General features: G+C 43.2%; 2 protein-coding genes across 9 annotated transcripts; both read left to right on the forward strand.

Moving 5' to 3' along the window:
* The first annotated feature begins 3513 nt into the window (after positions 1 to 3513).
* On the forward strand, positions 3514 to 20687 carry nek1 (NIMA-related kinase 1). Of its 8 annotated transcripts, none has more exons than XM_027028392.3 (35): positions 3514 to 3607; positions 4890 to 5035; positions 5219 to 5315; positions 6175 to 6272; positions 6685 to 6768; positions 6852 to 6919; positions 7032 to 7118; positions 7513 to 7567; positions 8193 to 8393; positions 8665 to 8737; positions 8874 to 9046; positions 9342 to 9410; positions 10532 to 10591; positions 10763 to 10813; positions 10912 to 10992; positions 11168 to 11313; positions 11501 to 11626; positions 11734 to 11836; positions 12742 to 12825; positions 12921 to 12998; positions 13161 to 13256; positions 13382 to 13570; positions 13672 to 13737; positions 13987 to 14227; positions 14396 to 14521; positions 15026 to 15199; positions 15289 to 15567; positions 15666 to 15771; positions 15915 to 15997; positions 16107 to 16312; positions 17707 to 17843; positions 18017 to 18300; positions 18648 to 18781; positions 19270 to 19402; positions 19785 to 20687. In XM_027028392.3, the coding sequence occupies exons 2-35, from the start codon at positions 4919 to 4921 to the stop codon at positions 19796 to 19798; spliced, it is 4119 nt and encodes a 1372-aa protein (XP_026884193.2). In that variant the 5' UTR covers positions 3514 to 3607; positions 4890 to 4918; the 3' UTR covers positions 19799 to 20687. The 8 variants fall into 8 exon arrangements, with proteins under 8 accessions (XP_026884193.2, XP_081551697.1, XP_081551700.1 ...); XM_081695571.1 differs by having other exon boundaries at positions 13687 to 13737; XM_081695574.1 differs by having other exon boundaries at positions 13487 to 13570.
* A 7576-nt stretch (positions 20688 to 28263) lies between these two features.
* Positions 28264 to 59982, forward strand: sh3rf1 (SH3 domain containing ring finger 1). The gene is made up of 12 exons (XM_027028386.3): positions 28264 to 28589; positions 29747 to 30319; positions 43444 to 43719; positions 44234 to 44329; positions 46596 to 46937; positions 51109 to 51219; positions 52463 to 52590; positions 53625 to 53795; positions 54324 to 54607; positions 54888 to 55225; positions 56481 to 56863; positions 57574 to 59982. Exons 2-12 carry the CDS (start codon positions 29909 to 29911, stop codon positions 57740 to 57742), a joined length of 2709 nt encoding a protein of 902 aa, XP_026884187.2. The 5' UTR covers positions 28264 to 28589; positions 29747 to 29908; the 3' UTR covers positions 57743 to 59982.
* Positions 59983 to 69062: the final 9080 nt, after the last annotated feature.

Genomic DNA, 69062 nt, shown 5'->3' on the forward strand with positions numbered 1-69062 from the left:
AAATACATAAAAACTAACTTGCTGATTGAAAAGTGATAGGCCTAACGATAACTGTAGCCTAAATTAAACATAATCACTAATTGGGTTTGGTCTGTGTCATGTTCTTAACTTTGTAATTATTTATTCCACAGTTATTCCCCAAAAAGGCTCACAACTTTTGCATATCAAAAATTATGGTGGTATAATAAATGGGCTTGATAACAAAGGAAAATGAACTTACACCTAACTGGTTCTTCTTCATGTTCAGCTGAAAGGTCACACCTTAATTCAGAGAGCAAGACTTTTAAAATGCCAAAAATTCAAGGAAAAATATCGCTGAATGATCACATAGCCTAATGTACCGTCAATTTCTTTTATAAACTTATGTTTTAAAGTTGTCACATTAATATAGACAAATGTCTATTTATTTATTTATTTTTTAATTTTTTTAGAAATAAGTGGTTGTGACACATTGGGGTTTGACACAAAGGTAAAGAAACCCTGAAGTTGTTTCTAATCCTGTAAGCCCCTGTCATATGACGCACTTGTAAGCAGCTGTCATTCAAAAGCTATTACGTCCTTTAAAAGAAACACTGGAATGTTATCGTTACATGTCAACAACACGGTGTGGCATTTTCATACTTTAGATATTATCCTAGTACTGGTTCAAAATTGATGGATAAAAGTGTAATCTTTATATCACCAGGAGTTGTGCATACCTCCCAGTGGGAGAAGAATGGGAGCACCACCGACCTGCTTTGGAACTATAGTGGATTCTGACTGAGGAGACAGTAATCTCTGCTTATGAATTAAAATAGCACATTATTTTTTTGGATCAGTATTTTTGGTTCTTAAGTTGTGTGCCAATGCAAGACTAATGTATTGGCATTAGGCTAATACAAGACCTTTTTCTGTTTCAGGACACTGATTCAACACATTTAACATAAATATACATCAAATTCCTTAGTGTGTAGAACTATGACATTTTACATTTGAAGTCAGAAAATTTGGCCTATATACTCCGCTCACTTACTGGTCACTACCCTGTGGGCCTTTTTACATTTTACAGTCAGTTGTGTACTGTAATCCAGCACTGGTGGTGCATTCAATGTTCTATGAAGTCAGCTGACTAAGTGTACCCTACATATGTTGTGTCAAACCGCTTTTCTGACTTCTCTTTTATGATTTTGCTTTCCTTAGTTTCACACACTTTTTTGTGGTGAAATATGGTAATGTTACTGCTTTATACACTTTATAATATATTAGCTTCTATATAGCCTGCATTATAAGATGAAATAACTTACAAAAGGATATACTGATCAATCTCAGTATTAGTTAAATATACATTCACCAGTCACTTGATTAGGTACAATTGTTAAACTGCTCATTAATGCAAATATCTAATCAGCCAATCAGCCAAAAACAAGTACCAGAATAGAGAAGAAAGTGATTTAAGTGACTTTTAAAATGGTATGGTGGTTGGTGCTACACCGGCTGGTCTGAGTATTTCAGAAACTGCTGATTTACTGCTGTTTTCACACACAACAAACTCTAGGGTTTACAAAGAATGGTCCAAAAAGAGTCCAAAAATATCCAGTGAGCAGCAGTTCTCTGGGTGAAAATGTTATTAATTCCAGAGGTCAGAGGAGAATGGCCAAACTGGTCTGAGCTGATAGAAAGTCAACAGTAACCATAATAACCACCCAGTGCAACCAATGTATGTAGAAGAGCATCTCTGAATGCATAACATGTCCAACCTTGAAGCAAAGGGGCTAGAGCAGCAGAGGACCACACCAGGTGCCACTCCTGTCAGCTAACTGAACAACTCGCATGGGCTTACCAAATTGGACAATGTAAGATTGAATAAATGTTGCTTGGTCTGATAAGCCTTGATGTCTGCTGTGACATTTGGATGATGGGGTCAGAACAACATTTAAAACATGGATCTATTCTGCGTTGTACCAGTGGTTCAAGGTGGTGGTGGTGGTGTAATGATGTGGGGAATATTTTCTTGGCACACTTTGGGCTCCTTAATACAAACTGAGCATTATTTCTGACCACATCCATCCCTTTATGACCACAATGTACCCATCCTCTAATAGCTACTTCCAGCAGAATAACATGCCATGTCACAAAGATCAAATCATCTCAAACTGGTTTTTTGTATATGACTATAGCCTCAGTGTACTCAAATGGCCTCCAAAGTCACCAGATCTCATACCAACAAAGCATCTTTGGGATGTGGTGGACTGGGAGATTTGCATCATGGATGTGCAACCAACAAATCTGGACCAACTGCATGATGCTATCATGTCAATATGTTTCTGGCACCTTGTTGAATCTATGCAATGAAGAATCAAGGCAGTTCTGAAAGCAAAAGCGTGTCCAACCTGCTACTAGCAAGGTGTACCTAATAAAGTGGTTGATGAAACTATATTACATGTAGTCAAGTTAGTGTTGAGCTAAGTCATTCAAATTTACATTTACAATTACTAGGCTGGTCCTGTCTTTAGCATCTGGCTCTTTAATAATTTAGAATTTTGTAGTTCATTTTGTCTTTAAATGAACAAAAACTTAACAAGCACATTCACAGATAGACAGATAGCATAATCATAAAGCCTTTAGCAATACCTGTTCTCAATGAGTAATTGTGCCACCAACAAAATTCCATTATCATACCAATGCTGGGAAAAGATTCCAAATTCTATAATTATGGGAGGAAAAACTATAGGCCTGACTGTACGCCTAAATAATTCACCTACAGGCCTATCATTTATCAAAATATAATTTTCTATTTTATATATTTATAATAGATTTTTATATTTAAAATATAATTTAAAATTTTATCATTTATTTTTAAAATGATCAAAATACAGTAGGCTAATATGTTGACATTCGCGATTCTCTCCTTTGCCTACGTTGTTTAGACATTTAAGTGCTGTATTTCTCTAAGAGATTAATATAGTTTATCTGTAAGGCATTAAGGTCTATATAAGAATTGACGGTTGGAAATGGTGTTATGTGAATATACTCATCTATCCTCCATAACTGCATGTTTCTATAATTTATTTGTAATATAAATCCTAGCTTGTTTAGCTTTTTCTGCGTTTTCTCAATAGCACTTTACCCTATACCGTCTTCTTTTGAAATTATTTATAAAGAATACATTTAAGCAATCTTTTTGCTTGTTATCTAAATATGTTCATGTTTCAGTTCGAAAAATGTGAATGAATAACTCTATACATTTTTAAGTGTTCTGACATTTCTATTAATTGACCTCTTTTGAACAGCAACGTGGAGGCCTACATTAAATAATGAATACGAGAAAACAGTACAATATATTAGTATTGATCGGTAATTCAAAACCGTAGCATCGTATATCCTCCGTGTACCAGCCGGCGACGGTTGCTAGGAGAAATTTGAACAAACATTAACCGACGAACTTTAATTGGCTTAGAACTAAATAGGCAGGCTGGGGAACCTATCACAACACACGTTTCTAGCGCTCGACCAATTACATTCATGCATTAAACTAGCTGGTTCGGTGGAGCACTCGCCACGGAAAGGGTGTTAAAACAATTTCAGGCTTGCGAATTCATCCAGCAGAAACTTGTCCACGCCAAGGGAGGTAAGTTAAAATAATCGCCAACATTTTGCTGTATTCTTATACAACTCTTTTAGAACCGAAGCAGCGGTGTAAGTTGATAAACCTTTTGACTTGAACATACCTGGTAAAATTTGTAATAAGCAGCCATTTTAATGTTGCTAGCCAGCCAGCTAACTAGGTTAGCTGATTCCGTATCCAGATTCCACATCTTCTGTAACGCTAACCTAACTAAGTTAACCTAGTATTAACATAGCTGGGTTAGCTAACCTAGCTAATTTAGCTGGTAATTAAGGAATGTTGGGAATATTACCAGGCAATTTAATATCTTTCCAAAGCCTGCCAAAAGTGTCGAGTCGAAGCCTTATAGATACAAGCCTTATAAGCAATATTATGTTGCAGCTGTGCCATGATCGTTAGGTTATCTAACGCTAGCTAGCGTAGCATACCTAACTACTTTTGAATTAAATAAATGTCCCTCTCTCACCTTTTTCATAGCTTTATTGGTGGCGGTGCCTTTCCAACATCTGTTGAGAACATAGATGCTCTACTGTTATGCGTTCTTGTTTTCCTCGCAGAGCCGTATGTGATATGTCATCGCCAGATTTTTTTATTAAATGTAATCACGCTTCAAGACCATTTATTACATTAGAATTACTACTTTCATGGGCCTGCCCCAATGCAGCTTTGGTAATTGGGTAAGACCGCTGCCCGACCGTCTCTCTCTCTGCCCCCTCTGTGCCCACTGTGTCCTCTTTTCGAGCTTTTTACATGAGTTATAGTCCTTCCAAATACACTGCTTTTTGGTGCATTCATGTTCACGTTAGTGTCTAAAATGCCAGGCAGCTTTGGACAGCGGCCAAACCAGCTGGGAAATGTAATGAGTTAGCCCAGCATGCGTCTGCATTCTGCTGGCTGTCTATATTTAACGCCAGACCTCTGCAGGACTCTTCTCTGCAGCTCTTACTGAATAATAAATTAGAAACCTCATTGGACCAGATAAAATGAAGTTAGAATGTTAAGACACCACTAACAGAGTCAAGCATCCAACAATAACCTTCTTCAGAGAAATGGGCCCTAAGGCATTGTTAATGGGGAAAGTGTGATTTGCGATTTTTCTCCTTTTACATCTATTTTAATTAGGTTTTTTCCAGCTAATGACAACAATAGAGACGACTAAATACTCTGTGTTCTGACAAGTAAAAAATCAGACCTAGGGCCAGTATTTTCCATATGACCTTTTTAAACTGTCTGCCTGATATACTGAGTATGCTAGTGAATATTGATTTTGAGATCAATCTTTCAGCAGCCATAGCATGAGGGATCAAGTCAGACATGGATAAATATGAGAAGGTGAAGAAGATTGGGGAGGGCTCTTTTGGAAAAGCCATCTTGGTCAGGTCCAGGGAAGATGGCCACCAGTATGTCATCAAGGAGATCGGCATCTCCAGGGTAAGCTGTTGACCTTCACTGCAGTATTTTAGAGATCCTGGGATGATAATTTGAGTGAGTAATCAACTCATGCATGTATTTTGTATGCTGGGTAGTTTTGGAGTGTCTGTTCATTTATTCTGGTTTATAGCCAAGCTGCCTAAACAGTCTTACAATGTGTGATATGTCTCTCACTCTCTGCAGATGTCTAATAAAGAGAGACAGGAGTCACGCAAAGAAGTGGCAGTCTTGGCTAACATGAGCCACCCCAACATTGTGCAGTACAAGGAATCTTTTGAAGGTAGCATCCTTTACTTGCTAGTGGCACTGTTCTACACTCAGATTAGGTTGAGTCTCAGAATCAACATAAATCAATTAAACTTCCTTATAGTTCAGATTGTCAGCTATTTTATTCATAGTCTAACTTCACTCCCACTAGCAAACTTGACAGGCTTTGAATGTCGATATGCAATAGATCTGCCACTTTGAGTGATCTGTTCATATTTCCACATGCTTGTTGACAGCCAAACTGAAGTCACAGTCAGATCCTAGAATATGTGTGGGTGTTTTGACAGAACAGATTTTACTATGATTATGGCAGCATGTGTACATTTGCCTAAATGCTATGTGATTGGATCACACATCTACATAAAGAATCCTGAATGCTGAAAGGCTAAGGAGGAGGAGCTCAGTTCCTGATTACACACAAGCAAAAGATAATTTTAAGAACTGTTCAAATATGGTCATCTGTAATATCATAAGCATTCGTAATATCATTTCTTGTGTCATTATATGAAAAATGGAGAAACAAGAAATAAAAAAATCTTGTCTGATGTTCACTGTGTCTGGATAGCACTCTGTGCTTGACAGCCAGACAAGACCTGACTGATGGAGGAAGCTACAAGCCTTGGAATTAAATTATAGGGGTGGATCTGCAAGCACTAATGCCTTCCTGGTCTTCATCAAACTCTGCAGCAGTTCTAGGGAAGGGCGAGTGAGTGAGCATGGAGGGCAGAGAGCACTGCTCTTACTTGTACTCATGAGGCGGTGCATAAATGTAATCTTCAAATGTCAAGGAGGTACTTAAGCTGTGCAGTGACACGATTGTTAATTTTTCATCTGTCACATTTGCCCCACCCTTGTCTTTTGTCTCTCTGTAGAGAATGGTTGTTTGTATATAATAATGGATTATTGTGAGGGAGGTGACCTGTTTAAGAAGATCAACAATCAGAAAGGGATTCTGTTCTCTGAGGAGCAGGTGAGTAGAGTACTCAAAAGTGCTCAGTTCTGCTGTGTCTGTCTGCAGTTACGCTTCACCTTAGAGTACCAGGCATGCAGGAAAGTAAATTCAATCAAATCTGCCAAGAGTGGTTGGGCATTATTAGACTACACCATTCAGCTGGGTTCCTTTAATAGCCCATAAGGTTTTAAAAGAATTTTTAATTTTGTTTTTAATAATGAGTGTTTGTTCTTCTCTGTACACATTTGACACATTTTATTTTATTTTATTTTATTTCAGAAGCATTAAATACATACTTTTGAAACACTATGAAAACTAGAACAGTTCATTGTCAGAAATTAACACCATGGATACTTGAACTTAATGCACACAATAATATTGGGCGTCTGTTTCAGATGCATTCCATTGCTTTCTTCTTGGTCTTCTACAGATACTTGACTGGTTCGTGCAGATATGCCTGGCTCTAAAACATGTACATGACCACAAGATCCTGCACAGAGATATTAAGTCACAGGTAGTAAGATGGTGGTGCTAATATATCAAGATACTTTATCCCTTGCACACAGGTTAAGCTACAATCTCTTCTTCCCATTCTAGAATATTTTCCTTTCCAAGGACGGTACAATACAGCTTGGGGACTTTGGGATCGCTCGAGTTTTAAATAGGTAAGACGTATTGTTTGTTTATGTATTCTGTGACTTTCATGAATATGCCTTCTGAAAATTATTTGTATAGATAGCACATTTTGAAGTGTTTGATTTCATCTGTTGGGAGCAGTACGGAGGAGTTGGCCAGGACCTGCATTGGAACACCCTACTATCTTTCCCCTGAGATATGTGAAAATAAACCATACAACAACAAAAGGTAATGTGCCTATAAGGTTGGGTGGGTGAGGGATGCCACTTTCTTGAATGTTTATCCGTAGATGGTGCACACTTACAGCTTGCTGAGTCATCCCATGGATGGATGAAGCATGACAGTCAAGTCCTTGCTCACTGGGCGGCTGCACGCTGCTGGCTTGGAAAATCAGTGCCGCATCAATCCCCTCTGAACTCTTTAGTCCTCAGTTCAATGTAGCCTGACATGCAAGCTTGGATTTGGTACTGCTTACTGTTGTTAATTGATGCAGAGAGGCATACACAGTTATTGTGTCTTACTGTGCTCTGTGTTGTTGTGTATATGTGTGTTAAATGTGCCCAGGATTTTACTAATGTTTCTCTGTCCGTTTCTTTTTCCCATCTCTCTTTTTGTCTGCTAGTGATATTTGGGCGTTGGGGTGTGTCCTGTATGAAATGTGCACACTTAAGCATGCCGTAAGTACAACATAGCTTGCAGTTTAGCTTTTTGTCTACATGCGTGGGTGTTTGTGTGCGCTTATGCATGTGTTAGTGTAAGGTTGTCAGTCTGCTGCCATACGCAGTAAGTTAAATCTACTTTGTGTTCTCTGTTTTGGGTCTAAACCTTTTTTCCCTTCTCTGGTTCCCTTGTATATATTCTCTTGCCACCCTGCTTGAATATAGATTGTCCACTGAGAACATCAGTCCTGTCAGTCTTTTAGTACTGTTGACTTACGTAGTGACACTGGCAGACTCGCTTCTAACCCCCTGCTTGACAGTGGGAGGACCCAGAAATCTCTCTGCTCAGGGTCCACTGATAAAGTTCGACTGTAGGGTACCCAGAAATGAAACAGCAAGAGAGATATGACTGCAGAGCTCTGGGGAAGTACATCTACCTTGATATGCCTGCTGAAACAGCAGGCATATCAAAGAAACAAAATCTGCTTTCTTTGATGCTGTGCTTCGTAAGCTTGACACCAAGCTCGCTTAATCCCTGTCTTGAATGACTACTGTTTTCCCTGTGATCACACATAGACGTGTTTCACGTCTCTTTTCTCCATGCTTTGATGCCCTTGCCTGGTGTTTACCCCTCATCTGTCAGTTCGAGGCTGGGAATATGAAGAACCTGGTGCTGAAGATCATCCGTGGCTCGTACCCACCCGTGTCTGTGCACTACTCTCAGGACCTGCGCACTCTGTTGGGCCAGCTGTTCAGGCGCAACCCTCGGGAGAGACCATCTGTCTCTGCCATACTGGACAAGCCGTTCCTCACCCGCAGAATCAACAGATTCCTCTCTCCACAGGTTAGCTATATGTGTGTGTATATACACACACACATATATACACACACAAACAGGAAAGAAATATGGATCCGCGTCCTAGACCTGAAGTTTAGTCCAAGTGCCCATAGTAATTTAGCATGCATGAAAACTCAGTAGGATTCTTTTAGGTGTGGTAGGATTCCTTTAGAAACTGATTTGTTTGGTAGTGTGTAAACTGTCCATAGAGTAACTAGCGAACCTGTGGTTCTGGTTTGATCTGCTTCAGAAATGTTGCTTGTGTGGTTTGTTTCAGCTTATTGCTCAGGAATTCAGCACATCTCTTCTGCTCAAACAGCCCAATGTGAGTGAGGACCCAGTTGTACCAGGTTGGTACACTTCCTCAATTTCTTTCAAACACACATGAATTTCACAAGTCTGAAGCACCACACTGAAGTCATGTGTGTGATTCAGCCGGTATGCTGTTGTCCTGTCCAATCGGAACCCTTCTGCCCTCTCTCCCAGCCAAACGTCCTGTACCTTGCCCTGCCCACATCAGCTCTGCCCAGAAGATCACCAAACCAGCTGCCAAATACGGAGTGCCTTTAACAGTGAAGAGACCTGCTGACATGGGCAGAAAGGCAGCTGATGTAGCCAAGAAACCAGCGGACAGAAAGCCTGGAGTCAAACTCAAGCAGGTGACGTATGCTGGAGACTGGCGACAACCTGGCTGTTGAGCACTGACCCTTGTGCACACGTTTGTTTATTATAGCTAATGGTTTTGGCATGTAAGGTTCCCATCGGCAAACACAGCCCCTCCCTTTTCATACACGTTACCTGTTGCTCATGAGTCGTTCGAGGCCCCAGAGGGCAGGGTTGCTGCTCTACCTGTGTACATGTATTCATGAAAGAGTCTGTTCACATCTCTGATAACGAAGTAGTGTTTGTGAGCGAGGGACGTCTTATCACGCCCTGGTGTCATGTGTTGTCCAGGCTCCCCCTCCAGCAGCAGTTCAGAGGAGAATGAGTCGAATGGAGGAGGAGGAGAGGAGGAAGCACGAGGTACCCCAGAGAGCGCTCCCTCCTTGCTGCCCCCTGTACTAACACACCCAGTCTCCTCTCATTTCTTCCCCTTTAACTCCTGTCCAGCCAGCCTTGTCCTGAGCTACAGCCTGTGAACTTGAGTGACTAAGCAGCTGTAAGCACTGTCGTAATGCCTCAACAGCTAGTATGGGGAATATTGTCTGAAGCACCAGGAGGTTTTTGAGCTCAAGTGAAGTTTCTCAAGTTCAAGTAAATTCATACCACCTTAATCAGGTAAAATATACCCAGAAGACTGCTGCAGCTTATGTGATGGGGGCTAGAAACACCAAGTTTACCAGAAGATACCAAGCCTACCATTACTTGTTACCATTACTAATGTACGTCAATGAACATGAAAAACGTGTGCAGCAGATTGAAAAGAACCAAAATGAAGTTCATCTTCAGGCTGCTTTTTTAGTGGGATTTAGGAATTTAAATTCAGTTTTTCCAAAACTACAGCAAGAGTATCAAAGATGAGTTTGTATGGATTTGTAATAGCCAATGCCAGTTTTCCCTTGATTACGGAAAAAAAGACACACAAGACATTACACGCTGTGATTTCCTTTACTCTTAGCATTAGCACACTGTCAGGGGCTACCAGTTCCTGTCGTCCCAGTTCTTTTAATTCCCTGTTATTGCATAATGATCTATTCAATAGGGATGCAGCATTTTCTCTTTGTTCCTGCTTTGTGGTGTCCTCCTGCTTTGCTCCATGTGCATTCTGCCCAATCAGAGGGCATTCCGAATCTCTTTGCCTTCTCCCTGTTTTTTAAAAGCCCTAGCAGAGCCTACACCTACGTGTTTAATCTGTGCTTTGAAATGTTGAAGGTTTTTGGCCTTGCATGTTTAAGTTACTAAATGGTACTTTTAAAGTTTTAAACCTATTATACAAGCCAACTTATTTTGTGTACACCTTTTACCTAAGCAATCCTGTAATCGGGCAAAAACGTTTTGTGATTTAATCCAGTTGTTGGTCTTTGCAGTAAAATTACACAAAGTAAAAAAAAAGCTTTTTGCACTGTTGTGACACGACATTGAAGTCATTCCTAACTGAGCGATAATGTGGTGATTTTTCTCTTGAATCTGTGTTGTGGTGCCAGGAGGGAGTGAGGAAGAAGCGGCTTGAAATAATGGAGAGAGAGAGGAAACAGAGAGAGCAGGTGGGCTTTCATTCTTAAGGACTCTTGAAGTTAGGCTGCCCACTAATTTTGGCTGTATTTTGGTATGACATTCTGACACCTTTCTCAATCTTATTGGGCTGCATTTCTGCCTTCATGGCATGATTCACAACTTCAATTCAAAGCACATTCTTTCTTTTTTTCTTATACTAGCAGATGTTTGTCCTGAAAGCTGCTCAGATGAAAAGATTTGAGAGGGAAAAGGTGAATTTTACATTTAGGTCTCTAACATGCTTATTACCCTACTGGGACACAGTTATGTTATCAGGCAGTAAATGTAAACTTTGACCTTTGCATCCCAGCTTAATCGGATCAATCGTGCACGGGAGCAAGGCTGGAGGCATGTTCTGAGCTCCAGTGGTGGTAGCAGCCCAGAGAGGAAGGTACAGAACTCCTCCTCTGCTTTTTTTTACCTAGAATAACTTTCCCAGTGAATGAAAGGGGCATTAGTGAAGAAGACTTAGCTTAAAGTGCCTGGAAGTTTCTATATGTCTTTCTGCCTGTCAATATTTCATCTACTTACTTCTCTATTTCTTTCATAAACGTCTGGTATGTTAGTTTTATGGGGGCGGAGGCATGGGAGCCCCTCCTCCCCCTCCACCTGCCCCTGTTCCTGCCCCTGTCCACATTCAACCTCCACTGCCAGGACCAACCCCTGCTCCTAAAGAAGTAGCCAGAGCTTCAGCGGATAACAGTCCAGCAACGTAAGATGAGTTGGAGATGAATAGTTACTGGAGGAAGATCCATTGGGCAAGAGTTTGACTTAGACCGACCATCTATACATGTGTTAGACATTGTAATGTTTTTGCCCTTTGGGTGATTCACAAACAATTTGATCACTTTTAGTATGTCTCAGTGAAGTATTCAGATCACTTTATTTTTACAATGCAGGGTGGCAGGAGACCCTAGAGTGCTGAACGGTCACGTCTGTCTGCCACATTTGGATTCTGTCAACAAGGGGACACGGAGGACCAGTCTCCAGAACGAGACTGCGTCCAAAAACGACTATGCCCACAGGTCCGGACCTGGTCCCTTCGCATCTTCGTCCACTAATCATCAGCTGGGTTGGCATGTCAGGACTGGCTTTAGGCAAGCCTTCATAAGTCTGTTAACCATGTCTGCAGGTTGCGGGCGCAGCTGGCAGCAGAGAAGGCCAAACAGGTGGAGGAGTTCCTGCAGCGGAAACGAGAAGCCATGCTCAATAAAGTTCGTGCTGAAGGCCAGCTGGTAAGAGCCCTTCCCGTGTGATGCTGATACCCTGATGTCTGTTTACTGGATTGTATGACGTCAGTAATATTGCGCTGTTAAATCGAACGGCAAACAGGGGGCCCGGCAAAACCTGGCCGCCATCTTTGTGAGTCGGACAAACTCCTCGCGATGCAGGAGACCCAGGGTCAACAAAGAGGAGGAGGTAGGAGGATGGATAAGGCCAAATGCTCCTCCTCAACCCTTTTGTTTTAAAATCCATCATCACTCTTCAATATCCATCCCCCACCCCCTTCTGTGTTGTGCTGTAACTGCTCACCAGTGCCACCTGATGGTCACTCTCCTGCCCTTGCATGAAGGTGGTCGACGCTTTATTCACACACACTAAAAAAGCAATTTTATTAACGCTCCATAGGAAGTTATTTGGTTGCCACATGTTATTTTGTTGATGCGGTACAGCGTTTCCACCCATCTGGATGGTCTTGTGCTGTTTTGGCCAGAACAGGTTCTGAGCATGACTGAGGAATCCCCTTCATTGCACTGCTATCTGAATTCCCACATAATGTTCACTTTTTCATTTGCCCCCTCCCATGTGTCATGCACAGTTTTTGTTTAACACCTCAAGTGTTGAAGCCCTTGTCTTGGTATTTTTATTTTCTACCATATTGTTGTCTATATGTACATGTTTAACGTGTAATTAAATACTGCAACTTTGGGTGCCCCACCCCCACCTTGCCAGTCTCTGTGTTTTGGATATCGTTGACATTTTCTAAATGAGAACATGTTATCTAGTCCATGCTTAATTTTAATGTTTGGCAAGAGATGCATTGTCTGTTTTATTTTTGTGTGCAGTTGTCTGGGTGTACATGTACGAGTTCTTCATAGCTGATGCGTTTGTGTTAATTTCATGCATTTGTGATTTGCAGGAGTACCTGTCCCGGCTGAGGCAGATCAGATTGCAGAACTTTAATGAGCGTCAGCAGATCAAAGCTCGCCTCAGAGGAGAAAAGGTACACACACAAATTAAACAAGTACATGCCTTGTGTTTTTAATGTGTCCAGTGTTACTTTATTGCTCTTGCTCTGTGATGATATTTGTTTCCCAGCAAGACGGTGAGTGCCCAGACAGTAAGGAATCCTTTGAGGAGCTGGAGCTCAGGAGGAAAAAGATTGAAGCTCTGAAGGTCTGAAACTTCTGTATGTTCCCCCATTTGCAATAGGCAATGAGTAATTTGTGGATATTTCAGACTTGAGAAACGAGAGCTTGTTGTCCTCAGCTTTTATGCAGGTACACCTGCCAACAGCAGTACTGGCTGTAGCCATGTCTGTATGCTCGTGTGTGGCAGGCCCAGTCCAAGGCCCGTGCAGCTGTGCTGAAAGAGCAGCTGGAGAAGAAAAGGAGGGAAGCGTATGAGCGGGAGAAGAGAGCCTGGGAAGATCATGTGCGTTGGACACCTCTCGCTCACATTGCTCAGGGCTTTGTTACTCTGATTGCTCTTTCATAGCTTTCTGCGTCTTCTCATACATTAGGGCTGAAAGGTAGGTACTGTATCTTGTGATCTTGTAGCTTGTGGCTCGAGGTGTGAAGGTTGCTATAGCTCCTGCAAGTGGAGTTGCACCTGCTGCAGCTCCTCTCCCCACCCCACCACCTCAGCCCAACCTCACCCCACAGGACGCTGTCACTAAAGCCTCGCTGTCCTGTAGACCCACCACTCCAGCCATCTCCATGACGGCAGCACTGAAAGATGTGGGCGCGGTTAGTGTGAATATCAAACAGGCTGAATTTTGGTAGTTAAACTCCAGGAACTGGAATATACCTGGAGGGTGATGGTATTGCATGAATTGACTCCCTCATAGATTGTGTCTGGACAGAATTCCCCGACAAAGGAGGCAATCCCAAATTTCGACACAGCAGCTGTTCAGGTAAGAAATGAAACCGATCTCAACCTTTGTTACACATGGTGACTAATAAGAGCTTACACAAGGAATCATTTAACACTCCCCAAGTTTTCTTATTAAAAAAGACAATTAAACAGTTTTATTCCACTTAATGTTATGCTGGCTACATCCCATTCAAATGGCTTTGACATTAAATGAAAACGATGTCAAAGAATTGCAGGCAACTGCTGGTCCTGAGAAAACCTCAGAGCTTCTTCTTGCTGATGCATTCAGAGTGAGAGGAAGGAGATTCTGCGCAGGCTGAATCAGAACCTGAAGACTCAGATTTCTGAAGCAGAGAATGTTGGAGAGGCGACGCCAACCAGTGTGCCTCAACCTGCCCCTCAGACCAGTCTGCCAGTCATGGAGGAGAGACCACCATCTGGAGCTGATAGGCGCAGGTGGGAGGCCGGAGCTCAGCCCATACTGCCTGTAACACAGCAGACTCTGGTGGACACCTGTAGCAGTACAGAAGGTATCATTTTAGAATGCATCCCAGCAGCTGACAATACAACAAATAACTAAACCAAATGCTAGAAAACAGTTTTCCTCCTTTTTCCTTATCTGTCTGTGTACCTACCCAACTGCCATTCCTGTCTCATTCCTACCACATTTTCCTTCTTTCCATGTTCCCTCCTGCCAGTGTCTCAGTCAGTGTCTCCAGAGGCGATTGCTCCCAATGGTGGTGATAGAAAGAGGTGGCAGGCAGAAGCAGCTCCTCTGTCTGTGGCTCACCAGACTCTAGACGAGACCATTCTCAGTACAGCAGGTATGGTTCTACCTGTATTCACATTACACTACTCCCTGTGCTGACTTACTCAGTTGGGTGCTGAATGTCTGACTTCAGCACTAAAAGTGATAGTTTGCCTTCCTAGATTCCTGATCGGCATCCCTGCCTTGACATGCTTGGTAAATATCAGCCCCAAATATGATCAGAACAAAGTTTCTTGTAACAATAACAGCATCTCTGCTGGAGGGGGAAGATTCAGTTAGCAGCTTTGAGTTAAAAGACTGTTAACTGGTTTAACAGTGGGGGGGGGGTTGCTACGTTGCATGACTTCAACACTGATCCCTATAGCAACCAAGCTAAAGAAGACAAATAAACCCCTGAGTCTACTGAATAGCATTCTTGATTTTATATTTTCCACATGGGTAGGACTGTCACTGTGTTTTGCATTACTATTTTCCATAGTGTAGGTAATTATGTCTGTACTCTTTGTAGTGTTCTGTAATGTTTATACAAGACACATGCTGTCACTGTGTTGTGCTGCAGAACAGACAGTAGGTGAGGTCATTCCTATGGAGCCCTGGAAGGGGGAGGGACTTATGAAAGCATGGGGCCCGCCTCCAGTTTTGGAGGTTCTGAAAGTATTAGGGGAGGAGGTGGAGCTTCAGCCAGTCACCCAGGGCCTGAGTCATGCCAGCATCTGTGACAACACACTTACCAGTAAGCTACTGATTTTATTAAGAAGTAGTTTAGGCTAGATGGACTGATTTAACATTCTAGTAATTTATCTATTGTCATTGTCTCTGCAGAAAGCCTTAAACCTACGGTTGAGCCTTCAAATGAAACTGATTCATCAATACTGGGCCCTTCCCCTCAGCCAATTCAATCTGCCATTGACCAGAACCAAGAAAGCAGAGATTTTATTGGAAAGAATGAAAGTCAGCTAACTGCCATATGCTTAGAACTTGAACAGCAATCTGAATATGAGAAGACTGTGTCAGAAGCAGAGGAGGACAGAAGTTGTGAACAAATTGCAGGCTCAACAGAGAATTTTCTAAATCCTATTCCTGGTGAAAAAGAGACTGAGGGTAATTTCCTAACATACACATGACAAAAATCATCATTCAGAAAACTTCGAAAAGTAGCACATATGTATAAATATTTTTGTCCCTGTGTATGTGTTTAGGAGCAGATGAGGTTGATTCTTTGGTCCTGGAGGAGGGCCCTCTGGTGGCCTCCAAGCCCCCAGCTAGAGTGATGCATGCATGGGAACAGGAAACTTTGCAGCCTCGGTGAGGGCTAACACATTTCCCTTTGTAGTACTGTGTGTGTGTGTGTGTGTGTGTTTTATTTTTATAAAGTCATTACATGCACACAAAGTTCAGCAATTGAAATGTCGCATGCTGTGTTCAAAATATTGCCATTACTGTTCCAGGCCAGGTGGGGGCAGTGTAATACTGGAAGCGCAACAAAAAGAAGAGGACAGGGGTAATGAAGCAAAGCAGGCTGAGCTCACAGGTACTCATCTGTTAGTTGACCTACTTTGTTTGTGTGTGTGCGTGGTGTTCTGTTGACTATTTTTTTTAAATCTCTCTCTCTCTGTCTCTCTCTCTCTCTGTGTCTGAAGAGGCAGCTTTTGTGAAGGTGAGCTGCAGTCCTGTGCACCGCCTCACAGTGGCGCTCTCTGTGCTCTCTGCCCAGTCCTCGGTAGAGGACTCCTCGTCCTCTCTGGCCTCCCGCTCCCGGTCCGTGTCACCGCTGCGCTCCCGCCGCACCAACGATGCTCTCCTCATCGGCCTCTTCAATGGCTTCTTTGACGCCAACAACCCCAAGGTGAGTGCTGCCACAGTAATCGTGGCTGATCATGTCGTGGAGATGGAGGCAGGTGTTGATGCATTCAATCTCCCATCCTGACAACAAGTGAGCATCAGCAGAGCCTTAGATCACTGGGACCCCAGAGAACACCAAAGAACCCCTTAGTAATACCATTTACTCAGCTTCTGACCCAGTGAGACTTTGCTGCCAACAGTGGATAAAGTGGGTGCAGACATATAACTGACTTGATTTGTACATTGAGTCATCACATATTGGTTAGCTATATCTAATGGACTGCCATACAATTGGCTTTAAAAATCTGTAAAATGTAAATTATAATCCACCACTATTACACTCAGTTGACATGTGTTTTAGGTATGTCAGCACCCTAAATGCTGTTGATGCAAACATTTATTAATAAAGCATAAACTGGATGCATTTGTGTATATCTAAATGTTTATACATATAAAATATTCAGACATAATCTGCCCTGTTTTCTAAGCAGGTCATTTATGAAAGTAGCCACTGGAAACATGAGAGAAGCTACCATCTCTTGCAATGAATGAGATGTTACCATCACTCAGTTATCTTGATTACTCACAACTGGTAGTGAAAGGGTAGTCCACAGGTACAGCTAGAGAGTTGGTTTGGAGGACTAAATAAATTGATCACATTATGCTATTTATATTATACTATTGGCATTGTGTTGTAAGTTCAGGTTTGTTAGACACTAGAGCAAGATCTCTGTGTGTGTGTGTGTGTGTGTGTGTGTGTGTGTGTGTGTGTGTGTGTGTGTGTGTGTGTGTGTGTGTGTGTGTGTGTGTGTGTGTGTGTGTGTGTGTGTGTGAGAGTAACAGATGTGTGCTCATGCAGGAATGTGTGTGCGTGTTTCAGGCTTGCTGGGCGAGGGCAACACAATGTGAAAAGGTGTGTGTGTGTGTGTGTGTGCGTGTGTGCTCTCACAGCATTGCAGTGTGTCATGTAGATCTGCTGTGTATGCGTGTTTCTCTCGCGCGCGCTCTCTCTCTCCTATACACACCCCATCTGATAAATGTAAAAATGCAATCTACTATTATCTTGCACACACCACACTATCAAGCAACATAGCTGGTGCTCAACAATCCTGTTCTAAGAGTCCATAGTGTCCAATTGGCTTTCCCATTCAATCACTCCACAGAGAGCACCTGCACAAACACAGATTGTCCAGTAGTACATTTTCTTACTTTAATGCTCTTAAGAAAATGTACTTATGTTTATGACTGCTGTAACCAGCTCTTGACTGTGTCAAGGTCATCACCTTGCAGTACTGCAGCAGTAGATGCTTCTTGTAATGACAGGTGTGTCACACTACATTATTACTGGTTTCATGTTTCTCCCTAATGGGGTATGTCCATCTAATGTGTGTCCATTAGATGCTGAGGACTTGCTCTCTGCCGGATCTCGGCAAACTCTTCAGTGCCTCAGAACCAGATGGTGCTTCTGCCCATGACAATAATTTGGAGATGGAGGATCTGGAGGACAAAGAGGATGAGCCGTCTGAGACTGAAGAGTAAGAAACGAACACACAGACACACACACACACACACTCATGCACTACAATTATTTCCTGCCAACGGTACTTATGTTCTACTTGGAGCTTTGGAACGATTTGCTTGAGATGGATTTTTCTTTCTTTGTCTTTGTGTTTTCCTGTCTTCTTTCCTTCCTGCTTATCTGTGTTAGTATATATGAGGATGAGGATCTGAGGGAGCTCAGGGCCTCTATGGAGAGACTGCTCCATCAGCGCCATAGCAACGATGCCTCCGACGAAGACGTCGCTGGTTCTAATGGCAGCCCCGGCGACGAAGACGAACGCAGGCTGTCCAGTGCCATCTGCATCCATGCTGAGGATGAGGTTGCCAGCGGCAATGGGAGTGAGGCGGGGCTGCTGCTCAGTAATGGCCTCACAGCTGAGGAAGAGGAGGAGCAGAGCAGCGAGAGGCAGCTGAATGAAGAATGGCATTCGGGTATCTTATTACAGTGCTACACACACCATGACCCACTGAAAATGTGCCACAAAATTAGCCCATGTTGCTGAATTAGCAGGGGAAGCTTCATTTACAGTATATGTGAATTTTTCAATGATAATAATATTGGCTACTGTCAGTTAGTGATACTTCATGGCCCTAGTATACTGTGCAAAGACTGTGTTGTAGCTATAAATCTATCTGCCTGACAATCATTCCTTTACTAATTTCAGAGTGTAAAGAGGTGCTGTTAGTACTAATGTGACAAAGGTTTATCGCACAGGGTTAATGTAAATAATCCTGTTGGGTAAATGCTTCTGTATCTCATTTCTCATGTATGTGCGTAGATGGTAGTGAGGAAGAGGAGGCAAGTGATTCAGAGCAGCAGGACAGTATCTTCAGCCGTCTGGAAGAGCTGCGTTTCCATCTGGAGCAGGCCATGGGTTTCGAGCACTTCATTGAGGCCTACAACAAGATTAAGGTTCGATTACTCAGCCAGGTTGGATGCCTGTAGCCTCCTGACCTGAGATCAGTCAACTGTACACCTGATCCTGATCTACACACTGAAAATATTACTCTCTTCTTCTTTCTAGCTTTCTCTTTCAACTTAACTATCTGGAAACCCATGTTTTAAATGATTTACATGACCACAATTTGTAATGCGTTTTGTGTAGCATTTATGGAAAGAGGTTAGTTGAGAGTATTCTACAAGTGAGTCTGGCATGGCAGACTTTCTGCTGATATGAATTGGGGGGGAAAAAAAACACCTCACTTTCCTCCTGTAGTAGACACAAATAGTACAACCTGGGCTAATTTAGCCTTTTTCAAATCCCTCTGGAGATTTTGTATGTCCCCTCTTGCTTGGCATCCTTTTCTTCTGTCTGTGTGTGTCTGTGTGTGTCTGTCTGTCTGTGGCGGGGGGGGATGTCTCTCTGTTTATGTGTATTAATTGTACATCTGGCCTGACAGGCCATCCATGAAGATGAAGATGAGAACATCGATATGGGCTCCAGCATGGTGCAAAGCATATTGGGACATGAGCACCAGCACCTGTATCCCAAGATCCTCCACTTAGTCATGGCAGATGGAGCGTACCAAGAAGGTATGTGTGTTCACGCACATTAATCACCATGCAAGAAGCAATAACTGATTAATTCAATAACTGGTTACACTGATACTAATCAATGGAAACAACATTATTTGGATCATTGAGTGTAGTTCATTATGCAATAAAGACAAAGCACAACCAGGACAGCGTGCTTTAAATCTTAATTCAAACCATCTGGTGCTGAAATCCTTGCTTTCTGTCCTCTGGAAGTCACCGTGTAAAACTCTTCCAGATCCTCCTGCTCTTTACCATCAGTGCTTCTTTCCTTCATTTCACTCTCAGTGTCTGTCTGTCTGCCCCTCTCTCTCTCTCTCTCTCTCTCTTTCTCCCTCTCTCTCTCTCCCCCTCATATTCTTCTGTCTCTGTCTCCCTGCAGATAATGATGAATGAGGCATTCCTCTGGGCTGCCTTGGACAATCTGCTTGGCAGACTGAAGTCTTCCCATAATGCTATGCATGAAGCCGAGAGTGTGCATGCAGCGAGTGGGGGTGCTGGGCTTGCGGACACGTGGCCTAGTTTGGAGCTCACAGATGACCATCTACTTCCATGGCCAGCATCTATAGCACTTCTGTGTAAATTAGATTTGTTTGAAAAATAATATAATGTTTATTTAACCAAAGCCCAAGTTGGTAACAAAAAAGGGGTAGTGGCAGAGAGAGTGAGAAAATGTGTGTTTCTGTTGACAGGTTGTGTGCGATCACGTCTCACTATACTGTATTTACAAATAACTGACGGCATGGTGATACGAAGGTTAGGGCTCCATTATTTGTCCAGTGTCAGGTGCTTACTTATAACAAGAGGCAGAGCTCAGCCAAATATCTGCCTTGTAAGAAACCAGTGTAACATTTATATTGGTCTATTCACACACAACCACACACACACCTCTCTTTCTACTTTTTACAGAAAGGAAAATCTTTTACGGAAGGCATGCCAAATCTGTGCATTAGAACTCCTTCCATGTTTCCTGTGTTCAAGAAACTCAGTTTAGTCACGCGGAAAGCCTGGGCAGATGTTGCTGTGAGCCTGTTCACATTGCTCATTAAGAGCAGCCACATAGAGTATGCATTGACTGACTGTATTTCTGAAGTTTTAGAATGTTTGAGTACCTTGTGCATGCTTTATACATGCCTTATGCTGTTGCACTTCTTTTGTGATGTAAATGGAATGATGTCATTGTAGCAGCTACTACTATGATGTACAGAATACTGTCAAAAAGAGTACAGGAAGGGGCAAATAAAAGTTGTATCTTTGTATTCATAAATAAATACTTTTTTTGTTAGTTTTGTGTGCTTGTGACTCCTCTGTCTGTCTGGGCCTTGGACGAACCAGTGTAAACCAAGCAGTCAACCATGTTTGCTCAGGACCATGATGCCTTCTACCAGTGTCTTTTTTTTTTTTTTTTTTTTTTTCTTCAGCATCCATCATGGGTGGGATTTTCTTTTCCACTTATGAAACATGGTTTGACCCATTTCCAATTTTGCTATTTATCAAAAGCAAACGTGTGCAGCAATCACACATCCCACTTGGAGCAAAATCAGGGTTTTCCCCAACCCCAGTCCAACAGTCATAAACTCACAATGATGACCTCAACACACCAGTAGATTGTGTGTGTGCATGTGTGTATTGAGTATGTATGAGAGAATGAAAGAACCTGGAGAGCTTAAGCTGCCCCATTTTTTATATTGTAACTCTACCCTTTAGCTTTTACAACCACAATTTTACTGACATGTAGAACTCACTAAATTACTGCTAAATGCTAATCTGCTGCAGTTATGGGCTTTGATTGTGGCTTGGATGGTGGGTGTGTGCATTCAAGCCTGGTGCTTTAACACTTGTGCTTCAAAAGTGTTCTAATTTTGAGAATTGTTTTTATTCTTTGAAGTTTTGTAGGGTTTTTAAGTGCTCCAAATATGCCAGTGTGGTCATGTATTGCCTTTCCCCATGTTTCTCTTACTAATTCTTGATTTATGAGCTTGGCTTTTCTTTATTGACAATACCTGCCTTTATCCACACACACACACACACACACAAACAGAGTGTCTTCATAATTTACATGCAACAACAGCCCCATTTTCATGATAAAATTGGTCTTTAATGTAATTTTTTCCTTCATTTCCTCTCGCTTGGAGGAATCTCCCTCGCTTGAAGTGTTCGAGACATTTCCACATTAGTTATGCTTCTCTGGTGCCCTGACAGTGCATTGCAAATCCCACTATCTGCTCATGGGAGAAATGATATAAAGAATAAATCACCACAGTGGAGACCATTGAAAAAGTTTCAACTCTCTCTCTCTCTCTCTCTCTCTCTCTCTCTCTCTCTCTCTCTCTCTCTCTCTCTCTCTCTCTCTCTCTCTCCCTGTCTTTTTCTGTCTCTCTCTGGTGATCTAGTTTTTTTTTTTTCTTTTTCAGTTCTGAAATGGTGATGGAAATTGTTTTCCACCACAGTCCGGTTTGCAGCAGAACCCGATCGGTGTGGAGGCCGGACCAGGCTGGGATGAGAGTCCGTGTCCATGTGTCCCTGTGATTAATGGTGCTGGTTGACTCCAGCAGGGAGGAAGCAGCAGGATGGATCACGATTGGTGGGGAAGCTGTTATCGCTTGCATGCTGCTCTCTCCTCCGGAATCACTTCACAAAATCACCCCCATTCATCAGCTCCCGGGAACAAGTAACTAATTGACATCCTGGTTTGGATCCCCTGGAGGCAGTGTGTGCGACGGCAAAGAGGAGTTTTGTCCTACACACGCGTGCCGGCACCATCTTTGCCAAGCATGTGTTTGCCCTCCCCTTTCTTATGCAGGGAGAAATTAATCATCTCTGTATCTTACTTGGCCCTTCACTAATTCGCTCACCTTTGGCTGTTCCCACTGCTTCGCCTCAGGCCCGGTTCAATTACTGGCCTTGTTCGTCTCTGAGAGCTGAGATACAGGTGTAATTTGGCTCCCTGTGGTTTAATATAGGTTACGCAGAGTTATGTAAGTGACCATGTGAGGCCTAGTTTCACATGCTCCTAAGTACTGTGGGGATTGGTGTAAACCAGGCTGGTTGGCATTGATGGTTGCTGTTGCTAGGTCCTTAAACTCTGGTAGCCCCACACAATCCATACATTAAATTGTGAGGACTGCTTACATTTGTATCTATGTATATTACTCATGACTGAGTAAGCAAATTGACATGTGAGTAAACATCTGTTAAAAGCGCATTTCAATGTTTTTATTTGTATGTTTGAAAACTGTGAATTTACATTTTAAAACATCAATTCAACACATGGTAAACATGCTAAAATAATAAATAGTGATATATCAGAGGATTAAAACAAAAAGGGACTGACCAATTCCTTTAGAATTAGAAAATAAAATGAGATTTTACAGTGAAATGCTTACCAGGTTTTAGTAAGTAATGCGTTAACACAATTTACAGAGCTGGAGACTTGTAACTAACAAAAGGCTATAAATCCCCACTGAGATTATTGAATAAATATTTTCTAACTGTCAAAATGAATTATGATTCCCATCAGAGTCCATTCATCTGAACAATGACTTGAGGTTCTTATCTCAGTAAAAGTCCATGAGTAATGTTCAGAGCAGATGTACTCCTTTAACACAAACCCTGATGGGCTGGCAGCTCCTGGTCTGGTAATTCACTGAAGTAACGTGATGTCCACTGGCTGCACGGTCATCTCAAAGATGATGATGATGATGATGACGATGATAATGATTATTCAAATCATCAAAAGCACGATGGCAACAGTGTTCTTGCTGGTGGTAACAAAAGTTGATGGCTAGTGTCCGCAATGAAGGTGACCGACGAGAAGTCCTGCTGACACCACCAGGGAAGGTGACTTTTTTCCCAAGCCTTCCTTGCCATCAAAAGCATAGCGATGATGGTACAGATAAAAGTGACCCCGACATAATGTTTACATAATCTTTAATGTTTACTTAGACAAAAATGTTATTGTTAGACTAAGAAGACGCAGGTCCTCTGACCTGGTAGAGAGACTGAGATGGGCCTCCTGTTCAATGGTGTGTCAAGGAGGTGCAGGCACTACAACAACCTGGCCTCTCATATCCTGGAACTCTGCACAAACATTTCTTTGTGATGAAAGGTATATTACAAATAAGAACAGAAGGGAACATTTGCATCCTCATTAAAAAAAACCCAGCTGTTAGAAGGCATAGCCATTCATCTTTTCTCGATGCAAAGCTCATCAGTGCTGATGCTTACTATCGTATGGATGACAAGATAGAATGCTGTTTCTCACCACTACAGCTGTTAGCCAATAAAATGTGGTTAAACAAACTATGTTCATTTGATGTCTGGGACTTTCACCTTTTATGAACATCACTGTAGCACAATTACTGTTCAAAACAATTGTACTACATGTACAGTATCAGCTGCACTTTTTCTAAGGGCTTTGTTAAAATTGGTGAAATCACATTTAAAGCAATGAACACATCCACATGAATATGAAAAATAGAGCATGAAATAACATTTGATTCAGTGTGCTTAACATTAAACATTACTTGTAGCTATGTAGCCACATAATTCAAGATGGTTCATTAATAACATGCAGGTAGAATATTTTTCATCTGTTAAGAATTATGAAGTATGCACCGGCTCTGCATGTGCTTTTCAGAAGTCCCATTTTTGATGTAGTGGTAGGATTCGGGAAGAAAACTCATGACTGTTACCTCAAATTGCATGAGGTGATTTTAATTTGCAATCTGTATTTCTTGTGGGTGAAGCCATAATTACCGCACACTGCTCTATCAGTCACAGCATTGCACAGTGCAGTATGCTGGGTAGGAAACCCTGCCTGACAAGCATCTTCCACCCACATGCCCCTATTCGCCTTTATGCACCATTCTATCTGTGAGCGTGGCTCCCCCCCCTCTCCAGAGTGCTATCTGCATTACGATGTGTCTAAATGGTGTGTTTTAGATTGGGTGTTCCTGGATTAGATGACTTGGCAGTGCACAGTGCTCAGCATAAATGCCACATATTAAAGCCAGTGTGACCGCCGCCTGCCTTCTCCAGCCACACAGTCTGAATCTGTAATTTCTTGCACATGGTTGTATCAGGTGTGATTACCACGCTGGAGGTGAAGAGGGTGAAGGTGTTCGAGCTGGAAGCCATCCCCCAAAGTCCGTCGTTCCGAATGTCAGCGAATACTCCTGTTAGGAGAACAAAGCAGTGGGTGTCATCTCTCCTCTCTCTCTCTCTCTCTCTCTCTCTCTCTCTCTCTCTCTCTCTCTCTCTCTCTCTCATGCGCACAAATGCATGTACATGAAAAATGTTTTCTCTCATAGCATTCTGACACAAAACTCATTACTGAACTTACAGTTATGTTATTGGATGTGAAGGTAAACGAGAGAAACAGAGAGAGAGATGCAAAAATGCACAGTTCATGTAAGACAAACTCTCAAGTAAACCTGCTTGGCCTGCTTGCACTCTTGTTATCTGTGTCCAGCAGTAACTGTACTAATTACCAATGAACAGCTAAATTCAAGTTGATAATGCATCATACAAATATAGCAGTATTATTTATCTTTTCTTAGGGCCCATTTACCAGGCTAAGATTAAGTCTAAACCTAGGCTAAAAAGAGTTTCCATTAGTAATTCATCATTGGTAGGGCAATTTAGTCTAAGGCTAGATTTAATCATGCCTAGGAAACCAGCCTTTAGTGTGGGTGCCACTCACTTCTAAATTGGAATGTGTCATAGGTGTCTTTGTATGTTGAGTGTATATATGTGTGTGTGTGTGTGTGTGTGTGTGTGTGTGTGTGTGTGTGTGTGTGCGTGCGTGTGTGTGTGTGTCCGTGTGTGTCCAATTATGCCCTAGTTATTGCAAATCACCTGCACTGCCATTTAGCTCTAAAAATAATAATCTCTAGTCTAGATTCAGTGATGATTGGGTTAGTCATATATCAAAGAGGTACGTCATTTGGGGGTGAGCCAGGAAGCTATAACCAGGCCTTATGGTCACTGCCCCCACCCCCAGGGGGTGTAGTAAGTGTCTCCTGGCAACAGTGAAATATGACCTGAAGGCTATTGCCAGTTCCAGTGGGACTCTGCATGACAGCTAAGGGCCAAGCCATCATAAATCTGCCTTTTATAATCCCCACCCCACCATCACCACCACCAGCACATGCATGCATCTCTCTCATCTCTTTCTCTCCCTCTCTCTCTCTCCCTCGCAAAATGCTGTGTCTTCCGACACAGCAAGATCAATGTAAATCACTACATTTTATTGTTTTCTACCCACAGCCCCACCCCTGCTAGTGTGCTGCAGTATTCTGGAATGGCCTAACACTGTGGGTGGAAGAGGCTGAAAAGGAAATTTGCCTGTTACAGTCCACGAGGGTGGTTTTGCGTGTAAACCAACTCAGTACACATGCACATCATTGACAACCTTTAAGAATTATTTATTACACTCACACATGTATGTTCACCATTGCAGGAGGTTTACTGCCAGTGTTTTAAAGGGGCAGTCTCACACATATTATTCCAAATGGTCAACTGTGTTAGGAATTGGCTCCCAAACTAATCCAGATACCAAACTAATGTAAAAAACAAATGTTTTAGCCACAGTCTCATATCTTAAAAATATCCTGCTATTGTGAGTTTCACAATAATGTTGAGAGTAGCAAGTTTGGCATTACAAATATCTTGCAATAAAGCAGCGATAAAGTGCTTGGTGTGTGCCACTAATGTTGCAGGAAGGTAGGTGTTTAATTAAGTTCTTAATTAACCCAAACAGAACATTACTCCTTTGTACTAAGACTTGATTGCACTGGACAATGTCAACTGTATTGTAGGATAAATGTGCCATATGCTATATATATTCCATATGACAGGTCTAGCAGGATGTTAAGCAAATTCATCAATTAATCTGCGCTCTGCCATCATAGCTGTATCCCTCTCATTGTATCTATATTGACCCTTCATACCTTATATGGAGGTGCGATTAAAACATTTTGTTTCCTGTTTACTACAGCACAGATGTACACATGTACATTCACTGGATCCTGTGAACAGGCTCTGGCTACCTGCCCATTTTTAAATGCAGCCTCTTCCCCATTTTATGGTTTCAGGTGTACCATCTTGTAAATAACTGCTCCGGGCAGATAGACAACGAAAGAACAATAAACCAGAGGCTGTTTATTGGCTTGATGAAGTGACGCAACCTTCTACAAAGAATGTCGGTTGAAGGGACAGTTTAAGCCCTTGCATGAGCAATGATTAATTTCTTTTGATCTTATTACACTTACTGTTGTCCTATTGGAAATTACTATGCACTGAAACATTTTGAAGGAGAGCTGAAGTTTCACAAGATGAAACTTGCCTCTGTTTCTAGAGAATGGAGTTCCGATCTGCATGCGACTGCTTCAGGGGAATGAATATGTTTGCTGCTTTAACCCACCGTGATGCTGAATAAATCACAGGAATCCTCCATGTGTGTTGTGTGTGGGTACACATTCCAGTACAGGAGGATGAGGCAGACTGTACTGGTGATCTAGAAAACTAATAAAGTAGTGATGTAATAAGCATGTTCAGCTGTGTGTGTGTGTGTGTGTGTGTGTGTGTGTGTGTGTGTGTGTGTGTGTGTGTGTGTGTGTGTGCGCATGCCTGTACACATGTGAGGGGCAGTCTGACAAACTGCTGAGGGTCTAACCTTTGAGCAGTCAGGTAAAATAGCTGCTGAAATGCTTTGGTGAACAGTTGTGTAGCTGCACCATTCAGCAAGGGCTGCAATGCCCTGGTCATTACTAACCTGTGCATGTCATGCACTTGTTCATTTCCACACAGCACTAATAAGACATTACACATGCACACATTATTCCAGCTCATATATCATCAGTGTAATTTCATAATTGCTTGGATGGGAATAGTCAGGTTGCCTGTGGTGGTTTTAATCTTTACTCTAGGGTATTAAGCCAGAGAGTAGCTTCCACTCCAGACCTCCCACACTGAGAAAGAATCCACTTGCTCCTAGTGAGAAAAAAATAGGGTATTTTACTAAAACAAACACTTTTTTGAAGTAAGTGAGGATGCTTGTGGCAAAGTGACCCTGTGTCTTTATAGCTGTAAAGTAATGCGTTATATAGAAAATAATAAATGCTTAATAAAAATAAATAAAAAAGGTAAAATTATATATATATATATACACAAATGATATGCTATTTCAGATAGTTTGACAATTGTGAAAATTACATTTGCATAACAGCTGACAAACAATTATGTTTAAATGAGCAATAAAGTATTTTTCTAGTTATCACTTATATTCACTGTGTCCTAAAACAAACTAAACTAAATCTGACATATATGAAATTTCTCACAGTTTTTAATGACTAAGGGTGAAGGGAAAGCAAACATAAAATGCAGGCTACAGGTAAGAAAGAATTTGTAAATGTGTGTCACTTTATAAAAGGAATGTAGAATTTCACCTCAAATTTAAAATGAAGGATTTTAAGATTGTAAGTCGTTACATGATCCAGGTAATACAACGCCAGCTGCATTTTAATTTGATAATGCTGGTCTATAGTTTTGCGGAAAGTTTAGTGGACTGGTGAACCGCTTCTCTAGGCAACCGTGGTTTCTCAACCAAAACGGGCGAAGATTAGAAACGAATAATTTCAAAATATTCGGGACAGCAGTTCAGAACGTAGACTATTTTTCTAGTATGACCGAGGCTACATAAACATTATATTAAAAAAGACAACACGAAACGCAGTCATTCTTGTGCTAATGCTTATTTGGTAAGAACACATCACTTTTGAAACCGGGTCGCGTAGTTGGGGGGAAAAAAACCCGCCCTCTCGACTAGCTGCCGTTTGCACAACATATCCCGGTGCGTATGGCACAGGATCAACGTAGTTCATCATGGCGCGTCGATGCGGACGTGGGGTCTTGATTCTTCTGTTTTCTCCTTTCTAATTGTAATTTGCCTCAACCAAAACCTCACTGACTCGAATGAGCTATATCTCCATTTCAAAGACTAAAATAAGCGGATTAATTTTGGATCGTAAAGTGGACGAACATGTAAACTCGTGTTTCAAATTGAGGATCGAGATCTCAGGATCCCTTTTCCAAGTGACGAGAGGCGGCGAATTCACTAGTTTCAGCCGCTGAACTCGGAAAGAAACTGTACGAGGAGGCGTGAAAAGAAGAGGCCGTGATTAAGGTAGCGTTTGTTGTGCTCTCAAAAATATAATAGTTAACATTACACACGTCGTAGGAATAACTTTGCTTGGAATCATAGTAATTTGGTGTGTGGGTAGTGTTGTATGTAAGCTATCGTTGAGGAAAGGTTAAACAGTAAAACAAAGTAACAACAACAAAAAATTGCGAATCATGTTTGTTGTAAAACTGGTGAAAATTCGCAACCGTGCGAGTTTGAAAAGGGAATTTAGGTATTTAGCCTGTTGTTTCTTTGTGGTTATATTTTAAGGTTGTAATGGTATGCTGTGGTGTTACTAAAACTTGTTTTGTTGGGTTGCGTTTGTATGCATCATAGGAAACAATGTTTCCTCGCTAATGATAATAAAACTGCACGTGCTAAATCTTTATTGCTAAATTGTTCAACTGAATTCTGCCTTAAATCGTCTGCAAGTAGCCTTTCGCGGTTTACATTCTCCCTAGCTGTATCTGAGAAATCTTTAGAGCATGAGCTATATGCCGCACGTTCGCATTGCCTTGCATGTCGACCTGGGGCTGAGTGGTAAATCCCTTGCTCTCCTATTAGATACGGAATTAAACGGGATCAGCAGTAGGATCCGCGGGGAAGCACGAGGAGACACGGGACACGAGCAGCGGGAGCTGGCATCGACAGCTTCGATTTAGCACGTTAGTAGTTTAGGCACGTATACTCGTCTCATCAACTGAGCGAACGTGACGGCGAATAGTGCCAGCTCGCTTATTGTGTTCATTTCGGTTGCCAAGGTTTCGCAGCCTCTGTGGAGTAAACTGTCCACTGTTGTTGTTGTTGTTGTTTGGTTGTTTTTTTTTGCGCAGTCTACTGCTCGCATAAGTTTGTAACGCATTACGAGGTTCTTTGTCTTTTGTTAGTGCTGGGGGTGTTTCATGCTATAGGATGGTTTTACCTCGTTGGGTGAAACCCGACCCTTTGGTGTTATGCATTCAGGTGATTTTGTTTTGATGACAGAGTTGTCCATAACAAAGCACATTCCACACAAAGTATCCAATATCCAGACCTGGCTGGTTTTCGTGAAGTTAAGAATCTGGACTGCAGCCTGATAGTATATGGACTAAATCTGGCAGATGTCTGGCAACTTGCTCACCTGTAACATTGCTGCCGTGCTGTGTTGCTGTCTCATGCAGTGACTACAAGTAACGTGACCATGACCGCGGCATGGGAGTGACGTGACGACGGGGGTGGACCTAGACACTCGTACTCCCTTGCACGCACACGACATGCCCCTCTCTCCTTGGGGAACCAGCGCCGAGTGAGCTAGTGAGTGTGAGCGGACAGGGGGCTCTCGCATGATGGACGAGTCAGCTCTCCTGGACCTGCTGGAGTGCCCGGTGTGCCTGGAGCGTCTGGATGCCACGGCCAAGGTACTGCCTTGCCAGCACACGTTCTGCCGCCGATGCCTGCTGGGCATTGTGGGGTCGCGCGGTGAGCTCCGTTGCCCTGAGTGCCGCACGCTGGTGGGGAGCGGCGTGGAAGAGTTGCCCAGCAACATCCTGCTGGTTCGCCTACTGGACGGCATCAAGCAGCAGCCCAGGCGGGCGGGCGTGGGCATGGGGGCGGGGGTGGGACCGGCAACAGCCTGTACCAATGGCTCCGCTGGCGGGGGGACGAGGAACCAGGCAGCTGGTGGAGGGCAGAGGGAGCAGGGAACCACAGGAACACAACCCCAAAGGGTCCAGACCAAGAGCACACCAGTCAGGGTGAGTTTGTTTGATTTCATCCACTGAATTTGATATATTTACCATTACATTATCAAATTTAAAGATTTTGTTTTCATGGTTCCATCAGGTTTTTGTGAGAGGAACAGTTTGCATGATGTTGAAGTGTTGAGGCAGGTTCCTGGGTCTCTGGGGCAGTTTTGTTACCACCTGTCTGTGTTGGGATGGTATGAGAGGTGTGTGTTTTATATGTATGTTCATGCAGGTGGGCACAAGTAGAAATTAGTAAAAAAGGAAAACATGTACATAAAGATTCTGTTCTGGTTGCATATAAATGTGTGTGTGCTGTCAATATAACTTGGAGGTAAGATGTTTTGCTTATGTGATGCCAAGCCTCGGTAGTTACCATGGCAGCAGTTTTGTTTTGGTTTTTGATTTCCTTTTATCTTCCTTTTGGTTCAGATCAGTGCCAAAACACAGGTGTCCCTGTAATCCGGTCTCCCCTCCCTTCTCCCATTACCTCTCCCAGACTCATCAACTCCTTTGTTCAGGGCAAACAGAGAGGGTCATATCCAGTCCAACTGCTTCTCTGCCTCATGCTTTCTCTCTCACTGCGCCTCAGGTTGTCTCAGGTGTCAGGTTACAGCCAGGTCAGATCCGTTCAGCAGACCCAGTTAAAACGCCGTAGCCATGTGGATGCCTGTGTCCGAGAACGTAGGAAAGGTCTAATTCTGGCCCATAAGATCCAGGTCATCTGGAGGAGACAGGAAAAACTGCAGCAGAAGGCGACCTACCCTCCAGCTTCACCGAGACGTTGGTGCGTGACGTCCGGAATGTGGTGACCCCTGCGTCTGGATCCTTCGCTCTGCTTTTGTCCTTTTCCGTTGGACTGCAGGTGCTGTGCTTCGCCACATGCAGGGGTGGTGTTTGCTTTTTTCTTTAACCCATAATCTCTTATTTCCCTCCCCTCACTGGGAGTGGGAGTGGGAGAGCGTGTGGGCAGAGCAGACCCTTTCTGTTGTGCAGCCTGGGGTGCTCACCTGTTAGGCAATAACAGGTCACTGCACTGCTGTGTTGTTGCACCCCGGTATTCGCAGCACACTGGGAAACGCACTGCACTGCTGTATTATTGCGTCCTGGTATTCACCACATTCTGCTTGGGAAATGCACGCACATGCCCACTCTGGCCATTGTAAATGGTGGAAACAATTTGAGTGTTCCTACTGGGTAAGCATTGCCATGTGCTAGAGCTGCCATTTTGAGGGTTACCAAAAGCACCTGTTATGGGTTTAAGAGCCATGCACCTGCCTCCACTGGGCTAGTGTCTGGGGAGCTGGCGGCAGGGGTTTGTGGGTACCAGCGTGGGCTTTGATCACTTTGGCTTTTTATCTGCTCCTGGCTCCCACCTGCATGCCCCTGCACACCACCACCATATCTCTTCCTCCTCCTCTCTCTCTCTCTCTCTCTCTTTTTTTTCTCTCTCTTCTCTTTCTCTCCCCATTTCCCTCTTTTTAATTCTCACTAGAGCTGAAGAGCAGTGTGGAGGAGGAGGGCGGGATCGTTTGGGACCGTCTCCGCCTCTTTGGATGTGACAGACAGGGCCACTGTGCCACCCCATGCAGCTGCAGGCCCCCAGGAAGGATTCTGAGGGGTGGGAGTTGGGCTAAGGTGGGGGAATAGAGTGCAGGAGAGAGCAGAAGACAGAGCTGTCAGGAGGAGGCATGGCCACAGAGCCACATGTGGGGAGCTGCAGTAAGGAAAAAGCCTCACATGGATAAAACAAGGCAGCAGGAGTGTGACATGCTCACAAAAGTGAAACAAAGGTGCGTGTGTGTACGCGTGCATGTGTGTGTGAGAATGTATGAAAGACAGAGAGACCATTTGACTCACCAAATATTACTCAAGGGTCAAATTTTGCAATGTGTGTGACAACTGAACTGGTAGTTTTACCTTAACCGCTTGTGGTTTCTCTCTCTCTCACTGTGTGTGTGTGTGTGTGTGTGTGTGTGTGTGTGTGTGTGTGTGTGTGTGTGTGTGTGTGTGTGTGTGTGTGTGTGTGTGTGTGTGTGTGTGTGTGTGTGTGCGTGTACATGCACATAGTTGATTCTCATTAAAGTAGGTGAATGGAGAGTAGGTTCAATTGAAGCGTACCTTTGCTCCTCTGCTGGAGTCATGTTCTCTCTTGGATGTTGGTAATAGGTTAATGAGACAACTGTTGTCTCTCCATCTTCTGTTCACCATGTCAGCTGAGCTGTCCCAGATGAACCCCCACAAGGGAACAACAGGAGGGGTCAGAGGTTGGGGGTGAAAGGTCATGAATCTGTGGGGTCAGGAGCCAATCAAGAGAAAGGGAAAAGTTCTCTTTGATCCGCTCACCACCCCCCCCACACACGCATAGAGTCTCTGGGAAAGAATGGAAATAATAATCCATGTGGCTCAAGAGCTGCGTCATATCTGCTCAAAATGATTCACAGGGCTTCCTGCGTGAAGCTGGTAGTGAGCAGTGTGGTCTCATGCTGCTGAAATCTGTAGATACCTAATAAAACACACATGGTTAAAACATACACATAGTTAAAAGGTGGGCTATGTGGAAGAACAGGTGTGTTTGTGAAGGCTTGTTTTCCTCCTGTGGACTTTGACCAGGCCTGTCTGTTCTTCTCTGTTCTACTCTCTTCCGTCTCTCTCTCTCTCTCTCTCTCTCACAGGTCCTGATTTTCGGGTGAGCCGTGGCTCTCTTTAGCTGTACTGTGTTTTATAATTCCCTCTTTACCTCCCCACCCCATTTCTCAGAATGTTCTCTGTGTTCAGTGTGCTTATTTCCCCCTTCTCACCTTCTACCGCTGCAAGGAATGACCCTCATTCATTTAAAAGGCAACCCTCAACCAAATACGCACATGTGCACAAACACGCACACCTCATTTCAGAATTGTTGTCCTTCACTGACTGTGTTTTGTCCTGTTTTGTGAGACATGCATTGCCAAAACCCTAGATGCTCCCCCCTCTAAAGCCTGCATTTGCACCCTTTGATGTGTGAAGCCTTTCTTCTCTGCCTCTGTCCTCTGTCTTCCTTTGTTTGAGTCTGTCTCCTCTCTCTGTCTCACCTCTGGTCAGGTTTTAATATGGTAGGGTAGCTATGTGTCATACCCTTAGTGTGTAAATGCCTCTGGCTCCCATGTCCCACCATGCGTCACCGACTCATGCTGGCCCCTTTTGATGACATCATTCATGCCACAGCATCCCCTAGCTGATCTGGGCCTCCTGTAATGGTAGCCTCCTCATTAAAACCACACACAGTCTTGGCGATTGCTGTTCAGCTCCCTTGCTTTCTTCTCTCGTGGACCTTTTCCGATGTTGTCACCTAGGGGATTGTCAATTATATCTCGTTGCTCACTCCCTTCTCACACATCTCTGGCTGTTGCATCATTTAGTTTCTGTGCCCTTTCAGTACTTGTATTATTTCTCGGTTCTTTATGTGCTCTCCCTCATTGTCTTAAGTATTCCTCTCTTTCTCGTTCTTTAAAAAAAAAATCTTTCTTTTACCTCTCGGCTGCTCACAAAGTTATTTAAAACAAATATTTTTGAAGGAGGGGTGTGTGTGTGTGTGTGACTGAGACAAATTTTATTCTTTTAATTTATTCTTTATCTTCAAATGCCAGTTAAAAGCTTTGTTTCACCTCAGTTCCTCCCAGTTGAGAGAGAGAGAGAGATTTCTTTGATTAAAGGGTCAATACGATTTGAGAATTCTGGGGCTCTCTACTCTTAGTTCTTGTGGATGGTGTATGGACATGCTTGTCATTTGGAGTGTGTGTGTGTTTTTGACTGCTTTGTTAGTATGACTGTTTTTACCTCCGGGATGAATAATTTTTGAGGGAGGCTTCAAAAGCCACAATCAGTGATAGTCTTGTAGCCATGACTACAGACTTTTTATTTCAGAATATTGGGCCCCGGGGAAAGGGTGTGGGTGAAACATTTTCTCTCTCTTTCTACCTCATTGTGTGTGTGAGTGTGTGTGTGTGTGTGTGTGTGTGTGTGTGTGTACATGCCTGTGTGTGTGTGTGTGTGTGTACATGCCTGTGTGTGTGTGTGTGTGTGTGTGTGTGTGTGTGTGTTCTTAAGTGCTTTCTTTCCTTTTACCTTAAACATAAAAGATGAACTTAAACACTGGTTTATTATAGTTAGTGTTTTTTGTGTGTCTTAATTAAAGCTTGAAAATTTCCGCTCATGATGACAGCATCTGCTATAGAACATGTGCTACACAGCATCTGCTACAGAACAAGCACGCACACGCTTACTTTGCACGTCTACACTTGTCCTACACACATCTTTCACAACTGAGTCTCCTGTAGTCATTATTCACCTCTCGGATGTGTGTGTCAGGGAGTGAGAGAATGTGTGACTGTCTCATGGGTTCCCTGTACTTGTTGCCTGAGCCACTCTTAGCAGCCATAGTGGGGGGTTTTTCCCCCGCATTGCATGTTTTGACTTCCTGCATGCTGTTATTCATAGACCTGGCAACCCAACTGTGATGGCCTTGGTAGTAGGTCCTAAAACACTTGTGCACATGCGTCACACACCTGACCAGTCTGAGGACACACTCAGCTGTTGTCAGCGAAGCCAATGTCTGTTTAAATAATAATGCCGAGTGAGGCAGTGTTTAGTAACGTACATGACAATAACTTTAGATATGGTATTCATACTTGTTTGAGTTTGGTACAGTGAGAATGAGCCACCTCAGTTGGTCTGGGTCAAAGGGCAGCTCTGGTGATTTCCCCGTAGTACTTGAGTTTTGCTCAGTGACTGAGGGATCATTGACTTGTTACTGCATGCTTGTGCTGGGTGAATGCTCAGTTGAGACTAAGTTCCTGTTTTCTGTTTAAGATGTCGCATGTTTACTGGTTTAAATTCAGAAATCTCACACTTTAACCCCTGCCTCCCTGTTTTTTTTGTTGATTGACATTTTTAGTGGCTCTCATTTCCCCTCAGACTTGGAACCGATTGGTGGATTTGTTTAATTGGTTGATGTTTTGCCTTCAGCTGATTGGTGGGTGTTTTTTGTCCACCCCTAACCCTTGTATCATCACTCTGAAAGGAATTGTGTGTGTGTGTGTGTGTGTGCACGCGCGCGCATTTTCCCTGTCCCAGACTGCTGACCTTTTTTTTTTTCTTGTTTTTCCTCTTTTTCTATGTCACCAAATGTTTATGTGAAGCTAACAAGTAAGCCCTCTGGTCATCTCTGGGAATTGTTCTTTATTTCCAGAGTTTAAAGATACTCACTCAAACACAGACTCTCTGTCTCTCGGTTGTGATTTTATGTGTAATGGCTCTGTAACTAGCATTATGAAATGGATTACAGAGGCCACTGTGGGTGGCCATGTCACTGCATGAGTCAACACTGGCACAGTGCTAATCAGGAGAGTGAGTGAGGGAGTGTGTTACAAACCTTTAGGGGTGGGTGATGTACTATTAACACACTAAATTATGGTAAGTATGGTATTGTCATTAAGATGTAAGCTGATTTTTAAAGAGTTGTCATTTTATAATGCTTTTATACGCAGTCAGGCTTGCTGCTATATTAGTAGGCCAATATGCCATTATTATATTTTATTTTATTTTTTAACGGAAGTTTGATTTATTTAATTTTTCTATTCCAGAATAGCCCACCAGTGTTTTGTAATACTTTAGAGCCCTGTGTTGGTATAATCACAATGCCGAATTGGACTGAATTAAATTTTTGGGTGTTTTGAGTGTTGACTAAAAAAACAGTCGTAATTTTTCGTGACCTTTTTAAATGTGACACTTCGGTTGGTTCAATTACTGCCCCAGCCTGTGAGCAAACCTAAAATAAAATATTTGGTGAAAGCCTTAATTTATTATTTTGTTGTATCTTTCACCAGTTGTACCTTTTTCACATAGCAGCCATCCCTACAATGCACAAATAAAAGCTCTAATGGAACCACATTCTGAGATAATGGCTGTGTGTGTGCGCGCCCACGCGCGCACACGTGTTTGACATGTACTGTATGTCTGATCTCATTAGCGTGTCATTCCCAGTTACCGCTGTGCAGTCAAACACAGCCTTTGCCTCTCTCCATCCCATGATAACATGACTGTTGTCATGGCAGCTCATGCTCCCCCCACACACCCCCTCTCCCCTTTGTCTCACAGTTGTTCAAGCAAGGCCCTGCCAGGAGGGGGTGATGCTGATGTGGGGTGTGATACAAGCACTTTGTCAATGTTTAAAATTGTGTTGGGCGATTGATGTTTTGACTGTTTGGTGGGGGGACGTTTCTTAAGCTTCTGAAAGTGTGAGGAGTATTTATGGGCTGTAAGCTGGCCCCAGTTGCAGAAAATATGCCATGTGCTTTGTAGTACTGATTTCAGCTGTTTGTTTATTTGTTCGGGTTGGAATGTGCAGCTTGGTGGCTTTATGTGTTATGACCTTTTGGTGAAGAGCAATGCATTCTGGGTCCAAAGCATACACAGTGACCAGTTGGAGAGTGGGAGTGTTGACGACTAGGTGTGAGATTTGTCTTTCTCTTGCTGTCTGCCTCTTACTCCTTGTGCGCACACATATGTGTGCACATGTGCATGTGTGTGCTCAGAATGGCAAACATAAACAGCCCAGTCTCCCTGTTTGAACCGTGGATGTGTATAAACATTACATGTGCCACGGTGCTTTACAAGAAACCCACATGTATGCATTTGTTTTTGAAAGAGAGACAGTAGCAGATTGTGTTCCCCTCATTTGGCTCTTTTCTGCTGGTGAGTCAGGAAGCTCTGTTTATTTGGCCTGGCTACACTTCTACCAAAGCAACATTTCTTCCTGGCTGAGTTCGGGCACGCCCTCGTGCACTGACCTTTTTCAGGTCACTCAATTGCCAGCACGAGTCTGAAGTTCAAATGCTGCTTTGTTTTGACTTACTCTAGCTGCCTTGACTGCAAACAGAAGACCTCTTTTTTGTCATGTTGTACAGGTGCAGATGAAATTGATGTTTTACTTTTTAAACGCAGCTTGAGTTTTGAGACACACAGCATTCTGTATGTCTCTCGTTCTCATTTTTGGTGACCTCTAAAATTGTGCAGAAGCTTTTGAGTGAGAGCAACAAAGTGTGTGTGTGTGTGTGTGTGTGTGTGTGTGTGTGTGTGTGCGTGCCAAGATTAAGGCAGGACTGGAGAGAGAGAGAGTCAGAACCATATCACAGGTCAGACTGAAGAGAGGGAGAACTTTGTCTGTTTCTGTGTCCCTCTCTCTGATGTCCACACACTATCCATCATGTTCAGAGCACCTCTTAAAATGATGGATGGAGTGACGAGCGAAGAGCAAAGGATAGGACGACCTGCAGAAAAGGGGGAAAACTGAGGAGAGGAGCATGTGGGATGTTACTGGGGTGGGGGGCAGTTATGGAAATGGAGTACAGGTGCTGGGGGTTTGTGGATGTGTGTGTATGTCAGCAGTGGAGTGGAAATTGAAATGGAAGGAAATGTTACATCACAGCAGAACAAAGCTGGGTCTCAGGAGGCTTGGAGAGATGGAGACAGTGAGCGTGTGTGTCAGGAGCCAAGAAATGGGAATGAAATTGGAGCCTTGTTTGAAGCCAGTTGCTCCTGAGTCATTGCTTTGAGGGGTTTTACAGAGTAATATGTCTTTGCTCTTTTGTTTCCGAGTAACCTTTTCCTTCTTTCTCTCTCTTTTCCGCTTTCTCCCCACCCCAGTTTTTTTTTTTGTTTTGTTCTGGATTTGTTGCCCCTTTGTCCTGTGTGTGTGTGTGTGTGTGTGTGTGTGTGTGTGTGTGTGTGTGTGTGTGTGTGTGTGTGTGTGTGTGTGTGTGTGTGTGTGTGTGTGTGTGTGTGTGTGTGTGTGTGTGTGTGTGTGTGTGTGTGCACAGCCCACCCACAACCTGTCTTTGCCATGGGAATGAGGCCATTACAGGTGTACGCACACACACGCAACTTATATAGTTAAACTTGCACATGTACTTTCTTGGGAAACACTCCCCCACACCGGCTTTTTTAAACGGAAGAATTAGCTCTTAACACATAATGAGGGATGCTTGCACATTTATAGCAGTCTTTCTTCCTTTCTCATTCCCTCTGCCTTTCTAGACTAAAGCTCATTCAAAACACACACACACACACACACACACACAGCTGCTGTTTTTTTTTTAAAAATTTTATTACACAGCCGCTTTATGAAAACCACATGGTTCCTTGTTCTGTTCTGTAATTCTTCCATAAACTGCCGACCCCCACCCCTCCATACTTAAAACACTCTTTTTGATGACTAATCCGTAGCTTACAAAATGCCCTCACCTCAGCACTTCCACGATTAATATGTTTCATGGTTAATGTTTCACTTCAGGGAAAGTCTCTTGCCCCCTCAGAACAGCGCTCCAGTCTCGTTTCCTCATCTACAGATGGCTGCTGTGTGGTTCATTTGTCCATGCGTTTACCACTGGCAGCTTTGATCGAACTCAAGGACTCTGACTCCCACGAGGCCTTGCACTCCAGGTCTGGGAAGCTTGTCTCCATCAGCTAAATTGCAGTGTTTCCCATGAGTCCTAAAATTGTAGTTTAATGCCTAAAAGCTGGACATTTTTACAGATGGGGAATTTATGGAGGTCATTTTCCAATGACTGTGGAGCAGGTGTGTCATAATGAGGACTGTGAAGTGTGTGTGTGTCTGTGTTGTAATGATGTCTGGCAAACCAAGAACTGAATTCAGGAGAACGGAGAGGAGACAGAAAGAGAGGAATGAGGAGAGGGAGAGTTCGAAGAGGAGAGAGGTGCTGGATTCAAGTTCGTGTGTGATCTCAGTCCAGGCACATCTGGTCTCCAGATTCTCACTCTCTCTCTCACACACACACACAGACAGACAGACAGAGAATTATCCATTCTCTATCCTTTTTCTTGGTTTCTGCCTTGCTTACTTTGATTTTGTCTCATTGCTGTGATTTGAGTGCCTGCCTGTTACTCAGTGTTAATGCCATGAAGGGATTGTGTGATTGTGCTCTGTAAATATAGCCTCTTGTAACAGGTTGACACTCAAGTTTGACTGATTAGAAGCTCCAAAGTGTAAGCTATGCATTTTTGAGAAACAGCAAGACAGTTTGAACCCACAGAAACACTTACACACACACACAAACGTCCCCACTTGCACTAACTAAAGCTTGGCTGTTCTTTGTGCTTTTCATTGAGAGACTGAAAATGCTCTGTATTTTTGCCCAGGATTTCACCATTAAAGGCCGCCAACCTCCCAACATCTTGTTTTCAGTGCTTCCCTGCATGTGTGATTGGCACAGAGTCCCATAAATAGCTGGAGAGAGACAAAGACGCACGCACACGCGCACACACACACACACACGCGCACACACACACAGAGCGAGAGAGATAGAAAGAAAACTCTTGTGGCCGGTTGCCATGGAGACCAATGTTCCAAAGTTTCCTGTTTGCCGGGCCACTTGGAGAGGCTGCCGAACCCTTAGACGTTCCACTGGAAAGGTCAGAGGTATAAAGGGTGAGGGGGGTAATGGCCCGAACTGTGTACGACGCTGACATCCCTAATGGCTAGGAAGAACTGCCTCATGGTCTGTTCGGCTGCGATGGTTGGCCGGATATCCCCCAACCCCCATTCCGACTTGTTGGACTCATCGCGGCAAGCTTGCCTCGCTTGTTTCGATTTGCACTGGGGAGTTTTTCATTCCACCCACTTGTGCTAAAGTGAAGTGTTCAGCGAAGTCACTGTGGGCCGTGGGGCAGGGGGAGGAGGGTTGGGGGGTGTGAGGCGGTGGAGCAGGTGGTGCGGTCCAGAGGCTGGTTGGGGGGTGGGAGCTCAGGCGAACAGCTGCCCAACAGCTGTTAACACTGCCTTTTGTGGCCCATTTGAGCTAATGGGGCTGTAATCGAAAGGAGATAGCTGCCCTAAATCCCCTCTCTGCTCACCAATGCCCTGTGTCAACAAGAGCACATACCCTATCCCCCACCCCCCCATATGATCTTGGGTTCAACAGACAGCCCTGAAGAGGTGTGGGTGCGCGAGCGAGTGTGTTTATATACTATTGCACCCTTGAATGGTCAACACCATAGTTCCTTGACCATGAACCAACCCTCAGACTGAAACCCCTTTCTGTGGTTGGGTGAGGTGGGGGTTAAGAGCTTCCTCTGTCTGCTCCTCCACCTCCTCAATAACGAAGCTATACAGACTTGTAGGCTGTACAGGTTTCCGACAAAGCGCTGCTTGTAAAAACAGGGCTGCCCTTCCTTTGCCTGCAAAAGCATCCTGTCTGAGGGTTATCCCTTATATGCAGACCTTCCGGAGTGCAGCTCTTCACCCCAGCCCTGACCGGTTATCTGTCTTGCACAGACTGCAGCGTCTTTCTCTTTTAAATGCAGAATTTTGTTGGTATCCGATTATGTAGAAATAATGGCGTTAATTTTATTTGTTGGTGCATGCGTGAGCGTGTTTAGACACTTGTGCATATGTAGATATGGGCATACATGTGCATGCAGGGCCATGCGTGTGCATGAATACACTTTTGTACATGCTGTGCTGGCAGATAGTTGAAATGCTGTTGATGACTGCCTTCTGCCAAAGCTAATCTCCTATCACTGATTAAATTAGCCATCAAAGTGCCTCACACAAGCCCTGATATCACACAACACCTGATGAGACCACAGTGGGCCAAAGCACCCCCAAACCAGCATCACCTTCTCCCAGGACAGCAGCATAATATAGGTCTGGAGGGAGATTGAGGGATGGACCCACACACACATGAAGTGCAAAGAGGAATCTGATGTTATGAAATAGTGCATGGGTGAGTTATTTGGGGTATGTGTAGTTATTTGTGTATAACACACACGTCTTAAATTGCACATGACGTTCATAACCACTGTTATGTTCTAAGTGCATGCATTATACAGTCATTGTTAGATAAAACCTTTTCATTTCTGTTGAACATTTCCACAGTCCAAAAGGCCCTTAGCTGTTCCTGGTACTTGCGACATTTCTGAAAGAGATCCGCTGTCTCAGGAGGTACCGCTTGGCACGGAGCTGTTGCCTTTTTTAATCGCCTCCCCAGTTCCTGACGAGAACTCATTAGATTCTCATCACCTAGGCTGCGCCAGTGCAGGCAGGCACCAGAACCTGTCAGTCTGTGATGGACCACAGAGGGATATGAGTGCTCTGCGATGGGCCAATGTGTATACACAGACACACACACACAATCAATCCTTGTTGGCATTTTACCACCAGGCTCCACCCACCCAAACCAGACTAGCACAGGTACAGAAAAATAGATGGAGAAGTCTAAGGGAGATGGTGAATCTGTTCGGTGCTTGGTTCGTAATCCTGGGTGAGGGAGTTTAGAGAACACCTGCTTTATTTACCCATGATTCAGTGCAGGGTCATCAGAAAAAAAAAAGATACAAACAGAATCTGGCTACTTTTAGTTTATGTTGTTGGTTTATGATGGTGATTTATGGATGCTAGATGGTTTCAGCAGTAGTCTGAACTGGTCCTAGTTGAGGAGTGGGCAGTGCAATTGCATGCTGTAGTAGTATAACCAGTGTTTCAGGGCATATTAACATTGATGCTTTTCATTGTTCTTTACTGTTGCTCCATTCTTGTACTTTTACACAGCCAAGGTCATGCACCTAAGGCTCAAACCAGAAACGCACACAAACAGAAAGACCACCCCTGCTTTCATGCATTCATTAGCTCTTCCTGCCCCACCCCTAACCCTGGCCCTGCCCCCTGAGCAGACATGGGTTGGCTCTGGGTGAGGCCTAGGGCAGGATGGGGGAGGGGAGAGACGAGGCACACTGAGGTTGGCCACTGGACCGTGGACTCCAGGTTCATTATAAAAGCCCATGTAGCAGTGCCTGCCTGTAAACTTGTACACACAGTTGGCCACTGACATTTGGAACTGCAGACTGCTGGCCAAATACCACTTGGCTGTCAGTGAAATGTGCATATCCTCGCTATGCCTGGGTGTAATATTTTAGATATCTAGGGATGTTCTAATCTTCTAGAAGTTCTACATTCGTTTCTTTCTTTCTCTCTTGTACTTGTGTGCTCTCCCTCTCTCTCTCATTCTCACTCATTTTGCAGTACATTATTCGCAGAAAGTCTGCAGATCCTCCCTAGTGCACTTGTGTGCTTCATTAGCCGTAAACAATGCTGTTTTGCCAGTTCTCCTCCCCTCCACTCTCGTTTGCCCTCCACTCCCCTCTACTCTCCTCTTTCCTCTTCTATTCTTTCACCCCCCCCGCTGTCCTCTCCTCTCTTCCTTTCTTCCTCTACCCCTTCTCATCACTCTCCTCCCTCCCTCTCCTCCTCTCTGCACCTTTCCCCGCCTGCCACAAGCTCAGTATATTCTACTGTGTTTATGAATCCGATTCCAGCTTGGGGTGTGAAGCTGAGGAGAGAAAGCTTGTGGTGGGGATGGCTTAGCAGTGGGAGACTCTCAGACTGCCTGCCTGAAAGGGGCTCATTGAATTGGGCTTCACTGCATCCCCCCCCCTCCACCCTTCCGTGCATCATTGTCACTGCTGAATGAAGCTTTGACTGGTTCTAGACGACTGGGCCCGGTCCATTATGCACTTCACATGCAGATAAATGGGCCTTGCCCCACGGCATTGTGGGTTCATGGGCAAACCCCAGGGCTTTCTGGGACTTTGAGACAAGGAGCTAGTCAGTGAGGAAAGTCACAGAGACAGAGTGAAAAGGCAAGCTAGCATGAGCAGTCAATCAGCCACACAGACAAGCCAGTGCTGTCAGCTGGTATTAAGTGTATGTGTGGCAGTGTGTGTGAGTGAGTGAGAGACATTTATCCCACTGCTTCTTGAATGAGGCCAGGAAGTGATGGCTTCTGCTGATTGGTGATAATAGTTCTTTGTTGAAGTGTGAGGAATAAGTGATTTATTAAGGGATCAGAGAAAATGGTCTTTTAAATGCACCCTCACCACACACACACACACACACACACACACAATCTCTGTTGCTCTGCCTTAGTCATTGTGTTACATGCTCCTAGTTGGCTCTGTCCTTTGATGGAGGATGGTGCTGCATTTGAGAAATTGTCTCTACATTCGAGAACTGATTGTGTTGCTGACGGTGCATGATCAGTAAGTTCAGCTGTTCTTGAGAGTGGATTTCTCTTTCTCTGCAGGGAGTGCCCCAGCTCCCCTGCGCCAAAGCCCTGTATAACTACGATGGCAAAGAGCCTGGCGACCTGGCCTTCAGCAAGGGCGACATCATCATTCTGCGTCGGCAGGTGGATGAGAACTGGTACCATGGCGAGGTTGGCGGAGTCCACGGCTTCTTTCCCGCCAGCTTTGTGCAGGTGTTGAAGCCACTGCCGCAGCCTCCCCCACAGTGTAAGGCACTCTACGACTTTGAGCTGCGTGATAAGGAGGCAGACAAAGACTGCCTACCCTTCTCCAAGGTGAGTACACACACGCACACACACGCTCATGCACGCGCACACACACATGCTCACGCACACACACGCGCTCACGCACACACACACGCTCACACACACAAACACACACAGATATGCATTACAGGTTTTTCTGTGCTTTTTTTTTTTTTTTTTTTTTTTTTTTTTTTTTTTTTTTTTTTTACAGCAAAATGAAGTCTGCATTTCTCACCCTCTTCCGAAACACACGTGCACACAATAATTGTTCCTTGGTGTCTGTAAAGTCATGTCCCAACACCACACATGCGTGCACGCCTCAGTGTCTAATCTGGCCTCTGCATTTTGACCAACTGATATTCATACTTAGGAAATAGTCTGGAACACAGCAGAGGAATTGTCCATATCTCTGTCCTCATGGAAAGCATACGATGGTGTTTACTGGATTAGTGGAATTTTTAACTAAGTGATCAGATAAACCATTTTGTGCTATAGTGAATGGTCTCAGTGCCTGCCCTGTATTAAGGTGCGTCTTTGTCCACAGGATGACATTCTGACAGTGATCCGGCGGGTGGACCAGAACTGGGCCGAGGGAATGCTGGGAGACAAGATTGGCATCTTCCCCATATCATATGTGGAGGTGAGTGACAGCGTTATCAGATTCTGTGTGTTTTCATCACCAGCTTCTTGTGCCCCATGTGTCCATGTGGTTACGTTGAGGACACTTTGGGCACTTTTTGATCCGGGTCTGATAAATCAGGGTCTGCTTGGCATTGTACTTAGGTTCTTTTTTTTTTTTTTTTTTTTTTTTTTTTTTTTTTTTTATATATAAACATTAGAAGCAGGTGTTTCCCGTTTCTCTGGGAGATTTGAGTAGATATTCACATGCACGATGTGATGCATGCATGTGATTTCTGCTTGGCTAAGCTCCCAGGCTTTTGGAAGCGCATCTCCGTCCTTGGCTTCAGTAATTGGCGTATTACTCAGCCCCCTTTTATGATGTCTGTGTTCTGGGTGAAGCTCTGTGAAGAATGCCCCCAATATTGGATCTCAACTCATACCCATGTCACCATTTTACAAAAAAGCTGTCATGGTGGTGGTGACTGATGCAGAGGACTGGGAGCGGCCCTGGCGGGTCTGTTATGAGACAGAATTGCCACCTTCAATTTGCATATGCTTGCATTGCATGCTCTCACGCGCACACACACAAATTCACAATTGCTTTCACACACATTAGTACTGTCGTTATCCACTTGAGCACATGTGAACTTTCATCTGTTCTGCGATGTGCAACTTCAGTGCCAGTTTCAGGAAGCTGGCCAGGAAGATTATTCCAGTTTTGGCACACACACAGTCACACGCAGATCCAACTCCTCCTGCCAACACACACACACTTTCTCCCTTCCTGTTTACGCTTACTTTGTGAACCTCTCTCGAGTGCACATGCACTCTTGCACCTCCTGCCCCCCGGGGTTTCCACTGTATGTACCGCATGTAAGTGGCATTGATACACTGGCATGCTATTCAACAGCCTGTGAGGCCTCTTCAGGGTCAGCACCACTATCCTGTAGAGTATACTATGTTTCATGGAGCCCACCCCCCTTCAGGCTCTTGTATAGCATGATGGCAGTTCTGACTTTGGGAGTCACTGGAGCTGAAAAAACTAGAACATTATGATAAAATTGTCCATTTTTACTGCACAGGAAAGTGATGCGTCATCCTAAGCAGGGAGGGGGAATGCAGATTAAAGGGCAATGGTGAAATAAAAGATGGATTATGCCATAAAGCTCCAGTTTTATGAAAGCAAAGGTAATAAAGGTCTCTTTATAGGGTTGATTGATGGAAACTAAATGGCCTTTGGCTAACGCATACATGCCTTACACACCCCTTACACACTGAATACACCCAGTTTGTTCTAGTATCACTATATCTTTAAGCATGACCCAGTTTAGCTCTGATGAGTTTATGTATACATTTGAACCTGGAGGTGAACTCGACTGAGTGCAACCCTCTGATTCTGATTGGCTGCTTTCATGTGCGGTTGTAGAGCTGGGTGTCTTGGCTGTGTGTGTGTGCACGTCTCTGTCATTAGCCGAAGCTTTTATACCTGATCCTTCGAATCGTGTTTCACATGAAAGTGGCTGTTGCCTGCAGGACCATCACGCTTTACACTACATGTGCTGCACAGCAAAAGAACAAGTCTTTTTCAACCGCCTCGCTCTCCCTCTCTCCATTGCTGACAGTTTCATCACAAATCTTTTGGACACAATCAACACCAAGCCCGCTTCTATTTTCTCTGGGTGTGGGTGTGTGGGTGTATGGCTCTCAGTCTCGCTGTCTGAGTTTTCACCCTATTTCTGTTGGTTCTTTTTGTTCAGCTGGCTTGCTGGTGAGTGACAGTAATGTGAGGCTGATTCTCTTTCTGTCCTCCCACTCACCTCATTCCTCTACCTTTCCTGATCTTGGTGTTCATTGTGTTATCTGCTCTCCTCTTCATCTCTGCATGCTGGTCTTTTTTAAACAGAAAAAAGGCAAAAAAACCCTCCACAATTTGCAGGAAGTGACATTTTCTCTCTCTTATTTTTTCCCTTCTCTTCCTCTATTTCACTGGATGCGCTTCCATCTCATAAAGGGTAGTGTCAATGAGGTGTAATTGAAAATGTCTTTTCTGTGCTGGATGAATTCTCTAGGGTGTGTGGGTAAAGAAGGCATTTTCTTGAACATGAGGAGGACTTGATTTAAAAGTTCTACCGGGAGTTTAGTAATGCAAAACAACTTGAATTTAAAAAAAAAATAGTGGAGCAGGTTTACAGAAAAAAGGTGTGAGCTACTGTGCTAAGAAATGTGTTTTTAAAGTGAGTTATCTTGTCTCATTCTTTCTCTCTTCCTCTTCCTCCCTGTTTCAGTTCAACACTGCTGCACGACAGCTCATCGAGCTGGACAAGCCTCCTGAGGGTGCCAGCGACTCTGGCGAGGGCCCTTCCTCCTCCAGCTCCTCCTCTTCCTCGGGTCCCCAAGCCAACGGGCCGCAGAAGAGTGTGGTGGTGGCAGGTGAGAAGAAGAACAGCAAGAAGCGCCACTCGTTCACCTCGCTGACCATGTCCCACAAACCCTGCTTGGCCGTGCCACCGCCCCAGAGGCACTCCATGGAGATCAGTGGGCCTGTGCTCATCAGCTCGTCCAACCCGACAGCAGCCGCGCGCATCGGCGAGCTCAGCGGCGGCTTGTCCTCCAGCGCGCCCTCCCAGGTGAGTGGGTTGGAGCACCCTGGGCAGATGACCCGGTTAAGGCTGATTTTGGCCTCTTTGTCAGAGTGCATGAGGAGTGCATTAATTATGCCATGGGCAGATTATGGCTTGGGGTGGGGAGTAGACTGGCAGGTGGCTAAAGGAGGAGCAGGGAGGGTAGGAGAGGAGGTGCAGGCTGTTCCCACTAAACACTACGCTTTTGAAGGAGGAGGAGCAGGAGTGTGGGTGTTTCAGATGTAAGGAAGGTGGGCAAATGGCACACACGCTGGAACACTTCCTCTTCCTTGCTATTGGTTGCTGCCCCACTGTCCCACCAGCCATACTTTGTCATTTGGACACTTCCACATTGCCAAACTCTGTGTGTGTGTTTGTGTGTGTGTGTTTGTGTGTGTGTGTGTGTGTGTGTGTGTGTGTGTTTGTGTGTGTTTGTGTGTGTGTGTGTGTGTGTGTTTGTGTGTGTGTGTGTGTGTGTGTGTGTGTGTGTGTGTGCGCGCATGTGAGAGACCAGGAGTCCTGAACTCTGCTAGTGATAACTCCAGTGTCATTTTGTGACTATAGCAACACCTACTGTGCTAGATACCACCACACACAATGTCACGAAGCAAACATACACACACTGGGACAGAAGCTCACACATACAAATGCTACAGCAGGAACAGATAAACCTGGAAATATATGGATGTTATCACAGTGTGATCATAACAGAAAAGTCTCAGCAATGTCTTAATTCATCAGTTGCAGGCAGTGCTTTTTCACTGCTGCCTCCCTGAGCTTTCATGGACTCATCTGCAGCAGTCTCAGTTCAGTGTGTACCTACACACGCACACACCATGTGCAATAACCCTGCCTTGGGCTTACTGTGCATATATGCATATATATATATATATATATATATATATATATATCTGTGTGTGTGTGTGTGAGAGAGAGAGAGAGAAGGGAAACATTCATGGTCCCCCACCCAGACTCTCTCCTAGAGGTTACCGCAGCAACCACAGAAAGACAGTCACTCGCATCTGTTCCAATGGTTGCCTGCTGATGTGGACATCAGGGAAGCAGCTGGCAGGCAAGTGGAAGTGACTTTGTGTGACATTCCAAAAACAAGCTGCAGGAAGTTTCTAAAAGGCTGCCTCTCTCCTCACTAATATGAGGACATTGTAGAATGCTGGGTCACCTCTGAGTCTCTCAGTTTTGGGCTGTTCTGAAAACAGCCAGAAGGTCTGCCAGTGGCAGAATGCTTGACTGAGCTTGGTGAAGGACTGATGTGTGCATGTGTGTTTTTAGCCCTTAGGAGGGGACCAACAATAGCATCACAATGATGTGAAGATGTTGCAATTAGAAGATGTTCAAGCCATAATGATGTTTAGGTGTAGGTATAATAGTATTTAGCTCCAGTTTATACACAGATCAACAGAAAGCCCTCCTAAAGTAATTCAAGATGTGTGTATCTGTGTGGGGTATAGGGGTTTGTGCATGCACTGATTTATGGCCATGTGGAGGACCGTTTTACCACAGCAGTTCTGTGTGTGTGTTTGTGTTTGTGCATTTCTGTATGTATTTAATGCACTCCACCATGTGGTAAGACCGGGATGTTTATAAATAGCTAGTGTGTGTACTTCCTTTGTATAAAGCTTGCCTGTTAATTTTTGGAGTTTGTGCCTATAATTTGTGCATGCAACTCCCTTGTGCTCATTCCATAAGCAGTTTTTGTTAATTTGTCTTTTTATGATGCCACAGAAAACAATGGAAATATATTCTGCTGCAGCACGAATGGGAGAACAGTGCTCGTTTGCCAGACACTTTTTCCTTCTCTCCTATTCGAGCTTTTCCTCTCTCTCAGCTTTTTTTTTTTTTTTTTGCACCCATCTTTTTTGTCTTTTTTAGTTGTATAATTCAGTCGGTCATCCTCCGTTTTTTTTTCCTTATCCCTTTTCACCTCTCAAACCCCACCCCTCCCCTGCCCCCATCTGCTCCATCCTATGTGCCAACAGGCTGCTCGTTGCGAGTGCTTGGCTGTAATTAATTCATTTTTATCGGCGATCCTGCTTTATGTCGTCTGACGGACGCCTGTCGTCTCCTGGCTGCTGCGCCCCTGTAAACACTCCCTGCAGCTGTGCCCTGAGCGAGTTCACCAAGCCGCAGCACAGCGTTCAGACAGACAGTTCCTCAGTGGTGCCTCTCGCCTTTTATCCCTGAAACAAGTACTTGGAATGTACAGAGAGCTTCTAGTCACTCAGTCATTCTCTGTTCCTCTTTGCCTCCCTCTTTCTCCCAAAACCCCGCCTTCCTCTCATACAAAGGGGTGTAATTAAGTCACTTTAACATTCCTGTCTGGTCGTTTCAGTGCTAGTAATTAGCTACACACTCCAAATACCACAAAAGTCTGTCCATGCTTGTAACGTGAGCAGAGAACCGGAAAGTGTCGCGCTTGGTGACGTACAGTTACCGAGCTGCATCGTGCGTCTTACTCAAACGTGAGGAATACGAAACGCGGAAAAGCAAAACGAAAAAAGGCGGCTGCCTTCTGTCAGCGTCGCCGCAGCCTGCCTGTTGACAGCGGCGGAAGACTGGGGAGAGGTCTGTGGGCTGGAACGAAGACGCGGGGCATGGAGGCGTCGCAAGGAGAGAGTGGGAAGACAAAGGGAGTAGAAGCCCCCTGCTCATGGGACAGGAGGGAGGATGAGGGTAACGGTGGTGCAAGAGGCACACTGACTACCCCGAGTCCGATGTTTTCTGATGGTGCGTCAGGGGTCTCTTCATATCGATTCACACTCTGCTGGAAATTGCTTTATGGCCGAGTACGTTGGTTGGAATCTCAGGCTGATGGCTTGGGCGTGGACTCCTCTCCGGATTGAAAACTGCTCCATTCAACTGAAGCATGCAGCTGCATAATATTGCTGTAGTTTAATCTCATGTTATTTTTTTTTGCCTGCATCACCTGTAAGCCATTTCATGCAATAACACACCAAGGAATATGTAGGCAAAAGCGTCACATCGTAAATGCACACATGCATGTTAGAATTAGTATTCTGATCAAATCTGAATCAAATAATGATTCAACTTGAGAGCGCAGCGACTTGGTAAAGCATTATAAGATACAGACTTGCACACAGCCATATACATGTTGGATGAGCTAAACAAAGGCACACACAGAGTTTTGGGTGCTTGTTAGTATGCATTCCTGGTGGCTGGCTGTCAACTATGGTCGCTCTAACATGGCCTGTTCCTGATCATGCACTGTTCATCACACATCAAGACCTCAGCACCTGCTGTACAGCAGCACAGGGAGGTCACCATTTGAATAACGCAGATGGACGTCTGTGGCTAATTCTGGACTAGATGATCCGAGATTGTGTTTGTCTATGTGTCCTCTCAGCAGTCATGCAGTAGGCAGAATTGCTCCGTGATTATTTCTTTTATCTATTTTGTGAAGAAATGCATGTTATCATTTCTGTCCTCGTGCCTGGTCGTAGCCACACCTATTTTTGGTTCTGCAGATCCTGTCTGAATCAGAGCTGAAGTTTGTGGTGCTGTCCACACGAGAGCCACTGAGCCAGTGGGAACCTCCCATGCCAGTGTTGGAACTTTTTTCACATCTGTTCTTTTTTAGGTCCTTTGGCATCTTAAACACTTATTTCACATTTCTAACAATGTTTTTTATCATTACTATTCACAAAACTACTGTTTCAGTGCATCTGACATGCGTTAATGTAAAAGAGCAGGAAACAGGCACCCATGATGTCATTATCCTCAGTAATTACCCTTCCTGCTTCGAGGTTGCGCAGTGCTATGCTAATGAAGACATCCGGAAACATCTTTGCGCTGAGCTCAAGTCTTCATACCCAATCTGTTGTCCTGTCCTGACTCGGTGCTACAGTGGGTTGTCTTGCAGGTATCCGCTTTAATGGCGCCTGTCCCAGACAGATGGTAATTGGCTCCATTATGCTTCTTGTGCGGCTCCGACAGAGAAGGCATTAAGGGTGTTGTGGTTTTACCGTTGCGCAAAATTGTGTTCTCATTGGTAGTGACATTTTTAGGTCGCTGCTCTAATGTTATGTTGATTTGCAAAGGTGGGTTGTTCTTCGTAGAGAACAAGTAGCTTGTGTGTGTGCACCTGTGTCTGCATTTTTACATGGGCCTGTGTCTGTCTTTCCTGCCTGTCTTCTGATAGGTTCACATTTGCACGACGGGGCTCATTGTCACTCCTCCACCTAGCAGTCCTGTAACTACAGCGACTGTCTTCACCTTTCCCTCAGAGACCAGCTATGCTGCAATCCCAGTGGTCAGTACAACAAAAGTCTTTTACCTGGTTTCACCAATTTCTTCCCAGAGCAAGACTGCTGATCCAGGACCAGATTTTACCTTTTACCTTATATCTGAATGTTTACAACTGTATGATCATGGATCGTGTCTCTTAGCCAGAGAAGCATTTTAAAGTGCGTGCGTGTGTGTGTGCGTACGTGCGTGTGAGAGAGATTTCTGTTCTGCCATTTTCTTTTTCTTTTTTTTTCCTGTCAAATATTTTTTTGTTTAACATCCTGGTTCCACCCTGTTTTTGCTGGACATTTCACAGCCTTATCTAATCGTGAAGTGTGTGCACGTGTAGTGTTTTCTACACACAAAAGCTTGGGTCCAGTGGGGAGAGCTACATGATGTTTTTGCTCTGGTGATTTCTTCTGGCCTGCAAGCAAGCTAATCATCTTGGCTTAAGCACCAGCAGTGGAAAAACACACACACACATACACACACACACACACACACACACACACACACACACACACACACACACGCGCGCGCGCACACACATTCCAGTTGAAATGGGAAGAAGGAGCAAGCACCTTGTGCCATCTGATGGTAGGCCCCCTTCCCCACACTCTCAGTGCACTGTGGGAATGGCTGCTCTCTTGGCCTCATCGCACACACCAGTGTCCCTCAGTGATTGATGGCTCTGCAAAGGTGTGTGTACATGTGATGGTGTTTTCTGTGGGTTCACTTCTTTGCATTACCCTTTGATTTGACTATGTGGCCTCAGTAATGGAGGTGTTATCCAATTTCTTCTCTGTATGGTGGGTCAATGTTTGTTTCTGTGTGGGGCTTTTGTTTGTGTTTGTGTTTGTGTGTGTGTGTGTGTGTGTGTGTGTGTGTGTGTGTGTGAGAGAGAGAGAGCTCTGCGTGCTTGTGCTTTTGCGAACCCACCCCCACCCTTTTAACCCCTTTACACACCTTTTAGTTATAGTTACAATAAAAGAAACAGCCCAGAAAATGGGCCAAGTAGTGCATTCTTGCAGAAAACAATGTTATTGTCCAGCAGGCGGCAAGAAACTACAACGGCCTTCAAGGGTTTGTTCTTGGATGACGCATCTTAGGTTCTACTCTCATACTGTGTATAATACTGCTCAGGCTTTCTTGTAGGTGTAGTTATCAAGCACAGGTTTTCTGTGATTTTATTTACAATTCATGTGACAATATATTTTTGTTTATCTGTTTTTTTTTGGGTTTTTTTGGTTTTGTTTTTGTTTTTCCAGGATGTACTGCCTCCACCGCCGCCGCCTCCCCCACAATCCTCTGCTGCTGGCGCTACAACCTCATTGGCTGCTGGCCAGAGGCCCTCTCCCACAGCAAGTGACCAGAGTGGCCGTCAGCGGCCGACAGTGTGAGTGTTAACACAACATAGATATACACACATGGGCATGCGCGAAAACATACTCACTGCAAAGGAATTTACAAAAATGTTTTTGCTTGTGTTATATATTCTCCATACAAAATATTATGTTGTATGGAAAGTGTGTGTGTGTGTGTGTGTGTGTGTGTGTGTGTGTGTGTGTGTGTGTTCCTCTCCGGCTGACCTCCTTGGTGTCACTGAATGGCAGCTGAGCATGACTAAGGAGGGGCAAAAGGTCAGAGGTTAACCCTGAGAGAAAGGTTGCTGCCTCTGGTGTCCCATCCTGACCTTTGATCTCTCAGCTCATCCCAGCTCTCACTGTGCAAAAACACACATGATTATGATTAGCTGCACCTGTGCTTGTGTGTCCATGTGTATGTGCGTGTGTATTTTCCACAAAAGCACTCGACTACCCATGTTCCTTACTTTTCATAAATCTTAACATCTGGAGTCAGTTGCACAATCTTAATGGCTGAAGCTTTTTTAAAAGGCTGTATACTGATAGACTTGATCGGCTTATGAACTTCATAGCAACATGTAGCCCATATACACAGAATATGAAAATCTTTAAGCACTCCAAGTGGTTCAACACTACAGATGCAGTCTTGGTAGGAATTGCAAATACACCAAATGTTTTTACCTCTGTGCATCATTTTGAAGTATGTGCTTTTGATCTATTCTTACAAGTATCTACAAAAATAAAATATCAACCATTAACTACTGCCACCAACAATTTAGGATTTAAATGTCAGTGTATAGTGCTAGTCTTTGGCAGACTTGCACATGTGCACAGACTTCATTTGTGGACTTTGTATTGGAACAAAGGCCAGACAGGTAACAAAGACCCATCACAGAGCATATGCATAGCTGGAAAAGATGCTGCTTTCTCCATCCTTGAAATGGAACTTCTCTAGCTGTATATCATATTGGGTATGTTCAGAAAGTTTGTTTCCTGATGAGCTCTTGAATGTGGATTAAAATAAAGTGCGTGCGCATGTGCGTGCAAACGTGTTTGTGTGTTTCAGGTACGTGGCGATGTTCGCCTACACTCCACGGAAAGAGGACGAGCTGGAGCTGAGGAAGGGGGAGATGTTCCTCGTACTGGAGCGCTGCCAAGACGGCTGGTTCAAAGGAACGTCCATGCACACTGGCAAGATTGGAGTTTTTCCTGGAAACTACATGACTCCTGTCAGCAGGTAACAAGCACACACGTACACCTTGCCACTCTCATTCAAACTGTCATCATAGGTGTAATCATGACCATTTATTTACTGCTTGATTGCCCACATACTGTTGATCTGGTGATGAGCTTCAGCCATTACCTGATAAATGTGTATTCAACAAGCAAGTTCCATTCACTAGTCATAGTTCCAGTCATACACACTGACCATTACATTGATTATTGCATTTTAAAATGTGATTGTTTACATTTACTGTCATCTGAGCTAGGCTAGGCTGGTTTGCCACAGATAGATAGATATTTAGCAATAAAACGTTTGCACATGCTTTAAAATAAATCTGAAAAAATTAAAACAAGATAATAAAAAAAGTTGAACTCTTATTTTCTATTGCATAAAAAAACCAGCACTGACTGACTAGCATAGCTGCAGTCGGGGTGAGTTATGGTGTTTTATTAAAGATTAGGCGAGTGGTTGGGTCCAATCTTTGAGGGTATTCAAGGTCTCCGATTTGAAATGCACCCGTCTCATTTGTTTACGTACCAGGACGGCAGCAAGCAGTGGCCAGCCCAAAGTGCCTCTGACACTGGGCTCACAGGCTGGGCGGGGCATCACCATCATTAGTCCCTCCTCTACTCCCCTCGGACCCACATTGAGTGGCGGAGACCCCAGCAAGCCCCTCCCAGTTTGCACAGGCCCTGTCCCTTCCGGCCCTCTGCCGGCTGCCGTAGTGACGGCAGCTCACACCCCGACAGGTCAGCACACCAAAGTGCTGATGCACGTGACGTCACAGATGACGGTCAATCAGGCGCGAAATGCTGTTAGGACAGGTAAAGTGTCCTCCAAGTGCAGGTCTCTCTCTCTTTCTCCCTTTCACACAAATGGTTCTCAAGCACACACACACACACACACACACACACACACACACGCTGTGCACAGCTCACCTGCAGCTGCTGCAATTACCAGTGGCATGATATCCCAAGGCTAGCTCTGAATTCACTAATATAGAGCATGCCACATCTATTAAATTGTACTGAGCCTCCATTGTTTCAAATTTATAATATTCCTGTTTCTGTACTGTTTTTTTTTTTTTCGGTTCCCCCTACTAAGCTGTCTGTCACAATCAGGACCGCCCCACTGCAGCTGTAACCCCCATTCAATCCCAGAATACCATGGCTTTCCTGCCTCACTCGGCTGTGTGCCCGCAGCAGTCACCTGCCCCTTGCCTAGGCCCCGCCTCCAGCCCTGTCACGAGCAAAATGGGTGTGGCTATGGGCTGTGCCGCCTCCTCCCTCACACCGCCCAACGTCAGCGCTGCTTCTCTGGAGGTCGACACCATGAGACCCACTGCCATGGTGGCCCTTCCTGTTGTGCCTGGTAATGCCAGGCCTGTTGGTGCTACAGCAACAAATCAAACTGCTGCTTATAGACTGGATAAGGACTGCAAGGTAAGGATACACAGCTATTTAAGTTGATGTAGCTACAGTGAATGAGGAGAAATATCCATGATCATGATCACATCACGCACATAACCATAACCAATGTAAACTGACTAGATGGAGAAAGTGTTAGTATTGATAAATTCAAGACACACAAGCAATTGCACATTATGCTTCTACTCATGGCTCCTCCAGAGCTGTACCCCACTGGCTCTCAATCATTCGATTCCTCTCATTAGCTATAACTTGTAAGTGAGCAGAGACCTAATGTGGTCCAGTGTATTGGGACATACTTCATAGTGTGGAACATTTGATGGCCCAGAACCCATGGTAGTGATAAAGCAATGAAGAAAACTGGTGTCGTTAGAAACTCTGTCTCAAGCTAAGTCTCTGTAGAGACCAGACTGTGTTTCTCCTCACCCACACACATATTTATTTATGTTATACTTTACTCTTATCTGCATTCTGAACATCTTGCACAACCACTTCCCCATGTAGTTGTGTGTTTAAGACACAAGGGCAGATTTCCAAAAGCTATTTTTTTCCTTAAGCTATGCTGAAATAGGTTACTCGGCAAGCTAAACTCAATGATTGTGTAATAAACTTTCTAATATGTTATTCCTCAAATTGAATAACACACATGCGCATGTGTATACACACACACGCGTGCGCGCACACACTGTTCCTATATTGTCCCAAATCCTATTTCTCAGCTTTGAGCTTGGATCTTATCTCAAAGCCTCCTCCGATTCAGCGATTTCCCTGAGTGGTACCTTTCCTAATATCTGGCCAACACTCAGGCAATTCCTTTTTATTTGAGTTTTTCACTCCTGGGATCAGAAGCGTCAGCACTTGTAGTTCATATTTTCTATTTGGCCATACCCCTGGGAAGGTGGGGCCTGCTTCCTGGGTCTATCTGCTTGGCACCAGTGTGTGGGTTCAAAGCCTTCCAAGGAGCTCCCCCACACGCATTTAGTGTAACAAAGTCATTTTCACACAGACGTGTTCAGCAGAGCTTGGGAATTTGAGTTGGAGAGCACATGAGATTGCAGGGAGTTGTAGAGGTAGGAATAGAAGTGAGGACAGTTCTGGAGATATGGATGGAAGCTGAAAAGCCATGATGAGTGTGAAAGAGAACCAAGTGCCTACCACTGTGGACATGGCTGTAACATACCACTTTTTCATCCCAGTGATGTGTGTGTGTCTGGGGGGGGGGGGGTGCATGTGTATGGAAGCTTTATTCTACACCTCCCATTCAATTTAGAGGGAAAAGAAAGGTCTGTTGAAACTGCTGTCCAACAAGAAGAAGCTCCGCCCCTCTCCCCCATCTTCTCCAACACTGGAGGTGGAGCCGGCCATTGCTGCTGACCTGCCTCAGGGTGCCGTGGGTCCTGACATGCCTCCGCCCACCTCTGCTGTGCTTGCTGGTGGAAACCATGGCCGCACTGGGTCCTGTCTTGGGGAGACGGAGACATCCGCCACTGCCATATCATCATCTGCATCCTCATCGTCATCCTCCAGCATGGATGCAGTACACCGTAGAAACAGCTCCCAGGATAACTCTGCTCCTATTGCACCACCACCACGCCAACCATGCTCCTCCCTTCTCTCTGTGCAGCATGACGGCCGGCCAATCGTGTGTGAGAGGTAGAGTACCAATTCCGAGCACTTTTGAATAGGCAGTGATTAAAATGATTACTAAATATACTGAACATAAGTTGGTTATTTAGCACTATTGTGTTTAGTATTCTGTTGTAGTGCGAAGTAACCTATTCATATTGTAGATTAGCACTGAGAACTTACTGATTTTAAGTGATCTCAGAGTAAAACTGGGGCTATTCTGATACAGGGCTATATGGTATGTAATTTTACACTAGATATACTACTTAAAATAAATAAATAAATGTGTGTGTGTGTGTGTGTATATATATATATATATATATATATATATATATATATATATATATATATATATATATATATATAATATTGCAGAAGGCTGCAATAGGCAAATAAGCCCTCTGACATATCAAGTTTTTGTGTAGCAGAGACATCCCGACCGATCATCAGTATTCTCTGCATACTCTGGCATGCTCTTGGTCCAAATAATATGAAATAAATAAGTGTGGTCAAAAAGCACGGCAATAACCATATCACACCGTACTACAATCATACAGTGGTTGTGTATTTATCCATATTGTGTTGATAGAACAGTTTAGAATGCACGTTGCAGGGTACGTATGCACACACACACAAATGCACTGACTGCCTGCCACCATACTATTGTGTCCTGTTCATGTTGAAGGACAGCCGTTTACCCCGGGCGCTTATGTGTGCTAATGTCCCACCCTACGCAGGTACCGAGTCGTGGTGTCATATCCTCCACAGAGTGAGGCCGAGCTGGAGCTTAAGGAGGGGGACATTGTGTTCGTGCACAAAAAGCGTGAGGATGGCTGGTTCAAAGGAACGCTGCAGCGCAACGGCCGGACAGGCCTCTTCCCTGGAAGCTTCGTTGACAGCATCTGACTGCTGCTCACCCCCTCAGCCTTGCCCAGACAACCCTGAACTCCTCTGCTAGGCTTGTGGGTGAATCTGTGCACATGTCAACCATGACACTTTGCATCCTGGACGTCATGAGGCCGACACAGTCTCCAGGAGCTGAAAACAGACTTTCAGTTTACACAGCGACCCTCTGAACAGGTCCCCTTCATGGGCCAGTCAGCACATACTCAAGTACATATAAGCCTTTCATCTAGAGCTGACGACTTGTGACGGAGCTGACTTAGCTTTTTGTCTCTAGCAGCCGAATCAGAGCACAGTCATGTGTCGATTAGTTAATTTATGTATCTGTAACATTTCAGAGAGGTTTAAATGTGTGCCTTGTACTGTCTCTCACTTTACTGTATATAAGCAAACAAAGCTGATATTCTGAGTCACAAAACGGACAGTATGAATTGAACTAGGATGGAAAATATGAATTTAACTTATTTTTTTTAATTTAGTTTGGTGTTGGTGGATGACTGATGTGGGTGGAGCTACATGAACTGAGGCAAAGGTTGATTGGAAGCCCTAGATGGCCATCACTGATTGGCCACATGGTACTTCCTTGTCATTGGTAGAGAGAGTTTGATGTCAGCGCTGTTCATCTATTGCTTCAACGGAATGTATGTCCTTTCCAGTTGAACTACTGTTGTTCACCTTATTTTTCCAGTTGGACTACACTTCCCAATTTACTACTGATTTAAAACTACTAATTGTTAATTTAAATCTAAGCAATATGCATACACCAATATTGTCTTTAAAAAATATGCTCAGCAGACCATATGGTATTAGACCAAGTGTGTTAATTGGCTAGTGTATTACAAAAAACCAACCACTGTCTCTTTTCAGTTTGGCTCATTCAGTTGGCTCATTGGGTGTATTTGAGGCTGCTAGGAAGCATCAGAGTGGTGATGGTTCTGGATGCATGATGACTGGTTGTGACTCCACAATGCCAAGTATGATTGGAGCTGGCACATTTAATAATTCTGCTGTAGTTTTATATTAATGGGGTTTAGGGATAGTAGGGTTAATGTCTGTGTAATGTGTGTAAAAGTAAAAAAAAAAAAACCTCCATAGAAGGCATCTGAGTGGTGGTGGTGTATATTTATCACTCAAAATATACCAATTATATTCTTGTATTTTTATGAAAGTATGATAGCTGCTGGCTCCCTCTGTTATACATGCGAGTGCTGTGACTGACAGCTAAATGTTGGACATTTAGACCTCAAAATATTTGGACATCAAAAAAAGCACACAAATTGCTACATCATAATAAAGTTAAACTTGTAAACACATTTTGCTCTCGTGTATGGTCAAAACATGTTGCCGTTTTTGGGGAGGTCAGTGTGTGCCCATGTGTATGTTCCTCATTAGGTTCACCTGTTTTAACAATTCAGATTATTTTTAGCCTATTGCACTATCCCTGGCATAAGGGTCCAGTGGACCTTCTGACTGCTGCCTTCTGAACATTTCCAGTTTAAGTGACAGTCAGAGATTCCCCTTGGGCCTGAAGCCACTGACTGCGTCCCACAATTGATTTGCAGAGGTGGGAGTGGTCTGTGACTTGTAGTCCTGTTAAATAATGACCATTAGCAGCTGTGGAAAGGGCTGGTCCATTGTCATTCCTTTTCTTTTTCTTGTTGTAAGGTCTCTTTTGGTGAGGTTTAACACCTGTCGATAAGACTTGAATATAGCCTGTTGGATAGTTCCAAGTGACTTGAATCCCAGTTTTGTTCCGGTTTTATTTGAAAACCACAAGAGAAGTTTAATGCTTTGCAAATTCTGAAGCTCTGGACATGCCCATTGTGCAATGCTTCATTCAAATAGAGGTCTGGATTTAAAAAAAACAAAAAAACAAAACATAGCCAGAATTTTAATACAAAATGTTTAAAAGACTGACCAACTTCATTATTTGACAAGGCCTTACTTTTTAACCTATTAGTAGACATTTACTTTCCAAGATCAAAGTTTTATTTTTGTTTGATTTTTTAGATTTTGGCATTTATGATGTGATCTAAATGAGAAATTCTTACATATACAACCGTAAAGCTTTCTGGTGGGAATTTCTCATCTTTTGCCTTTGGAAAACACTCTGCATGTCTCATCTGCAGGGCTTGGCCTTTTATGATTGTAGAGAAGAGAGGAGTATGTAGCTTGTGCCTGATTTGCAATTTATTTGAATGCGATTATGTAGGTCTTTATACAATAAAAGTGATGACAAAACAGTACTGTTTATGAGCATTCGTGTGTGTGTGTGTGTGTGTGTGTGTGTTTAGAGACCTTGCTGATCTAATTAGCTGGATGCATTGTTAGCTGGATGCATTTTTCTGCTTAACCATAAACTTGTAAGGCTGGGGGGGCCTGTATAAGTGGTCTACCAACACTGATCATTAGGAGAAGCTTAAGACCTTGTGCTGTGTCAACCTCGTCCTGACAGTTGTCATGGCATCTGCTTTGTGCATCTATTGGTGGCACTGTGCGCCAAGTACAGATCTTTCTTTCACAGATAGATGCTCCAAAACCTGTACACACAAATGCACACAATACTTCACTCACGTAATTAGACACTGTCAATGTTTTTGTCGTTCAGTAGTGGTGTGTTTTTGTTTTTTAATAAATATATGTGGTCTCTAATCATATCCCAGGACTGACCACAGTACTCCGTGAGAGGTCTGGTATCTTCACCTTACTCTCTTACTGGTGGTGATGAAGCTGATTTGGTTAAACTCACTACTTGCCAAGAAGCATTATTTTTTATAAACTTGCATATATAGTTCATTATGTCTGCTCTTGGTTCAATTGGTATCCACATATTTAACGTGCATTGGAAGAAATTACCATTTTGTAATGTGCATAAATAATAAAAATATGGTTTACAAATAGCACTGTGCAGTGCTGCTGTCTTATCTTGTTTTCTTTGATTTGTTACATTTTATTGATGGCAATATTTTGAAAGTGCTAAATGAGTCAGAGAAGAAAAGTTATCACCAAAGTTCCTGTTCAGAAAGTGCCCACCAGGTGGAGCATGAGCCAATGTCAATGTTGGACCCAATGTCTCCTCTGAGCATGGGCGTATTCCACAAAACATGGTTTTTATGAATGAGTTGGATAACTCTAAGCCAAAAAGATTGAAGTGTGAGCAGTTGTCATATTTCTTAACTGTTCTACCATTATCTTGATTATCTTAAAAAGATCTAGCCCACTCCTTACCAACAAGGGAAAAATCTTTAAGCAAAAGTCATGCTGGTTTTTATGCATTATTTTCATAGTAACCCTTACAATGCACCACTGTCACTGTTCTGTTTATTGGGTGCATAAAAATTCAAGTTTTAGTCCATCAGTGTTTATGTGGCACAGCTGAGCAAGACCTGCTCTCACACAGCAGTGGTGAGTGTAAGCTGAGGGGTCACGATCATACCCAGCAAACAAACTTGTTCATCTGCTGGTTAATGAATATACATGTGCGGTTTTCAGCTGTTAAGATTTTAATTCTTAGACAACTGGCCGGTATCTTCATGAGGCTCCCTAAACCTCAGTGTTGTGTGTTGGATAATTCATGTTTGTACAACTGGTTCTTCGACTGCACATTTCACTGCATACAAATGAGGAATGTGTTCAGTTAATGGATCTGGGTCTTCAATAGAACTAAAGCTGTGTGTGAGTGTATGCTATACAGGCATGGGAAAGGAAGCAAAAGTGGGATCATGGAGGTGTGAATTAGGAAAATTGGGTCCTGATGTGACATGGACAGAATATCAATGAACACACCACATGGGACTGATCTGCAGTCAGTCAGCACATGTCTGAGCTGAGGCCACTCATGGTTGCTTTAAATGCAATGCGGCCTGTAGGCATCATGGCTTAGAGTGAGAACTCCATCTTACAGAATGCTTCACTGGCAATGAAATATGCTACAGTTAGAGGATCAAATGGCTTTTTGGAGAACTTGGGGAAGATAGAAGGACTACTTAAAATGGAGCAAACCTTACAACATCCCTTACACTTCTGTTATGAGTGTACTTTAAATCAATGTGTTTTTCTGTTTCTTGACAAGTACATGAAAATATTTCAAAATCATTGACATTGGTATGTGATTATACACTACCGATGCAGTTGACAGAGATTATGGTTAAAAACACCTGTGTTGTCCCCTAATATTTAATTTGTGGGGCAGACCTTTACCCAAATGTTGTTATTGTTCCAATCAATATATTAAGGAAAACATTATTTTGAATTTGAAGGATCCTGCACTCCAAATGCAAGTCAAGCATTTCTGAGATGTCACCAAAACCTCTTAGACACAGAAGGGCATCTTAGTAAGCAGTAAAAACAGCCATGTTGACTGCCAGCTCTGTGGGCAGAGATGAGTAGTAATTAACTGTATTTACTCAACTGCATGTACCTAAGTAAAAATTTGATTTAATAAGCCTGGGTTCTGATAGTACTTGGGCTGCAGTTGGTCACACCTGTCTTTTAATTTTTATTTTATATAAATATATTGCATGTACTAGAATTAAAATGAAATTTTATGCTTGCCTTCAAAAGTAGTTATTCTACATTTTACTCACACTCAGATTGTTTTTGCATAGGCTAATGATACTTTTGTTTAACTGAATTCACAATACTTTTACTTGAATATGGCGATAATCCACAACTCTTTGTTAATATGCTGCATCAACTAGGTTTTCTATTGCAGAGGATTCACACCGATCTGTATGTTAACGCGCACTTGAATGCCGGTGATTGTGGCTCGTTATTGCACAATAATAACACGCATTCTGATTGTGTTCTGGATTCGTTCTCTGTTTACCTCCCACTCGCGCCTTGGGAACATGATCCTCGATGTCCATAGTCCTCTTGTTGTTGTTGTTTTTTGTTTGTTTTGTTTTGCAGATTTCACCTGGTATGCTTTCGTGTTGCACGACTTTCCGTATACTTGAAAGTATCGTCCTTTGCACGATAAGAGCAATGTCGTGATGTGCCATCCTATCTTGTCGTGAGCAGGTCTGTAGTGCTGTCACGACTGGGGAGTTCAAAAGCCACGTTTAACGTGCTATGCTGATAGGCTATTAACTGCGCAAAATGTTTCCAACCATTTGTTCCTAGCAAAAATAGAGCTACAATGGTAACGATATAAAAAAGAATAATAATTATGATATCTGTCTGTCAAGTGTCCTTGAGTCTGACAAAGGTTCTATATAAATGTAACTAATAATAATAAGTGGAATACGTTGGAGGGCAGGTGTTCATCATCTTTAATTCGCACTTCAAATTTAAGTGTGAACTGAGAGTTTAGAGATGGACATTTTCTAGAGTTGTACATGTAGTTATTGGTAGACAGTAGATTGAAGGACCATTGACTACAATTATCAATTGCTATTTTTCTTCACAAACCTTAGCTAAGCTGTTTTATATTTTGTTTAAAAAGCAGGCATTAAGGACTAACTGGACATCTGTGATTTATAACTCTCCAAAACATAGGGCATGAATCAGCTTTCTCCTGGGGTGCTGTAAAAACTGCTGCTTGTATTCCATTTGTGGCAAACATCTTTGCCTGTGTTCTGTGAGAATGGCTCCATGAGGGGGAGCCAAAGGCCTATAACTAATACTGCACAGGTTTTCGAATTAAACAAACAAGTATGAGAGCACCATAAATATGATAGTTTTTGCAGGGTATTAATAGAGTCTGGAATATCAATTAAAAGATTAGCATTGAAAATGTGTGTACTTTCAAGGACGAAGCAACAATTGCTCTTACATTAGTTATAAATATCGTATTAAACACTCACTGGGGTACTCCCAGCTGTTCGTATGTATCTTTGCCTTTCACTTTGTTTTACCTTTCACTTTGTTTGGACCTGCCCTGATGAATCTCAAATGTCAGTACTACAGAACTATATAAATTCTACAGGTAGAGTTAGATTCTACCTAGATATTGGTTATATTTCTATATCATGTTTTCGCTCATTTCTCTTCATCTTGTAAAATGATGCAGGCACATCTTTTGGCCAATAAATTGCTTTTTTAATTTTCAAATTGACCTTCAGTTAGCCAAATAGGTTACTGACCTTTTAAGTCACAGGCCACAGAGAGTACTTGGGGCTGTGTTTTATATCCTTTATTGTACCAATATTGTATATGCTGATAACTGTAGGAATTCATACCAAAACCGTCATATACTAAAATTATATGATGATTATATCTGCTGCCCTTGTGCTGTGATCTAGTTCTTGATCACGGGCCTGTCCTTTGAGAGCTGTTTAATTCAATTAAATTGGGGTGGAAAGGCACATTCCATGTCGGTGGGCCACCGACCAGGGAGAGAGAGAACAGGGAGGATAACTGTGAGGACTCTCAGGATGATGTGCACATTTCTGCAGCCTGTAAATTAGTTCCACATGAATGATTAATGTTGTTTCAAAAGTGGATTTGTGTGTATGCATTTTATTTTGTTTATTCCATCTCATCTAATTAAATTAGCATTTTTTAGAGTTACCCTATTTATGTATCTGTCTTTTTTAGTTATCTCTCCCCACTCTTCCTGTTAGTCTTTAGTCTTTATGTTGCTGTTATCATCGTTCAAAAAACAGCATGTTTATTAAATTGCATACTCTGGCTCTTCTGCATGGACACCACAATACTTTGTCTACTGCTATGTATTCATTGAGACTATAATATTAAAACCAACTTTTACAACTTTTTATGTAACAGTTGGTTTTATTCTCTGAAAGGTAAGGACAGGGATCATCTCCAGCATTGGCTGTTTGAACAGTTGGGAGACAGTGCTTATCCTTCTTTTTGTGGCCAATGAATTGTGAACAAAGCCAATGCTGTCCTGGATGACCTCCTCTCCTGTCCTCTATGGAGTATTTCAGTGGCCTCAATCAGGATGATGTCTTTGTTGCGAGAGATGCTAGACCATTTGTAGGAGGGACCATTCTATACTTTAAGCAATTGACCTCTTAGTCAGCTCTTACAAAACCATTGTTTCATACAAACTTGGAAACTTAACTGTATAGAATATTTGGTGTTTTAAACAACAAATACTTAAAGTCATTGAAATTGAGATTTGGGATTACTATTACTTTCTTCTATGTTTTTAGTGTGTATTTGGTGATTATGGTGTGTTGAAGAAGAAGGACCATATTTTGGACCATAGCACTGTAAGTCTAAACTTCTAACACTCTAGAACACTCTTCCCTTATCAGCTTTCTTTCATCTGATTCCTTTACTGCTTTTTAGCCCAGCAGTGAAAGTAATGCTTTATTAATCTGTTCTGTTACAAAGTAATTTTTACCATGTAATCACTTCCACACTTGGCATCGCCAGCCTTCCACCAGTCTACTGCCACTCTACCACCAGTCTACCACCAGCTTATTACCAGCCTAAAGTCAGCCTACCGCAACCCGCCTACTACCAGTTAACTGCCAGTCCACCACCAGTCTACCAGCAGTCTCCCACCAACCTACCATCAGTCTACCAGCAGTCTCCCACCAACCTACCATCAGTCTACCAGCAGTCTCCCACCAACCTACCATCAGTCTACCAGCAGTCTCCCACCAACCTACCATCAGCCTACCACCACCAGTCTACTGCCAAGTTTCTATCAGTCTCTACCCCGAGTCTACTGCTAGCCAATCACCTGCCATTACTGATTCTGCCCTTCACCTGCACTTCATCAAGGACTTATTAGTAGCTATATTCAGACCCTGCCTGAGTTTCTCCAGTCCTATGCAAGTGTCCAATTTGCTTTTCTGTGATTTTATAATCCTTTTTTGTAGATAATCCTGGATTCCAGGCAGTCCAGGGGCTGCACTCTGTACTGGGCACACTGGAAATGGCATGGGAAGTGGTAGTTTGGTGTCTGCCATGATATCATTGGTGCTGAGCTCATGCATTTTATTTATCCACACTTTGTCCGTTTTTGTTGACATGACTGCTCTGTATCATTCCGTTTCTCTCCCCACTACCCCCTTTCTATCCCCTTATTCCTCAGATTTCCTCTGTGCTTTGGTCCTGGCTTCATTCTCTTATATTCTGAACTCAGGTTTTCACTGAGCATTTGTGTCTTCATTTATCTATTCATTATTGATCCTAACTGCAGTGGACACGTGTTCAGTCCTGGCCATAAAAAAAAACATTTTGTTAAGTATAAATTTTTTAAGGCTAATTATCTGTGTGTATTTTCTTTGATGACAGTGTATGATGTTAATAAACACCTTCGCTGCAGTGGCAGGAGGCTATTTGTTGGTGTTTTGTTTTTTTGTGTATGATGGTCATTCATCTCTGCCATGGGAAACTCAGACTGACGTGGAAACAGGCCTGAAAAACACATCCATCAGAAGATAGATTTAACTTAAAATTAGAATAGTGAGAATCAAATCAGCCTCATAACAGCTCATTCACTAAATCATTTGACACATAATTAAGTTCTGTTTAAAGCTTAAATATGAAATTTTGCTCCAGTGATTGAGGAACCCCTGTAAATTTAATTTCAGACACATAGTAAAGCTGTAATATTAAATAGAATGGCTTATTTTGAGTGCATAGCTCTGTTTGAACATTGATATAAAGCTGTTGGAGAGTGAGTGTGTGTGTGTGTGTGTGTGTGTGTGTGTGTTTCTCTCTATGCTGTGTCCAAAACAGTCTAGTCTTAAAGACTAATGCTAAATCAAATCATGGTTACAGAACTAGCATCATGTCATCTATATTTCAGTACTTAATTTAAGAGCATTTAGAAGTAAAACGTACCAAAAACGTTTTGTGGAGGTTTATTTGGCCTTCAGGTTCATCATAATGATTAAAAGTGTTCCTTGGTTAAACAATGTGAAATGTGCCATGCAGTAACAGTTCAAGGTAACGTACATGATTTATTGTAAAGACGAAGAATAGTTTGCTATAGTCACATTTCAATTACATTCTGTTATGTTTGCTTATACCTAATGACTGAATAATCTATAAGTCATACATGTGTTGAGGGTTCATTTGCAACGTTTGAGTCATTGTGACTTTTTTTGGAGAACTCGAGGACATGAGGATTGCGTTGTGAGTAGGCTTGCATGAATTGCAAAATTTCCTCATCTGTTTTTGACTGGTCATCAATCTTATAGTCTTCATTAGCAAAGTTGCTTCATCCGACCTTATTTGAACAAATAGGACCAAAGAAGCCGAAAAAGATGATTTTTGCAACAAAAACATGCACACGATGCGGAGAGGCTGGCGGTCAAGAAAGAGATTGAATATTTGATCAAGACGGTACCATATCAGTCTGGACACCACCATTATTATTCACTATTATTCATTATTATTAGGTCATGATATATAAGTTGTTAGTGTTGCTGGTGACGATACAGTTTATTTACTGGTTCGAAAAAATGTGGTGGCTGGATACATAGGCATCAGTGGAAACTTGTTAGCCATCAGTCTTCCAGCTTGGTGGTGTTATGTGATGGGGGCAGGATTAGTTAGCTTGGGTGGAACTGGAGATGTCTAACATTAGGAGTAAACTGGGGTTAAAGTTTTATTTTATTTACTGATTAGCAGTGGTCTTAATGAATCATAATAATCTGTTGATGGCACTGCAGTATAATAAACAATTAAAAATATAGAGTGCTTTCTGTCAGTTTTCTTACACCTCCCTCTGTGGTAGAGGGGGCTGATATCACATGCTGCTAAAGTGTGCATGCGAGCAGATTAAGAGAGAATGAAAGTGAAATGCTCATCACAACAAGATATTGCACAGCAGCTGTTGAGGTTTCCTGTAAAAGCAAAGGCATGTGAAAGAGACACACAGGCAGCATGGTGTTGTGATGGAGCAGGAGGGCATGTTTCTACTTGCTGGACAGACATTTGTGAAAAACAATTAGGGATGATGGAGTGCTTGTTGTGTTTCACTTTACAGCAGGAGAGTATTTTACGTTATTCATTATTCAAGTTCAAGTTTGGTTTATTCGTCACATGCATAGTCATACACAGTATAACTCGCAGTGAAATGGTGGAGAGTGCTCTGTCCAAACTGAGGAAAAGAAAACAGGGGTGCATAGAGAAATATAGATATTCTCTATATGTGAAATATATATATGCAAGATAAATATATATATTCTATGTATATTGAACAAGAGAAGAGATGTACAGTTTTTAGATTTTGTAGTTTCCTGCTAACTCAGTTTTTGTTTCTAAATGGCCATATGCATTTCATGTTCATTGCATAAAACATTACATTATCTGATGTGTTGCCACTAATTATTTGTGATATAGATTTGCTGAAAATGAATTGAATATTAATTAATACCTGGCATAATTAATGATGAAGTGAATGGAGTGTAAGTGTTCATATGCGATAACTTAATGGGACAAATGTGTATTGTTTTTCTGTGTTTGGTAATGACAAAATGGTGAAGGTCACACAGGAGGCTCAGTACTGCTGCTCTGCTCCTGTACTGACCTACAGACCAAACCTCACAGAGTCACCTGGTAGACTAACTGTAAAGAAGACTGGACTGAAGTGTTCAATGATGAGCACTACAGAGGCAGAGTACAGCTAGTTAATGAGTGTTCTCCTGGAAATCTGTCTCTGCTCATACCTGACCTGAGATGAGAGGAAGAGGGAAACTACAGGTGTGAGACTACAGGTTTGGAATACAGAGACATCATGGTTCACGTTATAGGTAAAGTACTAAAAGATACAATAAAACCAGATTATTAATTTATTTTCCCTTTATTGGGACAGCCATCTATTACAATATATCCTACCTGATTATACTTAATGAGATCTAAATTTTGTACATATAGTTCCTTGTTTTACCAGTTTTATTCATTAAAATTATGTTTTAAGGCTAAGCTATATTATAAAGCTAAGCTATATTGTACGTGCATAAATAACCTCTTGGTCTGAAATGCACATGACAGGTACATATTTGAAGGTAAATGGCTTTCAGCTCAAAGTGAAAGAGATGCAGTGTGAGAGATGTCAACATTAAAAGTCTGTATATCACAAATAGGATTTTCATCATTAAAATTCAACATATGATATCATGTGGTCACAATGGCTGCTTCCGGTCTAAACAGTCTGTTGTTCCAGTCTATGTGAAAGACATCATCACCCAGCAGAGCTGCTAGTACTGGACTATTATATTTTCTAGAAAATCTGTCCATGGAATAAAATTCACTATGTGAAAAACAACAGACTTAAATGGTGTTTAAGTAAAGGTTTAATATTTAAATGTAATAGTTTGCTGCGTTCATAGTAAAATGGCAATGTGTTTCTAACATGAACCTTTGGGCCTCCATATTATCTGCTTTGTTA

The sequence above is a fragment of the Electrophorus electricus genome, chromosome 2 (assembly GCF_041902795.1).
Source record: "Electrophorus electricus isolate QZ-2024a chromosome 2, ASM4190279v1, whole genome shotgun sequence".
Taxonomy (NCBI): Eukaryota; Metazoa; Chordata; class Actinopteri; order Gymnotiformes; family Gymnotidae; genus Electrophorus; species Electrophorus electricus.

Coding starts and splice junctions, on each gene's coding strand:
- nek1 (XM_027028392.3), top strand. CDS start 4,919: ATGGATAAATATGAGAAGGTGAAGAAGATTGGGGAGGGCTCTTTTGGA. Junction 5,316..6,174: donor GTACAAGGAATCTTTTGAAG/GTAGCATCCTTT, acceptor GTCTCTCTGTAG/AGAATGGTTGTTTGTATATA. Junction 8,394..8,664: donor ACAGATTCCTCTCTCCACAG/GTTAGCTATATG, acceptor GGTTTGTTTCAG/CTTATTGCTCAGGAATTCAG.
- sh3rf1 (XM_027028386.3), top strand. CDS start 29,909: ATGATGGACGAGTCAGCTCTCCTGGACCTGCTGGAGTGCCCGGTGTGC. Junction 52,591..53,624: donor GGCCGTCAGCGGCCGACAGT/GTGAGTGTTAAC, acceptor TGTGTGTTTCAG/GTACGTGGCGATGTTCGCCT. Junction 54,608..54,887: donor GCGAAATGCTGTTAGGACAG/GTAAAGTGTCCT, acceptor CCCCCTACTAAG/CTGTCTGTCACAATCAGGAC.